We start from the raw sequence: 63,318 nt of genomic DNA, 5'->3' as shown, positions 1-63,318 counted from the left end.
CATAATCAAAGGAAAAGGAAAAAGTTAGTACTCAACCATTTATTTTGCAGGTGTACCTGTTAGGGTTTTGTTGGCCACATCTGCACACTGTGCCTTCACAGTGTCACTTCTTAGCTTGATGTAAATTAACACTCTCTCAAAGCTTTTGTCATCTGCAATTTTAATTTTTTTGGCCATGTTTCAATACAGGGCCCTGATCCATAGCCTTTGAGGAGTCATGATGGGACTGGGAACTTTGTCTCTTTGGCAATGATCATTCAAGAGGTAGAAAAAAATGTGGTGTTTCCAACTCATGGGTGCCTACTGCCAACTGCTAGGTGATAACAAGTGCTAGGCCTTTTTATTAAGGCCTAGCAAACACATGTGCAGGGATTTGCAAAAGAACAGCTGCAAAAGCCTAGCGAAGTAGCTTGTTTTTTTTTTTTCTACTTTGTTAAAAGTGAAAAAAAAAAAGTTTGTTTAAACAGTGACTGTGGATGCATTGCATATTTATGGAGGTGGTTGGGATTGCAAATCTCCCGTGGGTGCTGCATGTACAAGTATGTGAAAAAAAGTGCATGGCACTGATGCCACCTACACCTGCAGGAAAGAAAAAAGACAAAAGATACATTTGTTAAAATTTTTTTGCAAGCACTTTTAAATAGTAAAACAGTCCAAAAGCACTTGAAAAAATTGCTTATGTGACCTTGCTTTTAAAGTGAGTCTTTCTCATTTTTTAAATCTGCGTAAATAAATTAGACATGTCATTTACATCTACAGTATAACTGTTTTTAAAAGTTCCGCCTTTTTCCTCCACTTCCAGTATTCTCACTGACATGTATTGTGAATGAGGCTAAAAAATGTATGTAGTTTTCCAGAGCAAATCAGTGTGGATTAACATTTGAGGTTCCTGATCACAATAAGCAGGATAGGGGGAAAAACTTAAATATGACTTCCACAAAAATTCTCCAGCAAGAGTGAATTATTTCTCAATAGTAAAATACTGCCACCTACTGCCTGATACAGGGAAATCAATTTAGAGTAAGACATCAAAGTGAATTTCATTAAATAAATAAAAAAAAGTTTTAATATATAATTAGTAAATTTATTTTAGAGCAATGTTTTGGGCAATTCCAAAAAAATATGGTATACATCTGCCGTGTTGTTCCAACAGTTAATGCATGCAGGATATGTGCTTAATCCTATCAAAAAAGGTTGGTGTGGTGAAATATACACTCCATGGAATAGTTTAGGAACCATCTCTCTATACCTAGAAGAAGAAAAAGTACATTATGCTTGGGTAAACAATCCTAACAAATAAATTTATGTTTGGTCAGGTAAATAGGTCATTCACCTGTGTGGTTCTAAACAGGTCATAAAGTAACATACAGTACATGTTAGAAAAGATGGATTCGGATCAACAGAATTATTCCAGTCTACTGGAGAAAGTCTTTGATTATCTGTCCAATATAAGATCTCATTTGTAAATAAAAAAGTTTTTTTAAGGAAAAAGAAAACATTTAAAAAATGTTTTTTAAGAAAGGGTATAACCTCACAGCTGCCTCCAGGGTCATTGACTTCCTATTAGTCACATCGATCATGGATGTAATGTTCGACAGACCAAGTTTCGGGCAAGTCTCGTATAAAGATTTTCATTTGCACATGTGGAAAATCTGGGTTGCCCCACAAACGAAGAAACAACGAAGAGTTGCTATATAACTGAGTTTGTCTCATGGAGTGCAAAAGAGGGTGAGAGATCATCCCATCAGGTAACAATCCAGTATGCATATAAAGTCTTAGGACCAAGTGGATATCTGGAAAAAAAATCCCTGCAACCAATCTCATATATACCTGGACAAAGCAGCCACAATGTACCACTGCTTGTCTGGGAAATCCATGCACTCAACCATGTAATCATCACGCATGCATGCACTTTTTTTTTTTTTTTTACATTGCCCCTTTTGCGCATGCCTGACATCGGCCATGCACAGAAGGTTTAACCTTGGGATACTTGACATAGGCTCTGGGCTTCCTGTTAAGTATTTACCAGCACAGCCTCCCTTCTTTTTTTTATTTAAAAAAAAAAAAAAAGTATTTAGGAAAAAAAAAATCTACCATTAATATGAAATAATAAATGTGTTGGTAAGTTTAATAAATTTGGTCAGCTTTAAGGCCATGTTCAGACTGGCAGTGAGGTTGACGATTCCTCGTGCAAGTGAATTGTTGCTACAAGTAGCATTTACCAGCGGGATCGCCAAAGAGAATAAATGGGGTGTCAGTGGGCTGTCAAATCGGGTTGTTTAAGAACCCAGTAGCGGAGCAGCTGGCAAGGTTCTGCACAGAATAGTATATCATCCCGCAGCATACCCGAACCTAGCCTTATATAAAATTCAAATCAATGAGGGGCAATAATGAACGTTCATTGAAGCACAATAACCTGCATTGCATTAGGACAACCAATAATGAACCCTAATGTGTTCAATGAAGATTCTTATATTTCTACCACAAACCAACACCATGCATTGCCATTGCTGCTGCACACTACAACACATGTGCATTGCCTAATTGTATGTCAGCATCACGCCTGCACGTTACTCATGCTACCAATCATTACGGTAACAAACACATTGCCATAACACAATGATCTAGAAAGCCTTGCTAAGCTCCATCCACAGCGCAATATGGCCATGACATCCCCCACGGTGCTCTATGCGCACTTCATCATTTTTTCCCCCTGGATATTAGAAAAATATGCAATCTGGCCCATAGGTAAAAATATTTGGACAACCCTGTTTTAAATCCTATTTGCAGGGTTTGTCTATTTAATATTATTATTATATTTATGTTTCAAACCCAATAAAAGAGCTGGTTGTCAACGGCAACAGGGCACTTTCAACAATGGCCTCAACCAGCGGCACATACACAATCCCTTGTATATGACTGCAGCACAATTTACATGACATTTAGTCATTCGAAACCACCTATGGACATTTTTAAATGTAAATTTCAATTTTAATATTCATGTTTTTATAACTTGGTGTCTATACTATTTACGATACTTTTATTTTTGTTCTTTAATGTTCTTTATATACAACTTTTTATACTATATTACATAATGAAACGACACATTTTTTTGTTTTATTTTTTAATTTTTAAAATATTTTACTTTTCATTTTTTGCTACAAGGAATACAAAAAAAAAAAAGCCTTCTACTGCCCCACTTAACATGGCGTCCTCAGCCTGCCATGACGCCATCACGGAGCGCCGCCGGAGCTGTCCAGCAGGGGTCGCTAATGCGAGCAAAGTTTCATAATCTGCAGACTGGCAGAGAGGAACAGGGAAAGGTGAGTTGTGTGTTGGGGGTGCTGAGGTTACTTATGGAGGGATACAGGACTTTATTCATGGTCTGTAGACATGTGTGGGTGTCCTCAGTGTTCGTGTCTTGGTCATGTAGCTGCAGACTCAATGTGTGTTGTTACCTTCCTGTGCAGTGGCAGCTGTGGGTGCACTGTAAGTCCCAGCAGGCCCTGTAGCTGAGGTTGCTGCTGCATTTCAGGATAACCTCCAGGGACTTCAAAGCTGCTAGTGGGGTAAATCATGTCCACTTACCTGCCAGTGTAGCAGAGGGTGGCTACAAAGTGCCAATGTACACCACCATCTTCTTAAAGGTGCCATACAGAGCATGGGCACCACATTGCCACCATTTCACACAATCTTTATTTATCAGGCTGACAAAATGGGCATTTATTCCTCAGGAGCGTTGGAAAATGTTTGAGATGTCCCGCTGCGTCCTCCCCCATAACAAAGAGCAGGTCATCGATCACTGGGCCATTGAGCAACATTGGGGGTGGGAGAAGTTGTGCACATCTGTACCCAACTTAGCACTCCTTAAGCCAGGCAGTATACTTTAATGAATGAGGATTGTTCTTCAACATGGAAATGAATTAAATTCGTACTAGGTGGTTACATGACCATAGGGAATGTTGGTACCCAATACCAAAAATAATGAGCTTGTTTCCAGCAATAATTCTGCCCATTGGATGTCTTTATGGGGCATCTTCCAACCCATATCCTTTGAATCGGGGATGTCCTGGGGCCTGTGACTGAATGGTGAAAAGAGAAGCAGCACAAACTGAGGCACCTGCACTGCTTGTAATAATGAACAATAATAGTAATGTGTGGGGAAGGTGAGAGATTGTGTGTCTGATTTCCAGTAATATCTGTATGGGCTTCACTTCTGTTGTTGGATAGGATTGTGCTGGGAGTTGCTTGGCTTGTTTTTCTGCAAATGACACAGCACATGCAACATACCGATAGCAATTCACAGGCTGGGTGTCATGACCGAAAAAACTAACATGATCAAATCTGTTTGGCCTGTAGGGGTCCCTAGTGGGGGGGGGGGGTACTGGGCACAATGATGGAAGTAGAATAGGTCAGTAGATACAGAGCAAAGTTCTGAGGATTGTCTGCAGGTTGTATAATAATGGTTCTGGCCTTTATACACGCTCAGTCCCTGGCACCTGGCTGAAGTCACAGGATGGTGTTGGGCAAGGCTGGTGGTTAGCTCACAGATCAAAGGTAGCATAAAGGAATGTACAGTAGGCAGAAAAAAAGGACAAATTAACTCCATCACTGTAAGTTGAGGAGGTCTGGGGGCAAACTGCACCAAAACTGGCAACTGGCTTTAGATGGAGGCAAATAGATTGCAAATGGAGCTAGAAAATTTTCTCTTTTTGATCCATATATAAATCTTTATGTTCAGTAATTGCATTGTGTGTGATGGCTTGTTATTAGTAAAGCTGAACTCGGAGCAGATAGAAAAGTTACAGATTATCGCAGTTTTGTAATCACATTAATAAATGAAAGAAGTAAAGGAACCTAAATTTGGCCTGATATCTGACCCTATACAACAGGGTTGCCGTGTGAGAAGAATAAGCAGCACAAGGAGCTTTTTGGCTCATATTTCTTAATATGGGGTGCTATTAGAAGGAGAAAGCAGAGTGATGAAGAGATGAGCTCATTATTACAGAGCAATATACTGATCAATACGAAAATTCATCATCTGTCCAGCAGAATAAACCCGAATGTTTTAACATCTTGGGTGAAACAGAGTTTTTTTTTTGCATGCATGCACTCTGTACATTGCATACGCCTGTCCCCTGCACTATGTACATTGCATACGCCTGTCCCCTGGACACTGTACATTGCATGTGCCTGTCCCCTGCACTCTGTACATTGCATACGCCTGTCCCCTGCACTATGTACATTGCATACGCCTGTCCCCTGCAGTCTGTACATTGCATACGCCTGTCCCCTGCACTATGTACATTGCATACGCCTGTCCCCTGCAGTCTGTACATTGCATACGCCTGTCCCCTGCACTCTGTACTTTGCATACACCTGTCCCCTGCACTCTGTACATTGCATACGTCTGTCCCCTGCACTCTGTACATTGCATGTGCCTGTTCCCTGCACTCTGTACATTGCATACACCAGTCCCCTGGACACTGTACATTGCATACGCCTGTCCCCTGCACTCTTTACATTGCATACACCAGTCCCCTGGACACTGTATACATTGCATACACCAGTCCCCTGGACACTGTACATTGCATACGCCTGTCCCCTGCACTCTTTACATTGCATACACCAGTCCCCTGGACACTGTACATTGCATACGCCTGTCCCCTGCACTCTGTACATTGCATACGCCTGACCTCTGCACTCTATACATTGCATAGGCCTGTACTCTGTACATTGCACACGCCTGACCCCTGCACTCTATACGTTGCATACACCTGACCCCTGCACTCTGTACGTTGCATACACCTGTCCCCTGCACTTTGTACATTACATACCCCTGACCCTTGCACTCTGTATACTACATACACTTGTCTCTTGCACTCATAACTCCACATTCACCTAATCCATGCACTCTGTACACTACATACACCTGACCCCTGCACCCATTACATACATCTGACTTTTGCATCATGTACATCACATACACCTGTCTCCTGCATTCTCTACATCACATACACCTGACCCCTGAACTCATCACATGACATACACCTATCCCCTGCACCATGTACATTGCATACACCTGTCCCCTGCACTCTGTACATTACATACACCTGACCCGTGCACTCTGTACAACTACATACCCCTGACCCCTGCACTCTTTACTTCTCATACACCTGACATTTGCACCATGTACATCACATACACCTGACATTTGCACCATGTACATCACATACAACCTGACATTTGCACCATATACATCACATACACCTGTCTCCTGCATTCTTTACTTTACATACACCTGACCCCTAAACTTATCACATACACCTGAGCCCTGCATTTATTACATGAAACACACCTGAGCCCTGCACTCTTGACCAACAGCTGAATGGCTTCATTTTTTTGCAGCTCCAAGCCCCTCACACACACAGTTCAGTCACACCTTCCATATGCCATGGCACTGTATGCATCCTTTTTCTCATGATTAAACCAACTCTGGTAATTCCACTTTTGGTCCCAGTACTTTACCAGCTTTCTGATTAGGATCCCATAATCCAAACGTATGAGAACCCCATCACTACTCTTACATAAAATGTTTTTTTTCTTTGTATGCCCCTGTCTGGTAAAACCGTTATAGTCTGGTAAAACCCAGAATATAGTAAAAACACAACAAGGGTTCTTATCCTTTTACATTCTCCTCATATAAAAGCAGCTGTATATATATTTTGAGTGGAAGAGGAAGTTGGATGAGTGGTGAAATGGTCGATCGGCTTTGATGGTTGCACTGTGCTTGGTGCAGTTGATCTAATCATGTAATCAATCCTCTATGGCAGCAGTGAAATAACAAAAAAATAAAGAATAATAAACAATTAAAAAAAATAGTTTATTATGTACAGGGAGTGTGTGATGTTGTATGTGATGTTGTTTGCTGTGTGTATGACCTGTAACATGACACTGTCAGTGATTCAATGTGGCCTTTAATACTGCTGTGATCCCATTGGCTGTAGCAAGAGGTGAGGCACGATGCAGCTGATCTGATTGGTGGAATCTCCGGTTACTCCCCTTAAAGTGACCCTGGCTGCATGGATTCCATTCACATAGAAAATAACTCTGGCAAGAAAACTGAAATAGAATTTGTCCTCTGTGACTACCCAATAATACAAAGGTTCCCAGCACTCCATGCAGCCTCTGCAATAAGCTTCTAACATTACCAAGGCTTTTTGTTTCTTTGCATATGATGAGCAAATGCATGTGAGGCCTTTCTAAGAATAATACAGCGCTGCATAATATGTTTGCGCTATAATAACAAAAGTCAGATCCCTTACTCTAAACTGTCTCCAAACCAGGAACATATACGGTATATAGATCAAAATATATCATTCAGGCAATGTACACCTGTCTTTTTTGTTTGACACCTTGCTTTGGATGGACCAGTTTGCTTCCTGTGGATCATGAACAACTTTCACACCTGAGCCCTGCCCAATGTACATCACACACACCTGAGCCCTGTAACATGATTACACCAACTCTGGTAATGCCACTTTGGGTCCCAGTGCCCTACACCTGAGCCCTGCGCCATGTACGTCACATACACCTGAGCCCTGTAACATGTACACTACATACCTGAGCCCTGCTCCGTGTGTATATCACACACCTGGGCCCTACGTCATGTACATCACACACACCTGAGCCCTGTGCAATGTACATCACACACACCTGAGCCCTGTGCCATGTACATCACACACACCCGAGCCCTGTGCCATGTACATCACACACACCTGAACCCTGCGCCATGTACATCACACACACCTGAACCCTGCGCCATGTACATCACACACATCTGAACCCTGCGCCATGTACATCACACACACCTCTGAACCCTGCGCCATGTACATCACACACACCTGAACCCTGCGCCATGTACATCACACACATCTGAACCCTGCGCCATGTACATCACACACACCTGAGCCCAGCCCTAGGCCATGTACGTCACATACACCTCTAAGCCCTGTGCCATGTACATCACACACACCTGAGCCCTGCGCCATGTATGTCATATACACCTGAATTCTGCTCCATGTACATCACACACACCTGAGCCCAGCCCTACGCCATGTACGTCACATACACCTCTGAACCCTGCACCATGTACATCACACACACCTGAACCCTGCGCCATGTACATCACACACACCTGAGCCCAGCCCTAGGCCATGTACGTCACATACACCTCTAAGCCCTGCGCCATGTATATCACACACACCTGAGCCCTGTGCCATGTATGTCACACACACCTGAGCCCTGTGCCATGTATGTCACACACACCTGAGCCCTGTGCCATGTATGTCACACACACCTGAACCCTACGCCATGTACATCACACACACCTGAACCCTACGCCATGTACATCACACATACCTGAGCCCAGCCCTACGCCATGTATGTTACATACACCTCTGAGCCCTGCGCCAGGTGCATCACACACACCTGAGCCCTGCCCCATGTATATCACATACACCTGAGCCCTGCCCCATGTATATCACATACACCTGATCCCTACAGCACAGGACGTGTGTGTGTTTAAGGATCCGTTAGAAAATAATGTGCACATACACCACAAATTGGTGTGAATGAATGGATGCACAATATGTGCACACATAAGTGTATAGCTGGCTTTGGGTGCAGGATAATGCAGCATTGTGTTTGCATATATTGCAGGGGCTTTCTTAGAACAACACCCCACTCCCAAACAGGATGGGTTTGTACAGTGCATGTGCAGCGCAGTTACATTTATTCTATAGAAGAAGCATTCTGACCAGAATTTTTTTTTCAAGCTGCGTGGGAAGAAGCTGTAGGTGGGTGGTGGCCCCAGTATTGTGACCCAACTTTTTCATAACCACCTACAAATATCATGGTGGTTCATGGAGGGTCTGGGTAAGACAGTGGAGAAGTAATACTCCAAGTGACCAGTTGAGGTCCCTTCATGTGTCCACTTTTCCCATAGGGATGAATAGGGCTTTGGCACTCAACATGTCTTTGAGCAGGGCCATATAGTAAAGATCAGTGGATGGGGGCTAAAAGCAAATATAACACCAGGGGCCAGTACTCAGAGGAAGACTAATTGTGGGACACCAGTACAAATGAGTGTTATCCATGCAATACTCCCCCCCCCCCCTCAGTTTTTGAGAGCTACACTATCTTACATTTGTTTTTAGGAATACATTTTATTGTTGCTGTTATAGCTTAATGTAGATATTTGTATCATTGTATGAGTGTTTATTGGTTCAGATTCATGTTTAATTTGTGATTCCCTATGTACACAGGGGCAGCCATGTTTCTAATTTCATATGCAGTCTCTTCTTCCTTCTCTGTGCAGAGCTACTAAGCAGGAAAAAGAGATATGCATATGGAAAAAGCAATATGGCTGCCCCCATTTATGAGTGTATTGTGGGTTGCTGAACCTCTAATCTCACTGGAAGTCTACCAGACAGACAATGTAAGATGCAACCACTTGGTGGCGACCTGGAGCTGTTTTGGTAGCGGCAGCCCCTGTGACCCAAATACCAGGTTACACCTCTGGGTCTGCTGTGTGATTTATTGTCTTCTCTCTCTTTTCTTTTTTTCAGGTACCAAAATGTCACTGACCGGAAGTTCACTGCGCCTGTTGAGAACCGTAAGACGCGGCATCCAGGTGTGCGCGGTACGGACGCAGGGCACTGCCACCCAGCAGAAAGGTGAGGATTGTGTGATGAGGGTCCCTCCACGCCTCCCGTATCTGAAGACCTCAATGTGATATCAGGAACAGGGAGCTATTCTAAGTAACCGGTTGCTATATTTAAACATGGTGTACGTGCCCACATATGTGATCAGGAATGACACGTTTCTGGTACAGGTAGTCCCCGGGTTACATACGAGATAGGGACTGTAGGTTTGTTCTTAAGTTGAATTTGTATGTAAGTTGGAACAGGTATATTATTTTAATAAATGCAATTAGGACAGATGTTTGTATCAACTTATTATTAGGCAGTGTGGTGTCAGTTACTGTATAAAATCCTAACTGTGAGTTAATCACAAGCAGAGCAAAAAAAAAAAACTTTATGGACCCTAGACATTCATTACTTCTGGAGCAAGCTGTGCTTTGATATGCAAAAAGAAACAAATACAGAGTTTGTTGTGGTCATTAAAGAGTTACAAGATGTTACAGATCAGCTCAGCTCCTAATATCATCCACAACCTCAGCTGTGTTTGGCAAAAAATTTCTCCTGCAAGCCATGCAAACCACCCCCTCCCCCTATCAAGCCTCTGTCCTGCATACAGAAGCAGGGAAGCCCCTCAGTTTTACATTTTTAGAACTACCATGTGACCTGCGAGTAATTTTCCTGTGTGACAGATTCTTTTTAATGATGCTTTAAGTTTCCATCATCATTTCTTCTGTCCTTTATTTGGTGTTTGAGACTGGCGCCATTCTCACTGTTACCACAAGGTGGTGCACAAGGGCTTCATTTATTTTTTACATCCCAGACTGTAATATAAAAGCAGAAATATAATATAAAAGAACCCGCATATTAATAAAAGGTATATCCTTACCCCTGAAATACAGAATATCATTTTTAAAAAATCCAGACCTGATTTGGATGGCCAATTTAAATATTAACCTCTTCACCTGCAGGCATGACTGCCGTGAGAATAGTCTTGGCCCCATTCTAGGTAAAATTCTCAGGCCCTCCTCCCCCAAGTCCAGCTCTTTTAAATGGGGCTCGGTAAAAAATTACTCCTTGTTCCCCCTGGCGGTGGCTCAACCTACAGGTAACCTGAACCTGCTGGTCATGTGACTGGAGTTGTAACAAAGGATTCCCTTGGAACCTGAGATATTTTTAGGGCAGTGACATGTCCTGGTGACGTTTTAAAAGTAACTGCTAGGAAGTTGGAGGTTGGTGGCCTCGCTGAGCTCTATAGAGATTAGGAGGAGCTGCTTCATAATGCCAAGATAAGAACTTACCTATGTAGGGTAAGGATATTCAGGTCATTGGGGTCCTTGGAGAATGCTTTAAAATGAAAAAAATAATAAAGTGCCTTTCTCTATAAGCACCATGAATTAATTATAAAGTAATAAGTCACCATATTTTACCCATTTTCAATTCGCCTCATCTCAGCTGGCACATTGGGCCCTGAGGAAGGAAGCCCTGCAGAACACCCGATACGTGTTGGCTCGTCCTTTCAGATTTCAATGAGGAAAGGGAGTTTTAGAACTCTCAATGAGCGATTTGTCCTCTCTAGTGTCTAGAAAAGGAGGACAGTGATTCTCACAAATCTATAACAAATTTATTTATTCCCACAGGCGCCAGCACGCAGAATGAGAAGAAAAGCGCAAAATGTGAGTTTCCTTATTTTTATATGTATATCTTTTTTAATACATACAATTCCTAATATTAAAAGTGTTTTTTCATTAATATGTGCACATCTAAAGTAAGTTAAGGCAGATTTAAAGAGACCCTGTCTAAATAGGCAAGGTGCCATTTGAAACAACCTACCCCCCCTATAAAAAACCATCATATATCCCCCTCCCAAGCATTCACTTGCTGCCCTTTTCTGCAAAATACACATTGTATTATAGAGCCTATAGTAAGCGGTACCATCACTCCATCCATCATGTGACCGTTCTCAGCCCCAGTGATTGGCTGCTTGACAATGCATTGTTGGCGCAGGTCACATGTTCCTCTTCTGCCATATCAAGAAGCACAGATATCGTACCATCAGGTAGGAACCTTTATAGAACACTGGATGGTAAAAGTAACAACACTATTTTGTAAGGGTATTTTGTCCTGAGCTCACTTCTACCTACCCCGCTACCCTCCTCCATACGGTCGGAGGCAAGCAGGGAAGAGCACCACCAGGAACCAATCAGGGCTGTCATTCAGCACATACTTGCTGTTAGGAGACGACAGCAGAGTGATGATTGTGTTGTTTCATTGTCCCATTAGAAGTTTAGGAGTGCATTCTAATGTTTTCTGTTCTTGACTTGTGCTTATAAGAAACACGCTGTCAGAAGGAGAGAACAGAGAGATGACCTTATCAGTCTGGTATTAACAGGTCATAGACTAAATGGAGCTGACCTCATCCGTCACTTGCTGCTCCTTCATTTCTATCATATCCATGTGTAAAGCTCGTATTGTTCTTCCTTTCAGCCCGAGTGCAGTTTAACTGGCGGGACGCCCTCTCTCTTGACTCCCAGCTGACAGAAGATGAGATTATGATCAGGGACAGCTTCCGAGCTTACTGCCAGGAGAAGCTGATGCCCAGAATCCTCATGGCTAATCGGCAGGAAGGTTTGTTTCATCGTAGGCTCCTCAATGTGCCGGCTCCTGCAACCTACCTGAACGATCCATTATCATTGGCTAGCTTTATGACTCTTTGGTGCTTTATAAAGTATATTAGAGCCGGATTGGTTGCTGTGTGTCTATGCCCCGCCCCTTTTCATCAACTATACCTTTTTAATGGCCAGCAGTCTCACCCATCACCTTATTAGCCTATAGAAAGGCACAGGTAATAGAAGGGGCGGAGCTTTTCCATGCTGCCAACTGTGAATTCTGGCTTTAAGTTTCCCAGTCATGAACATAGGACAGGTCTAGGACAGCACAAATGAATCCTTGAAAACATTCACTTTGATCTATAAACTTTTCCTGTTTTTCTTTCTGTAACCAGTATTTGACCGAGAGATTATCTCCGAGATGGGAGAGCTGGGCGTCCTGGGATCTACAATTAAAGGTAATCACATTTCTAACATTTAAACATGTAAAGGGGAACTCAAATGTTTCAGGATCATTTTTTACTTTATAAGTATTTTTATTTTGGTTTTTTTTTCTATACATTCACAGTCTTTGTTTGTACATATACACAATGTATGAGTAAAGATTCCCAGAGCACCATAACAAAGTTTAATGCTATAGGCTCTATATATTAGGCAGGGAATCTGACTTTTCCTCATTGGAAACAAATACCGCCGTTGAAACACGAGCCTGGAAGATTCCGAAAAGGGAAACTTTGAGGGAATGTCTGATACTCTGATTTATAAATAGAGCATTATAAAGTAATTAAAGAGACAGCACATCAGTAGCACTTCACCTTACAGCTCATGTTGAAAATTTGGATCAACCAGTCTGATAAGTCAAAGGGTTGCTGTGACAGGTCTTTTATTTCTCAATTTAAACTGCAACTTGAGCTACAGAGACTGTAAACAACAGGAAATTTATGACAGATTACTGAACGGCTCAAAAGCGCCACCTGCTGGTCAACAAAAATAATTTTTACCAAAAATAAAATTATAAATTATGGTATTTAAGCCTTGACCATTTAAATGAAAAAATGGGGATACGTAGGTGAACAGAAGAGGTATCTTTTCATGGTAAATGTATTTGCTTCTTCTTTTAGGCTATGTTTACACTGACTATGAGGTTGCATTGTGTTTACAGCTTCCTCATGCCAGTGAACCTCTGCCTGGTAAATGCAGCTCTTCCCTGCGGCAGCCCCATAGAGCAGCGGCCCCCTACCTGTGGTCTTCGGACCATTGGTGGTCCGCAGCTCTGGCCTGTGCCTGGACACAACCCACCCACTCTTCCATTGCAGGCTCAGATGCGGGTTCTGGCCTCAAAATGTTACTCTAGGGGAAGTTTCTTCCCCTTTGAGTGACACATGGCTCCCCGCGCATGTGCAGTCTGGAGTCCGTAAATTTAGTGGTCCTTGACGTCCAAAAGGTTGGGGACACTGCCATAGAGAATGAATATGGGCACCAATGAGCAGTACCAGTACTGCTTACTGCCCCCTGTTGTCAAATGTGCAGAGGTTCTTTAAGAACCAGCGCTGGGGTGTGAGTGGGCAAGCAGTTGTCAAGGTGCCAGCCCCTGGGAGCTGCACATCATAGTCAAATCCCAAAGCGTCTCAACCAGCCCTTAGGCTGCATTGTTTTTTTATACTTGGTAATAATTTGAGAATTCATAAATTAAAGGTGCTAAACAAGAGACAATAGGTTCACTACAGTTTCTGTATTTCACCTCTCTCCATTTTTAGGTTATGGTTGTGCCGGAACTTCCTATGTGGCCTATGGACTCCTGGCCAGAGAGGTGGAGAGGGTGGACAGCAGCTACCGCTCAGTGATGAGTGTTCAGTCCTCGTTAGTTATGCATCCAATCGCTGCCTATGGATCAGAGGAGCAGAAACAGAAATATCTTCCCAGATTGGGTAAAGCCGTCCTATGTGTTCTGATGTAGTCAATGTGTACAGATTGGAGTCAGTGTAGCCGTTTTGACATTTTGCCTTTTTTTTTTTTTTTTTAAATGCAGCAAGGGGAGAGTTGCTGGGCTGTTTTGGCCTAACAGAACCGAATCATGGCAGCGATCCAGCTGGAATGGAGACCAGAGCACGATACAACCCGACCAGCAAAACCTACACGCTTAACGGATCCAAAACCTGGTACTGCCATATAGACTAACCTACATTGCATGCCAGTTAACTCCATCTGCAGCACCAATCTCCCTTTTTTCTATGCAGGATAGATAATAATACATGTATGAGTAACGCTACGTACACATGTTGGATGATTCTCGTCCGATTATCATTTTAGAGCTGATATTCTTTACTTGCAGCTTTGTAAAAGAATAAAACATGGTGCACATATTCCAGAGTAATAAATGTTCTACACTTTCACTTCCAGCTGACATTGTATTGCTCTAAAGCTTGATTCCACCAGTTTCTGTCTTCCTAATATTACATTAATGTTATAGCTTGACTTTACAGTGTCATACAGAAGGGCCTTCCTTATTACCCTCCTATTCCATTTAATTTGTTCTATCAGACAGGCCCCTGTCTACTTAATTGTGCTAAGGTGTAAAACTGATTGATTACCCAGGTCAACAAATAATTAGTTTTGATAGTCATCACGTTGTGCTTTTGTCGTGAATGAACCACACACGTAACAGAAACTGTCTCGATCATTAAGGCGATTTCTAGGCATGATGACAAATGAAATCAATCGCAGTTAGTATGCTCTCTAACCTTAAAAAAAGAAAACTGTTGTTAAATATTGTAAAATGTCAAGGCTATCACAAAAACTAGACGTTTTAGAGACAAACTGAACACAGATTTGAAATCTGCATAAAAAATACTACAAGGCCCACATAAAATTATATCTGATGAAAATGACACGTTGACCTGTGTTATCAGATTAGCATAGCTAAGCTGTATTTTGCTTTATTGTCATATTTCTTCATTACAGGATCACCAACTCCCCCATTGCAGACCTGTGCGTGGTGTGGGCGGTGTGTGAAGATGGCAGAGTGCGCGGCTTCATAATAGAGAGAGGCACAAAGGGTCTGTCCACCCCCAAAATTGAGGGCAAGTTTTCTTTGAGAGCTTCCGCTACTGGTATGATTCTGATGGATGATGTGGAAATTCCGGAGGAGAACCTTCTGCCCAATGTGTCTGGGATGGGGGTAAGAGTCTATTCGCAATCACTCAATACTTTTATATTTATTTGCTTTATGTCCCCTTAAAAGGCAAGGCAACAGTTCACTTTAGAACTGGCCCTCCATGTTGCATATTTCACTTCCATGCCACTCTTTTTGGCTACTGGAAGGCCAGTGTATGCTCCAAGTCAGTCCTAGTGGGCTAAGCTCCCAGTCTTACCTCCCCATATCAGGAAAAGTTTGTTGCACCACTTATTAAAGCAACTTAAATGCAAAGTTAGTACGGGCAGCTATTGGCGCTTCTAAAGTGATCTAGTCAAATATTACAAATAACCCTTTCCTATGATACTGGGAGTATGTTACATGTACAATGTATAACTCTTCTTGTTGCAGGGACCATTCGGTTGTCTGAATAACGCCCGATATGGAATAGCCTGGGGTGCCTTGGGTGCTGCTGAGTTCTGTTTCCATACAGCCAGACAATACACACTGGACAGGTCTGTATTATGGGTGCACGGTGCCCTCTGGGCATGTCACAGGTCTCTGAGGTATAAGGGGCTGGCTGTGCAGTCATGTAACCACTGGATGAATAAATCTTGATGGAGCTCAGCATAAAACAATGACATTTCATTTTATTGATTTTTTAGCTGTGTAGTATTAGTGAATAGTGTAATACATAATACTAATTAGTGTAATACATAATATTGGTATATAATGCTGAACAAGTCTGAGAAAATTCAATACCCATATATGGTAAATGTAAATAAAATGATTTCCAAATTGGAACTTTCACAATTCTTTCCAATGACAAATGACTAAACAATGCATGAACGAGCGCTGTAAATACAGAACCGTACTGCTGTATGGAGAGGGGAGAACGAGCAAAGGGCACCCACTGTGCTCTCTCCCCTTCACTTGTATTACGATCGCTTGTCATTCTTCGTTTGTGGATCCGCCAGGACAGAATGAGCACTGTACACTGTAGATTTTCATCCGATATTAGTCCTGAGGCGATTATCTGATGGGATTCATCTGACGTGTACCTAGCCTAAAAATGTACTGGTTGGATATCAGGGTTGGATATCGCCCACAAAGTGTTTCTTTAACATTACTGAGATTGGGGATCTTTTGATATGCAATCCAGATTCTTTGTTCCTCATACAGAATTCAGTTTGATGTACCACTCGCCAGGAATCAGCTTATTCAGAAGAAGATGGCAGATATGCTGACAGAGATCACCATCGGTCTGCAGGCGTGTCTACAGCTGGGGAGACTGAAAGACGAGGACAAGTATGTATTATTCTCTATACTATGGGCCCTGTAATGCAATGACACTGCAGGGCCCCAGGTCCGAGTAGTAATTTGTCACAAGTCTATTACCAGCAAAGAAGCAACTGGACCATTAAATAGCATGATGCATAAATATGATGCATTAAATAAATTAATAAATAAACAAACAATAAATCTAGAATTATCTCTGATAGGTCCAATAATAAAATAATCCATCCATGTAATAAATATTGCAGAAAACAATTATTTAGTGATTGTTTCCAGTGACAGGAGAATGAACAAGTTCTGCTCAGGTCAGTTCTGTGGAAAGGGGAGGCATGTGCCCTCCCTAATAGAAAACTATGGCGGTCATTTATTTATTTGGATTTTGAAATAAATAAACCTGAAATGATCATGTCAGATGTAGGAAAATGCCCCCCTAGATACTTACTCCCAAAATGACATCTGGAAAATAATTTGCTGATATTGCCAACAGGAGATTCCCTTGTTTTGTCCCTGAGTATATGTGAGGCTGTTATAGGCTATTAGGAGTAATGGTAAAGGCTAAAAAAGTGGTTCAAGGGACTTTTCAGGCATATAAATTCTCATACCTCCTGTAGATAACTACATTTTATTTAGTCACATAAAAAATACATTCACTACTTAAAAACAATTGTAATCAACGAACAATAATAGATACGATTCATAGAACGTTTCATAGATATATGATCCGTGAAGAGCCTATACCTCTGTTTGGAGTGAATTCAGATTGAACTATCATCCTTGGTGACCAATAATTCATTGGAAGGAGAGCAAGTACTGTAATAGCAAGATTGGTCTCATATGCTAAATACTTGGGGATGTTGGCCCTGCTTTTTCCCTTTATGTCACTTGTCCAATCTTCAGTGGTGTGTTGAAAAGAAGTGTTGGAAGAAACTGTAATTGGTGTTCCTGATTTGTATAGATTGGTTTCGTGAATGGCTGTTTTCCTGAAGAAGCGGATTATATTTCTGTGAAACACGTTGAACCAATCTATTACTGTTCATTGAATACAATTGTTTTATGTAGTGATTGTATTTTTTATCTGACTATTTAAATAAAATAAAGTTGTAATTTAAAAAAAAATATATATATACAGGTGTTATGAGAATATATATGTCTGAAAAGTTCCTTTTTTAGTCTTTAAAGTTAATATTGGGATGTGGTATGATGTTTTAAAGCCTATTGGTGAAGTAACAATTACTTTTAGGAGTAATGCTAAAACTTTGTTTCTAACCTCTACTTGTACAGAGCTGCTCCAGAAATGATCTCCCTCCTAAAGAGGAATTCCTGTGGAAAGGCCTTGGATATCGCCCGTCAGGCTCGGGATATGCTCGGCGGTAACGGGATCTCTGATGAGTATCACATAATCAGACACGTAATGAACTTGGAGGCGGTGAACACCTATGAAGGTAGAGTGCAAGCTGGGGAAATGATCTTCGTGTTCAGCAATGCTGAGATTCACATATGTGAATGATAGAAACCAAGTGACTGCCACTGCTGAGATTTGAGTATAACAATACTAGTTATCTGGCTATAATTCTGATCCTTTTGCTGACTCAACTGGTTTGTAGATTAAGGACTTCTAACATTTCTGCAAGCTGTTCTGGCACAGCAGCTCAGAAAATACTGATGTCAGAGCATGAGATTATCAGCCAGGAAACTGGCATTTTCAGGAGGAGGTCAGCAATGACAGCCCTGCCTTTCATGGTAGTTGTACATTAAAGAGGAACATAGGCTACGTACACACGTCAGATGATTCTCGTACAATATTCGCCTCGGGGCTGATATCGGATGAGAATCTGGCGTGTGTACAGCGTTCATTGTCCGTCCTGGCTGATCCACGGACGGCAAACGACGAACAATCGTAAGGAAAGTGAAGGGGAGAGAGCGCAACGGGGTGCCACTAAATCATTCTCCTCTCTCCATAGATCATTATGGCACTGTATGTACAACGCTCGTTCATTCATTTTTCAGTCTTTTGACCTTGAAAAAGATCATGAAAGATAATTTCCAACAACAGTTATTGCACATGTGTATGTAGCCTAAAGTCCTAAAATGTAATTAGGCAGTTCCATGTCCCTTCTGCAATAAAATAAACATACCTGCCTAATCACTTCGTCTTTGGAGCTGCAATCCAGGTTTCAGATCTTTGCCATTTTGCTTGGCCAGGATGATGTAATTCATTCAGTCCTGGCAGCCCCGGGATTCCCAGTACCTTGCACTGAGCTGCGTAGTGGGTGTCTGGGTGATCCAGCAAACCTGGAATGGATTTCTTAAACATCATTTGCCATTAGTTGCAAATGTTTTAAATCCTGGACCAGATTGCATGTTTACTAGATCACTTAGGTTCTCTCATGGTAGGCTATCTTCTCCAGTCGTGGAAAGCTTTAATAAATCAGGCCTTGTGTATTCTATCACATTTTGATTCTGAATATAGCGATAGAATGATGTATGTGCAGCGTATTGAATGTAATATATTTCACATCCCTAATATATTCTTGTTATCTCCTTTCAGGCACCCATGATGTCCACGCCTTGATCCTAGGAAGAGCTATAACTGGATTGCAGGCTTTTACTGTGAACAAATAATGAACCCTAACGTTCAGCCTGACATTCAGACGGTTCATGGATGTATTACTATGCTGCCAGACAGAACTCTTGTCCTTAGATTTTAAAGCTACAGATATTCAGAAGTACAGCAGGATGTCCAAGGACTAACTGCAGATCCAAAAATGCGGTTTAGTGACATGCAGTCACAATGGATTTCACTTGCTTTGTATTGATTGTATTTGTCACTCAACTAGACCCTAAAACTCTCTATAAATTACTTTTTACATCTTTGTGTTTGATATTCATCATTCTCAAAATAAAACAGAAGCTTTGTAAAATGGTGGTGCCACATTTTTTCACCTAATGGTACCCATGGTGATCATTTGATGAAGCTTAGTATATGTATTGTGTGTGCAGAAGTTAGGAAAGTGTTCCCATCATATTTTCCAAAAAACAATTGTGATTTTTGTCCTTTTATTCATTTAGTACAGCTTGCTGCTGTTATCCCTTTTGCAGGCCGTCGTGTTCCCAGGTTCTGAGTCATGTGACATGGGCCTATGCTGAGGAATGCTGAACAGATTATTAGAATGCTGGATATGCCTGTGTATTATAAATATTAAAAAGTATCCTGATCCTGTACCCGATCCTGGGCATTTTAAAATAGAAGCTGACTTTTTGTTTGTTTTTTGCTACTTTTTATATTATATATTTTATATTTCACATGGTGACTCACTGCACAGTATTTTTGCACAATTATGATGCATGAGCACTGCACTGCTTCTTTTTAATGTGCCTGTTGCAGTGTCAGTGCTCACATATCATCAGGGTAATTATCAGATAGGCGTTTGCCAACCATGGAATTAACTGCACCGATCTTGCCCTGGTCACTGTGCATCATGGGACATCTCTTGCTGGATGTTGCATATTAAAAAGCGCACCGCAATGCCACCACTGGCACACGTCATCTTGGAAAATGATTTCAATTATAACCGGAGTTTGAGGTGATTGGTGACTGGTTGCCAGCAATGTTTTTTTGTTGGATCTGGCATGAAAAAAGAAGCATTAAATTACCTTTCTTTTGGAAGTGGCTCCATATGAGTCTATAGATATCTCCCGATTTCACAACATTGCAGCGGGCCGTCAGCAGGTAAGTATGCAGGGGAAGATTGATGGAGGGTATTTTAGGTCATGGGGCAGAAAGAAGTGCACTGATCCCTTAGGTAGGCACTATTTTTATTCTGCTGATAGGAATACCAATAAGACCTGCTGTTTACTTTTTTTGGTATAGAATAAATGCCATCACAATAACATTATAAAGAGGCAGTTTTAGTGCTCATGTAATATTAAGCATGCAATTTATTTCTGAAAGTGAGTCTTCATTTAGAAGAGAAGTTCTGCTGTGCCCCATCATTCTATAAACACATTGCAATGGCAATGGAAATCATGCATAGGATTGTGGCTGCTGAGCTGGAACATTCGCATTGTGAGAATCTTCCAGGTTCATGTGTTTTAATAGCAGTAATTGATTTCCATCAGGGAATGTTTGAGGGAATGTCTCATTCCCTGTTTTATAAATAGAGCCCTATGTGGTGTATTTATAAATGATTCCCATGTTGATTCAGCTGTATTTTCATGCACAGCCCTTCCAATACCTTTATAGTGCAGATTTCATATTAAAGCTAAAACTCATTCTGCCATCTAGTGGCCAATTATCAGAAGTACACAGAGCAGAGACACAAAGTCACAATAGTCTATGCTGTATCCTCTAAATATATAAGGGATGAATCTTGCTCAAGATGACAGGGAAATTATTTTATTATGTATAAATACACCCCTATATTTTTGGCGTAAAAATACACACCAGTGACTCAGATTAAGTCATCACACTTCAAGTCCAAGTCGACTCCCAAGTCATTGACACCAAATCCCAAGTCAAGTCTCAGGTCACCAGGAATTCTTCAAAGTCGAGTCCCAAGTCAAGTCACTTCATTTATCAAGTCGTACTTAGTCTGGTATAATCCCTCTAAGTCCACTAAGTTTGGCTTTCTCCGCTGACAGCTGAAGGGGACGGGGAGGAAGACAGTGAGGCTTCTGTAACACCGCCTTCCTCCCCGCCTCCTTTAGCTGTCAGAGGAGAAAACCATGGACTTAGAATGCACGGAAGGCAGGCAGGAAGGTGGTGTTACAGAAGACTCACTTCAAGTCAAGTTGCAAGTCCCTGGACAAAATCCCTAAGTTGAGTAGCAAGTCATTTATTAAGTCAGACTCAAGTCTTAAGTTGCCCAACTCGAGTTCCAACCTCTGCAGTGAATACCTAAATAACTGCTGAACAAATGTTACCATTTTCATTATTGTGTAGCAAACATAGACTGTTGCCTAAAGTCGCCATGCAGTGTGCCAGGGCTCCAGCCTGGGGGGATTTGTTTTTTACAGATTTAAGAATACAGTCCCTTGACTAGCCTAACTCCAGACTCCAAAGGGAGATTTAACTTTATAGACCGACCTCATTTTGTGATCATAGGCTGGCGGAAAGATTGGTGACTGAGAAAGCAGAACTGCAACTGCCATTTTTACTGTAGTCACCCACTGGATACTAGTAGGCTTTGGGATGGTAAAGTGCTGATCTCTGCATATGCAGACAGTGCTTGGACTTGTCAATATGGCGGAATGTATACCTTTAGCAGTTACTTGAGAACCTAAGATACTTTTATTTTGCATTTTATTGTATAGTTGTCATATGCAGATTTGTGCCACAGCCACATACAAATGTGATTAGCAATGGTGCGGTTTGCTGATCCTGGGCACACAGCAGAAGTTTCCGGGCACCTGGGAGCTGCCAATCTTACCTTGTGTTTCACCACAGGTATGAAACAGCCCCTTGTGTCTGTATGCTGAAGGGAAATGATCTCACTGGCTGTTCTTAGTATGGCTTCATCTACAACCTTTTTTTTGTAGTTTAAGTTGTGAAGTTGTTTGGTGCACTGTCAGGTGTTTCCATTGCTGCATTGCTGCTAGGGAAGACTTCTCACCACCATTATGTCATATAAAAACCGATGGTTGTCACTGACACAAGTTAAGGGAGAATCTCAGCACAGGGGACACACACAGCAATAAAATGTGTTTTGGTGGAACAGCGGGGATACTGTCTGCATTTTTTATTATTATTATTAATAATAATATTAGTAATAATAATAATAAAAACAAATAGAATTTATATAGCGCCAACATATTACGCAGCGCTGTACAATAAATGGGGGTTACAAATTGCAACAGGTTGCACATTGACACAGGAGGAGAAGAGGACACTGCCCTGAAGAGCTTACAATCTAGGAAATGGGTAAAGTAACACACAATGTCTTTTTCCCCCTTTGATTATTTTTATTATACATATTGACCTAAGTTATTTTTCTAATAAATTCATGTGTTGTGATCATCCTTGTTATAATTTGTAGGAATAGCAGTGTTTTCTGAATTGTGTAACACTTATACATCTTTTTCAAATGTTTCTTCATTTCCTTTGTACCCTGTTGTTTTTCTTTGTAATTTGTATGTTCAAAAAATCAAACAAAAAAAGTTTAAAAAGCAAACTTATCTGTGATTATTCCCTGATCTCCCTGAAACAAAGATTCAATCATTTGTCCAGCAGTGTGAAATGGTGTTGCTGCACCTGAATGATCTGGAATAGGTGCAGCCGCTTCCTATAAGAAATACAATTTACAGCTGGACTGTATTTTTAAGCAGAATGTTTAGGGGAGAACGACTCCTTCATTGCATTGTGGTTGTGCCGGACAATGAAATATACGCAGGATGAGCTCATTGTCCGCTGATCCAAGTGGAGAGGTTCCATCTCTTTCCACAATATCATCTGCTGACATTGCCAGTTCACTTAAAAGCTCATTTTGTCATAATAGAAATGCTTTAAATTACCTTTGGAATAGCTCTGAAATGTTCATGTTGTGTGTACACCGATCAGCCAGAACACCGAAACCACTGACAGGTGATGTGAATAACAATTGGTCACAATGGATGCTGTCGAGAATTGAGATTTGTGCTAGAAACAGAAAAATAGGCAAATGTAAGAATCTAAAGAACTTATATAAGGGCCGAATTGTGATGACTGGGTCGCAGCATCTCCAAATGGTCCGGATCGGTTTTCTCAGTGCGCGGTGGTTTGTACCTACCAATAGGGATCCAAAGAATGAAAACAGGTGAATGACTCAAGTGATTGGTTAGGGGCACCCAAAACTTACTGATGCTTATGGAGAGCACAGATGGAGCATCACAATTTGCTGGCAAGGGCCAGCCATAGTGCCATGATAGCCCATGTCCAGTGTTCTCCTCTTTAGCTGGGTGCACCATTTTTTCGGTAACCACACGACTGTTTTTGAGTGGTTACTGAAGAGTTGGATCACAATACTGGGGCTGCCACCCTCCTACTATTTCTTCCCACCTGGCTTGAAAGATTTCTGGGTTGTCTATTGAAAGTGCCTACAATGAGCATGTGAGCATTGGAACTGGACCACAGAACAATGGAAGACCTGACCTGATGAATTACATTTTATTTTAGATTTTTTATGGACAGTTGGGTGCGAGTGTTGTTTACCTGAGAAAGAGATGGCAAAAGGACGGGAAGAAGGCCGGCTGGCGCAAGCTAGGTGACTTAAGGGATCTGCTGCTAACATCTTGGTGCCCAACACCAAACGACATCATCAGAATTTGTTCTGACAAATATTTACACATAAAGTAAAACCTTTAAAAACATGAGATTCCTAATAAAAAAAAAATTTTAAATTTGAATAACATTGGTTTTTTGAACTGCTATACATATCAAACACATAACATATAATTTAGGTACTAGGTTGAATGTATTTTAATAACATAAAACATTACAGAAATGTTCATGAAACTTGAGATTCTTTAAAATTCAAAACATATAACATTTTGATAAATGAACAAAGTAAATGAAGAAAATGACACCTGAGACAGCAAAGTGTTCATCCACACAAATATCTGCATTCTCGCAGCAGGATTGTGGGACTTGCAGAGTCTCCAATCACTAAGCCATAACAATCACTATCTCATATCTCTAATATTTGTTATTTTAGGCATTGAAAGTTAAAAATAACAAATCTCATCACCAAAAATTGTTATCAAGACAGATGTCACCTAAGCTATAGTTTGGTGAGCCTGTAATGTGACACAATGACTTTCAGATTGGCGGTATGGGGTATAAATCATTTTCCAGCTGTCCCCAGGGTAATGGAGCTGCAATCTGGTGCACTAGAAAAGCCTCTGCCAGTTTTAGGTTTGAATTGGAATTGGTATTCGGCCAGTTTGGGGTTTTAATTTATTTGCTAGCTGTGAGGCAATCGCATGGCTGTTATGTAAGGGACTTTGATAAATGAAAATTATTGTCCTGGGGAGGGTGAAATGAGCTGAGCCGATGCTGCTTGTAGGGTTTGTTAAATGGTTTCCGTCAGTGTACGGGGGTGCTGGGTGCCACCACCAAACACAGAGAAATAGTATTTTATGTATTGTATATTTCAGAGCAGACTGCACGTTCTGTGTACACCATCAAGAACTGCTTTATTCTCCCCACTTTCTGAATACAGAAAGGAGCACAGAGGATACAGAACAGTACCCATACCTATCTCCCATGCCTCCACACAATCTGCATAAACCATGGCCTTTGATGTGGCAAACCTCAGAAGCTCTTGCTGTCACATTTGATCTGTGATATTTTTTCAGACATTGTTCAGGCGATTGTTGGCAGAGTGTGTGTTATTATAATGTGGTGAGATGCTGATCCCATGCAGCCTGCTAATGCTAAGGATTAGTAACTTTCTTGGTACACATACAATATAAACATACAATACAAGAACATACAATGCAATAACATACAATACAATACAATACAATAACATAACATACAATATATTACAATGCAATAACATACAATACAATACAGTGCAATAACATACAATACAATATAAACATACAATACAAACATACAATATAAATATTTTAAAGGAGAACCTGTCAGGACGGATATGTGCAGGCTGCCATTTGTTCTGCTCTATTTTCAATACATTAATTCACAGACCCAGAATAACAAAGTAAAGGTTTAGATTTCACAGACTCCCTGTTTGTTTTGGGTCCCTGGCTCTGCAGGTATTGTAGTCAGAGGATCAGTATAACTGTGAAACAAGGATTTTTAGATATGAGCCATCGAACACATACACATGCAATTTATTAGTACAGGTTGGCTGACACTCAGGCCACTAACTTTCCAGGCCAGTATTGGATCGGATATGTAACATTCGGGGGTGGTATATGTGGAGGCAGTATGAACTTTTGTGAACTTTTTTGGCCTTTATTTTATTATTATAATATATATTATATTCTTAAAGCACCAACATGTGCAGCGCTGTACAATATTATTGTATTTTCACATTGGTGGTCAAATTTACTGCATTCGTAAAGATCCTACAAGGGTTCTAGCTACAAATTCATGGGCAGCTGAGATTGTATTATTTATGGTGGTTGTGAGATTTGTATGTCACAAATGCCAATTTAGATGCAAACTTTCTCCTGCTATATATTTTGTTTAGGTAAATCTTTTATGAGGCTGCTACTTCTGAAAATGCAAGTTACCTGGTTGTTATGTTGAGTCTCTGATATTAGATAATTTCTGACATCATTTGCCTATTGTATGTGAAATGGTGGTCAGCAATGGCAGCCCCTCATGTCCTTTCCTGTCTGGTTTCCTTTAACAACAACTGTAATCTGTAAATGTTAGTATTGCTGTCACATGCTCTACCAACGAGTGATACCCCCTTTTTCATATTTCACATATCCGGTTGTAAACCCAGATCTTTGTAGACAGGAATCAAAGTTTGGCAGACTTGTTTGAGTTCTTCCTGTAGAAGGCCGATCCTCTCCATGACCTCTGTGAACTCCTGCAGCTTGGCCTGCAGCTGATTATTATTTTGTTCATACTCCTGGTACATTCTTTCTTCCAGACACTGGGACAGATTCGTTACCTGGCAAAGAAAAAAAGAAGATTCATAAGATGGACGAAGCACTTAAAACCCAGCGTATGACAGGTGTAATCTGCTTTGTCGTACGCTTCAAAACTTCCCAAATGAATAATACGGATAATAAATTCAGCTTTAGAATTCTCTTGTCCACATAAATTTCTCTTATGCCAACAGCGTAAGGTGGCTTTGCCAAATGACGGAAATGAACGTCCACTGGCCTACGTGGGTGCCAGGAAATGTGATATTCAGATGCAAATGATGTTGCTGGATGGCTAAAACCTATTTTGTTTCTCTTTCTAACAGCTGGCGGTAAAACATCTCTTTGCCACAGGCTGTAAATCAAAGCAGAGGATGTTCTGTACAGCATCTTAACTAATTGCTCCAGCTACCTGTGTACTCACGGGGGATTAAAAGCAGTTGGAATAATGTGCTGAAAGCCGATTACATTAACATGCCAGAAAGAAAAACTAATCTCTAAATTAATTTAAGTGCTCAAAAAAGCACCTACGCCTGTGAACAAATGGTTTTATGATGTATTATCACCGAACGCAATAAAAAGGCAAGATTGTTTTCATCCTGATATTATAAAAGAGTGAAAGTGCTGGAAGCAGTTAGCGTGATGGCGATATAAACTCAGGGTTCCAATGCTTGACGCATTTGTCTGTTCTTCCATACCCTGGCAGGTTATCGCGCCAGATTAGTTTGTTTTAGATCCAATCAGCCAATAACTGTTCTGTGTATGGGTGCCACACATGGGCAGATCTTTACCCAAGCATGGCAGACATTGACGAATGTGTCCGTGTTTGCCTGGACTGCTGGATGACTTTCATCCCTGACCCAGCAGACGAGGGGGAGAATTCATAATGAGGAAAGCGTGCAATCACTGGATTCATTTTGATAGATTTCTCTGCATATGATAAGTATTGTTTAGTGATTAAAATATATGTAAACCCAATCACTAAAACAATCCCATAAATGTCGGAAGTCATTGCAAAAATAATTATCTCTTTAGGGAATGTCCTTTAGTGTGTCCATCTTCGGAAACGTTGTACTGATCTTATTGTGGCGGATGTAGATGGTAAATTGTTGAAAGGCTGCATAGGATCAACAGCGCATCTATGCAAAAAAGGATTATATAAAGATGAAAACAAATTTTATTAGGGAGCGGATATTTTCTATACACAGCTCCTACGAGCTGGATGTCCTTTAACTAAGGTTTTCATGTACTTTAACGCCTACAAATGGCCAATGTAGCAGCGAAAATCAAATCAGTTAAAGTTCTTGGAAACATTAGGTGAGTTTATGGGGCTGAACTGACTTCAGTTGTTGACTGACATACAATCAGATGATGAATGGCCAAGACATTTGTGGTCATACATTCAACCTTGTGGAAAAGGAACAGAATTTTAGCTTGTTCCATAGATTGCTTTAAGATAAAGCTGGATGATTTCTAGAAGCACAGAATATAATTGGGGAATAAAGATAACAGAGACTGTAAATTACTGATGCCTCATGGGATCAGGAAGGATTTTCTTCACCGTTGGAGAAAATTGTACCAGGGTTTGTTTTACCTTCCTCTGGATCAATTATGTCCATAGGGTTTTATATCTGGGATATGTTTATTTCCCTAGTGGTTGAACTTGACGGACTTTTGTCTTTTTTCAACTTAACCTACTATGTAACATTTGTTGTCACTGGTACCTTCTGGTATATTTGGCCCACCTTTTCTTTGTTTATTATTTTGTTCTGTTTAATTCAGTTTCCTGATGTACATCTGTATCCTCTAAAAGCACTTCTTGTATAGGGATACATTGTTCTACATACATGCATTTAAAAATGCACAATATTTTAGTATGCTTTGACACACACTAAAACGTAATATTTTGTCTTTAAAGCTTTTTTTAAAGCAACCTCCACCTTCTGTCTGCTGCGCCGATCAAAAATTAATGGCAGCGCAGAGCCTCCCGAGATACCTATGCTACGCATCCTGGGAGGCTCCCGACTGCTCCTTCTGCACATGCGCGAGGACGAGAGACATTTTGCTACACTGAGGGGAAAGAGATGCCGATCTCACGCATGCGCAGTCAGATTGACTTTCTTTTTTTCCCCTTTAGAGCAGGCTACGTCACCCAATCCCGCACCTGCACAGTGTGAGATCAGGTGACATAGCAAGAAGAAGGAATAAGAAGACTGAAGATGGCGTTGACCGGAAATTCCTCTAGGCCTGTACGAAGAATTCTAGGATGGCGTGGGACACCAGCGTGTTTGAGGGATCTACGGGATTAAAGGTAAGAGTGTTTTTTTTTCAGTTTAAAGACCTGTCAATGTTTTTACAAGATTTGTAGAATATACCAGGTCTATACTCTATAAGTGTTAATTATGTACCTACTGTATGTATCCTGTCCATTTCTGAGCGCACACTGCCACAGTTCACAAATCAGCCCGGTCTCTATGCTGCATGATGAACCGTGCAGTGCCAACAAAAGAAAATGAAGCCACCAGGAGCTGGGGAAAATGTTTTTGGCCTTTTAGACTTTGCACCTCTCCTCTGCCAAAAACATCCTCTACTTTAACTACAACAAAAAAGTTTTAGGTCCCCAGCTCTGTCAGAGAGGTCTGTGCTGTGTGGCCAAATCATAGAACCGGATGGGAAAAAATTCAAATCTATTGGCAGGTAAAATAAAAAGCTTCTATATCATCTGTGTAGTTGTTTGCCTGAAGTTCAGCTTTAATAATAAAATTATTTTTGTGAATTGAAATATAGTCAGGGTCATTAGAAAACTCTTGGTCTGTAGTTCAGTTCATCAAATTTTAGAATTAGGTTGAGAGTAAAGTATTAGGGATAGTTTAGGTGTTAAAGGGTTGGGGCTTTTATTCAGTTTGCACCCAAAATTGGGGCAAATTCCAGGCAAGCAGGAAAGAAAAATTCTTGGAGAAAATATTATAGGTTGATGCAGGCATCTTATCACGACTGCTTTTTGAGAGGACTGCTATTTCATGGATATATTAAACCCTGACAGGTTAGCTGTAGGAATTTATTAGCTTTTTTAAGGTAAAGGTAATCTGTCATGAAAATGGGTGAGACGTTTCTAATTGAAGCTGCAGTTCTCATGCTTAATAGTTCTGGTACAGTCAGGTTATTTTAAGCAAAAGTAAACTAAAAAAAAATATTGCATATGCGTGAGATCAGCAGCTTTTTCAGCATTGAAGAAAAAGCTCCTTCTGCACATCCCCAAGATCAGGCATGTGCAGAAGCAGCAGCCAGAAGTCTCCTGGGATGCCTGACACGGGTATCCCAAAACGCTCTGCTCACCCATTTTGTCTTTATCGCTGTGGCGAGCAACACTGAAAGGGGAGGGTCTTTAAAAAAAAGGGGTTTAAATCCCCCTAAAAAAGGATTTTTAACTTACATGAAAGGGTTGTCTACCCTTTCATGTAAAGTAAAACTCCTGGTGATAGGTCTTTATGAGCTACTATGCAGCCAAAGGATGTCAGCTTCTATCAGCAACCCTTCAGTACTATTGTACAACTAAACACCATTACCTTCAAGGTGAGATTTACGTTAAAGTCTTTTATCATTATCTGGTCCTTGCTACGTTTTTCATTTATTTTATCAATAAGAGATTGTGCTCGGATCTGCAGAGCCTCCACACTGGCGTCCAATGTAGCAAAGTAGCCGGGAGACTTCCCTTCAGTATTTAAGGCCGCAGCATTTGCAGCATCTCCAGACTGGCGGGGCTCTGTGGTGCTGGGTGACCTGAAATAGAAAACAGTCAATCTGCTTTTAGTTTTTTCAATGAGAGTTTATTTACCGTGTGAAGTCATTTTTTAATTGCACAAAGATGTATTATTATGAGTGAATAATGTAGACAATATTTCAATATTATGTCGTCATTTGTTTTTGTTAATAGCAGCAATCACTTGTATGACCTGGAAGATTTAAAAAGGAAAAAGTGAGTACCACATCTATACCTCATTCAAGGGAATGAACTACGCTAGGAATATTCACTTGGAAATTGGCAAAACTACCCTGCTTTGAGGTGATTTCCGGACCCTAAGCTGACCAAAAGGTGGGGTAAGGGAACAAAAAGAATGTATTTGTTTTTTTGATTTGGATACAAGTGATCATTGTTCTAATGTTCCTGTCTTATTAAACATTCCTGAAGAAGCAGAGTCAGGTCTGTGAAACGCGTCAGACCAGAAACATTTGGAGGAACTATATCAAAAGTATATGCAATAAATATATCATCATTTTGTATCTTGAGACTGTTTGTGATTAGGCTCTGTGTTATGTAGCTAACAGAATCAAAATGTGTCAGCACAAGGATTTTAAACAAAGACAATGTTTAAATACTTGTTTGTTGGATTACATGTAAATGTATGTATGACGGTTCCTTCATCTCGGAGGAGAATTTGTTTGGTTGTGTTTGTTAAAGCTAAACCTTTTGCAAAGAATGCAAAAAAAAAAAAAAACTGGGGTATTTACCTCTCACCACCTGTCCCTGTGACACCAATACAAAAATGAGGGGAAGGGGGCTGATTTTTAAGCTCTTTAGGACTGGAGAAGAAGAAAGACTATCACGGGAGAAGCTGGGTGATCCAGTAAACCTGGAATGGCTCATTTGCTATTAGTTGGCAAGTGTTTTCAATCCTAGGTTGTTGGATCACCCAGGTTCTCCTGTGATAGTCTATCTTCTCCAGTCTTGAGGAGCTTTAATAAATCAGGCCCATAATGCCATGGTGCAGTGCTAACTAGTAAACAATCCTGATCTGCGGTAATAATAATTCCAGTGCTGATAATCTTACCAGGAGGATGTTGGGACAGGAGCTGGGCCAGATTTATCAATAACTGGGCTCCCTGATTGCTCTGAACCTTCTTTGTGCTCCGGGTCTGCGTCCGCCATTAATGTAAACCCTGAAAAAAGGAAATATCATAAAAATGAACAGAGGATATTGTGCATTGCGCATACCTACAAACTTCCTGAGATAAGAAAGATGGAGATATATTAGTGAGTATGTAGTCATAGGTCACACCAACTAACTCCTCCCTATCACACCCAGAATATCTGGCCATAGGACACACCCTCTACATACATCCTATCACATGAAGATTATCTGGTCAGAGGACACACCCCCTACCTTCACCTTATTACAGGCTGCATATGTATTCATAAGAAACACCCCTGCCTTTATTTTATCACACACAGAGCTGCAGAACTCTAATCTATGACACACCCCTTACCATCACCCTATCACAGGCCAAACAGCAATTCATGGGACACACCCCCTACCTCCTCCACCCAATCACAGGCTGAATATTTTTTCACAGGACATACCCCCTACCTCCTCCACCCTATCACAGGCTGGATATCTTTTTACAGGACACATCCCCTACCTTCTCCACGCTATCACTCATAGAATATCTAGTCTTTTACACGCCCCCTACCTCCTTTATCTTATCACAGGCTGAATATCTATTTACAGGACACACCCCCGACCTTCTCCACCCTATCACAGGGCAAATATCTATTTACAGGACACACACCCCACCTCCTCCACCCTATCACTTGCAGAATATCTAGTCTATGACACACCCCCTACCTCCTCCACCCTATCACTTGCAAAATATCTAGTCTATGACACTCCCCCGCCTTTATAACACAAAGTTCCAGTGGGGTAGCATAGTTCTGCCCATGAGGAGATGGCTCAGTCATGGGTACATTGTATAGCTTTATATAAGTAAAGGTTCAGACATCTGATCACAGAAAGGGACAACCTAGACAGGAAGAGGCACAGAGGAATTTTGTTTCATAAAAGGAACCCCCCCCTTATGAAAAAAAAATTTGGCCTGTGTACAACAGATTATTTATGGACACTGACATACGTCCCACACCACCACCACCAACATTTCTCTGATATACAATATTAAACAAATGACAATTAAAACACTATTGTAATTTCAGTTTGGAAGTTTTTACCACCATAGGGAGCAGTGCAATAAGCCCCCATGCTGCATGACTCCCTACACACCACACTGCTGCATTGCATCTACCTACAGACACCAACCAGGTTCTGCAACTTAGGTTGTGGTTGCTAAGCAACAGGAACATAGCGGCCAGCTACGGCTGACCACCAAAATAAGCCGGCCTATGTGTCATGACATCACTGCCTGGCAGCCAATCATCAGCTCCGGTCTCATGCTCCTCCCCCTAGGTGCCATGGGTCACTTTCTGCCAACCTACAGGCAATGGCACCATGGCCTCATCTTCCTTAAGAAGTGGAAGGTAGGGCAAAGGCCAATGTACATTTAGGGCAGTGTTGGCTGGACCATTATTCCCACTATGCAGTGTGGTATTATGTCCTGACACAGACAGACAGAACAAAAGACATTATTTTCACAAATTACCAGGTATAATAACAACGTATCATAGTCAATTCAGCATCCCCATCCCAACCAAGCCAATCCTCAAATTGCCAACTCAATCTGCCATTTTGGATCACTTTCTACCTCCACACTGAGCTGTGGATGTGTACAGGTGTGATAGCTGCGCGTTCCCGTTATCCCGCCTCACACTGCGCGTTCCCGTTATCCCTCCTCACACTGGGCGCCCCTGCTACTTCTCCTCACACTGCGCGCTCCCGTTATCTCTCCTCACATTGCGCGCTCCCGTTATCTCTCCTCACATTGCGCGCCCCCGCTACTTCGGCTCACACTGCGCATTCCTGTTATCTGTCCTCACACTGCGCCCTCCCGCTATATGACCTTACTCTGCGCGCCCCCGCTACTTCTCACACTGCGCGAGGGCTTAATAGCTGGGCGGGGTCATGAGCTGCGTTGCCATTGGTCAGTGCATGGGCGGGAATGTGGGAGGCTTCGCGCGGAGCTGGCGGCTTTGGAGGTGGAGGAAGTTGACTTCCGGTTTTATTATTTGGTGAAGTGGCAATCAAGGAGCCGTGTATGGGGGGTGTAGCAGCAATTTGTAGGGGTAGAGGAGAGCAGGGGCTGGTAGAACACTACAGGAGGCTGTAGGGACAGGGTGGGGGTTATGGAATATTGGGGGAATTGGGGCAGTACAGTGGCCTTATAGCACTGTGGTTATCTGGGGGCACTTTAGGAAGGGGGGGGGGGGTTATAGTACTGTGAGAGGTTGGGGGCATTAATGGAGGGGGGTGGGGAATCCTGCAGTATTATGGGGGATATAGCACTGAGTCTGGGGGCATTATAAGGGGGTCTTATTGAGCTGTGTGAGTCTGGGGATACTATGGGGGAGCTTTTAGCATTGTGGAACGATGGGAGCTTTATTGGGGGATTTTGAAAGCAGTGGAAGGCTGAGGGCACTAAGGGGTCTTACAGCACTGGGGGAAGCTGGGAACACTGTGAAAGCCTGGGGGGACTATGCGGGGTCACTGAGGGCATTTACAGGGATTTCTACAGGAATGCAGCTGCTCTTTGTAATATATGGCAGGACACAAACACCCTAAAGCATACTCCTTGGGCGTAACCACCCATCCCAACATCACCTAGGGGCAGTTTATTTGTTTATTTTATCCAATGTAAACTAAATGCTAGGAGAAGCTTGCAGAGACTGAACACATGATACAGGAGATGGTCAGAGACTGCAGACACACTACAAGAGATAGAGACTTGCTATAGATGTTGGAGACTAGGAAAATGCTTCAGGATACTGAATGGGACTGATAGAGATCCCATATTACAGCCCCTTTACAAATCATGGCTGCCATAATCATGTGATGCCAAATTTGATATTTCTTCCAGATCTGAAAGAGGGAAGTGGTTGACCTTGTAGAAAAGAACATAAAACTGTGATAGAAACAAAGGTTTCCCTATAGAAGCAGGTCAGAGTACGATTCTAGTTAAAGTGTACCTAAACTCAGAATTTTCATTTTACATAAAAGGGTAGACAACTCTTTTATGTTAAGCAAAAATTCTGTGTGTGCAACACCCTTTTTTGTGCAGGACGGCCCCCTAATTCTTAATTACTTAGGCCGTTGGGAATGAATGGGAGTGCAAAGCCTCCCAGGATACCTATGCCAGGCATCCCGGGAGGCTCTTGGGCACTCCTGCACATGGCTGAGCATCCCAGGCATGCGCAGAAGAAGCCTTTTTGCGCAAAGGCTTCTTCTGCGCATGCCCAAGATGCTCAGGCATGTACAGGAGTGCCCAAGAGCCCGGCTCCCATGTCGGGAGCACCCAAGTGCATCGGTCCCGCATTGTCCTGGAGCTAGCACCGCCATCTTTTTTTCTTCTTCATCCTACGTCACCCGATCTCGCGCCTGGGTTGGGTGACGTAGGATGAAGAAGAAGAAAAGATGGCGGTGCTAGCTCCGGGACGACGCGGGTCCCGATGCAGGAAACCCCAGGAGCCCTGCGGGATTAAAGGTAAAGTTTTTTTTTGTACAGTTTTGAATTTAGCTTTTCTTTAAGGAGAGTGCACTCTATTGTCTGCAGGGGCCCGGAGGCCACAGGTTGGCACCAGAACATTAAAGGGTATGTTTAGCCTTTAATGTTCTTTTACCCTTTTTCCCTATGTTTCACCTATCCCTGATCTCCAGGCTCCCTGGATTAAATGAACAACCTTTCCAATCCCAGTATCCGTAATTTAATATTAACAAACATTACCTTTGTATTTCAGTCTGCAGCAGCTGTCATTATATAATATGATATGGCAACCAGTAGGTGACCTTAACCTTCAGTGTGTCCCCAGAAATGTCATTTCCTGTTTGTGTGATTGGATCCCTGATTTTCTCAGAAGGTGTCCCTGGTACCTGCAAATTTTCTTTTGGTGAGACATTTCCTCCGGGTTGTCTGCTAAAAGCCTATTTAATGTACAGCGCTGCGTAATATGTTGGTGCTATATGAATACTGTGTGATAATAATAAAGGAATGCAAATTGTGCAGCTTTCCTCATTGGAACACTGAGATTGGCTCAGTTGGGTATAATCCGTGCCTACCCGCTCATTGAGGAAAGGACAAGGTGAAACAAAAAGCTCTCATCAGAATAGATAGGGATCTGTAACAAAGTTTGTTTAAATCCTTTAGTGTTGACCCTAGAATTTTTTTTTAAGCCGTGTGGGATGAAGTTGTAGGAGGGTGGCAGCCCCTGTATTGTGACCCAACTCTTCAGCAACCATCCTAAAACTACCGGGTGGTTACTGAAATGTGCCAGGTGGTGCACCCAGCTAAAAGGGGCCGGGGAGAACCTTACACACAGATCACCCCCCAGGGGGGTATTTTTCCTCAACAAATTTGTTACACTTTACCGCTTAACTCTATCTTGGGATCTTCCTGTTTGTTTCCCATTGGAAACTTTTTTTTTCCAGGGCTGTTTTTGGAACCTGGTCTCATGATGGTGCAGAAAGTGGCAGCATGTAATGAAGTTCTGTTACTATACTATATATCTGCATCTGGGTGAGGCCTGATAGAAATGTTTCTCAACCAGGGTTCCTCCAGAAGTTGCTGGGGGTTCCTTGAGCAATGAGAAGTTTGTACCTCTCAGGTTAGTTTAGATGACACCAATAATCTTTTTGGCTATCGGTAAGGGTGACATTCTTCCCAATGGCTAGCAATGTAAGAGACATTATTCTTGCTGACCACCACACTAATGTACTGTGAGCTGTGGATATAGTAATTATAGAAGGGGTTCCCTGAATACCTGAAAGTTATTTCAAGGGTTCCCCCATGTTGAGGAAGACTGCTCCAGGTTCACAGAAAATAAGTTTAATTGTTCTAGTGTTCATTTAACCAAGAAGACAAGCGGTAATAAGCTGGTGAGTCTGCAGGGGACAGCGTCAGATAGGAGGTTAGAAATGCAGCCAGGGCTCATACATTGGGAATTGAGATTGTTTTATCACTGTATATTTAATTATAATTTTAACATTAAACAGCTAGTTAGATGTCTAATATTATTATTGTTATTAATAAAAAGGATTTATAAAGAACCAACATATTACACAGCGCTGTACATTCAATAGGGGTTGGAAATGACAGACAGATACAGACAGTCCTAAAGGTGAAACCCCGCCATGTTGCCTGGATGGTAATGAGCTTGACTGTCCTTGCAAGACCGGAAATCTTCACAGTGCTCAGGTCAGTGCAATTGGCATTTGTCCCAATCAGCTGGTTTGTGTGTACGTAGATGGAGGTTTGTAGTGCCGGGCATAGTAAGGGCTGTGACTGAAAAGCCACTTTGGGTACAATCTTCTTTTCAACAAACTAAAGAAAAAGGGGTTTTATGAGGAAGATGCAGGATAAAATATATGATATACATGCACACACACATATATATGTATAAATAAATTTAATTATTGTTTTGCTTTTTCTAGGAAAGTGATAGGAAGGCATCTGATTACTCCTATTGTCATCCTGGCTTGGCCAATTAAGATGAACAAAGATCAAAATTGGGAAGAGGAGAAGAAGGAAGATGGCAGTGCCTGCAACAGAACAAGGACAAGTGAGTGTATTTTTTTTTTTAAATTGCTATCAGGCAACTATCACTTCTGAAATACAGGATCCCCATTTTCTAGAATTGAAGCAGGATTGGTAACATATGTTGCTTAAAAATTACAAAAATATTATGTTGCAGTCCAAGCTGTCACCTGCAGGAATTCCTTTCTGCCACTAGAGGTCGTCAGACTTTTGGTGACACATTTAATCTACTTGCTATGAGCCCAGCCTGTCATGGATACCAAAGAGAGTATAATATAGCAGTTCCCTAAGATCTGAAAGGTATTTTAGCGTTCCCCCATAATAAACAAAGTTGGGTTAGGGTTTTTGTCAAAGGGTTTTTTGTTCCCATCATATCTGCTTTTCTCGTCATACTAGTATGGTAATGTAAAAGCAACATAAATTCGAATACTAGTCTCAAGAAATTGTTGCACTTGGCATTTGCCCATCAACACAAGCCCAAAACCCATTCATGCACTGAATTATTCTGGTGAATTGGGTTTGTACCCGGCTATTCTTATGCTAATTCTAAAAACAGGCCCTCCACTTCTGTCTTTTGTCAGTTATCTTGTTTGGTTCACATCTGGGCTCTGTTTCAGATAATTTCTGCACGTGATGTGTGTTTGTGTAGACACCATCCAGAGCAGTGGTCCCCAACCCCTGGGCCACGGACCAGTGGGTTGGGGGCTGCAGGTGACGGGAGGCGGTGATGGTGCCGGTGTCCCTCCTTGCACTGTTTAGAATCTTGTGGCAGCGGGGCGCAGGCGGCTCTCCTTGCACTGCTTACATAGGAGCTGCTGGAAGTGGCGGAGTGGTGTATTTAGGACGTGCACTTCTTTGCCGTTCCCGGTGGCTCTGCCCCTTGACAGCATGTCAGCTTTCTTACGTTGCTCTGCTGTCCTTGGTTGGTGTGCTGATGGGTGGTGGAACTGCTGGAGTGGCAGAGTGGTGTAGGCTGTAGATGTACTGGGCCACCGGAAAATTTTGTGCTGTGTTGCCCGGCCTTATTGTAGTAAAGGTTAGGGACCACCGATCTAAAGAATCTGTCCTGGCTGTTGACACAAGTGGATTCACCAAACCCCCATGACAGCATCCTCCAAGATATTTCTGCTGAGATCATTCTCTTCTGCAGCCATGTGTTTGCAATCATTTAGAATGGTAAGTGACAGGACATAGCAGTTGTTTCTGAGCTCCCCTAAAAATGCTAGTTGCTTGGCCTCAATAATTGTGTAAGTACTGACCAGGAACAGCTATCAGGAAATCCGGGAGCTCACTGCATTGAGAACCGTTCACCATTTTTAAGGCCTTATGAGAGGAAGGATGCTTAGATGTCATGTGATCGGCGGCTACATCGTTGGTACAAAGATCTGTGTAGAAAAAAAAATAAAGTGATTTTCAGGGATGTGGGAAAAACTGAAATTGGCAATAGGCAGCCCAGTAGATACATTTTTCAGGAGGTCAGCAAGGGCTACCTACGCATTTATTTTTGTACAGGAAGCACACTAATCCATTAATCAGCGGGAGATTCAAGAGCGATGGGATAAATCTACAGAACCGGGAAACCTCTTTCATAAAATGCACATGTTGCGTTTAGCCGATGACATAAGAACATGCTTTAGACCCAAATGTAAAATTAAAGACTAAAGGACAATCATCTGGAGAAAAATAAAACGTGTGTTGCAGCACAGGGCTTTAAGCTGCAGGAACAGCTGGCAATTCTCCAGCAGAGCCCCTTTAATCCGCTGTTATATCACAGATAGCGAGCTCTGACTTGTGCCTCCGCTAGGACAACACATTAATGAGGACACTCTTGTTATCAGTTGGTATAAGCGAGCAGGCTAGAGCTGGAAAGAGACCATTCAAACCCCGACCCAGTCTGGATTTATCAAGAATATTCTCTTGGCTAGAAAACAAACAGTAAGTATTCTTTTACTTTGTATTTGCTTACTGATACAGTATAAAGGGGACATTTGCTTGCACAGAGATGTAAGTAAAATATTGCACATGGAGCCATCTGTGTCATTTGGTATATATTGTGTGGCAATAGACAGCAGTCTAAGTGTTCCTTATTCAGGCCAATGAAGGAAAAATATTCTGTCCATTGGCTTCTAATGCACCAAATTAATTACGTCTGTACTGCCCCTGCCTACTTCTCTCCTTTTATATTTTCCCCCTCCCATCTTTTATATTAGATTTTGCTGTGAACGATATCATATGTCGCAATTATTTTTTAGGGGTTACAGGGGCACATAATAGGCTTTTTAAACATGTCCCTAATTTTTACTAACTCTTTTAAAATTTCGACATTCTGTGACCATCTCTGGCAGTTTGTCTGTGGTCTCTGACCATCTCTTGTGACATATCTGCAGTCTCTGACCATCTCTTGTGACATATCTGCAGTCTCTGACCATCTCTTGTTGCATACCCGCAGTCTTTGTCCATCTCTCTACTCATGCCCATAGTCTTGGACCATTTCATGTACTATGGCTTCAGTCCGTGACCATCTATTGTGCAAATTTTGCAGCCTCTGATCATCTCCCATACCATGTTTGCTATCTCTGGCCCTATCTTGTTCCATGTTTGCAGTCTGATCATCTCTTCTTTCGTGCTTTTAGTCTTTGACCATCTCCTGTTGCATGTTTTCTTATAAACATCTTCTTATCTGATATAATGTGTGGCCCTCTGGTAATATCAGGAGCTGCATTTAAGTCCCCTAACTAGCAAACCAATACAATTGTATGTATAGGGTTAAACCTATGAGCAGTATGTGAAAAAAATAATTGACATAATAATGTGCATGTTTTAATAGAAGTTGCCTTAAACACTTAGCTGAGTCTTTTGGACAGCCCAGGAGCCACAATGGTTTGGTGTTGATGATCCCTATTATTAAATGTATCCTAATGTTTTGTGTTTGATTTTATTTATTTATTCACACACTGCTAAAACATTTAACCCTCCTATTACCTCCTATTACTTTTTACAATGTACAATAACCTCAGAACTAGAAGTATGAGTGCTGCTGTTGCAAAGTTTTGGATTTCTTTCCTTCTTAGAATAGGTCTACAGGTATCTTGGTTTCACTGGGATAAATATGACTTCATCTTCATTAATAATCCATTCATTTTTAAGGCATCACAAGAAGTTGATTGGTGCCAATTGGATAAAACATTCTGACAATATCCCTATTTCTGTTTTTGCCCACCTGGGAGTTTTGGGTGTCATCTTTGTGATTGGATGATTCCTCAGTTGCATTTCCCATAATTCAAAACAATAAAAACTATAACAAGAGTGGAAATCACTTATAGTGGTTGAGGAGGGCATGCAGACCCAGAAACATAGCACAGCAGAATCCTTGAGAAATGTACAGAACTGCCAAGGTTTACATCAATTTTAGGTTGGCTCAACCTTAAAAATGTACCTGAAGAGTTTCAGCTGCAAATTACTATTATTATTAAATAGGATTTATTTAGCGCCAACATATTACGCAGTGCTGTACATTAAACAGGGTTTGCAAATGACAGACACACACAGTGACACAGGAGAAGGAGAGTACCCTGCCCCGAAGAGCTTACGATCTAAAAGGTGGGGATGTTGATGACTTCATGAAAACTCCAGCAGTCAGTCACCTCTGTTGCATGACACATTTCAATATGGATGTCCCCCAACAGGTCTCAATAGGCTTCTGCCAGGTGGGTCTCCACAATACCTGACACAAATTTGTACTCTGCAAATACCAGCTTGAAGCAAGATGATAGCTGACTGGCCCAACCGTTCCCCCATCTCTTGCCTTACTGTTGGCTGCTGAGGCCAACCATCACGTTAAAAACCTGGTAGGTAGGTAGGAGAATCTGCTATGAGGTGCATGAGCCATTGGCTTTCCAGATAAGTTTCTGGATGTCCCTGGGGGATTCCTTAAATCTTTTCCTTGAACCAATCAGTGTGTTTCCAATCATGTGATCACATTGGGAGCCAATCGTAGTAATCACTTGAAGTTTATTCTCAAACAAACCTCAACTCGAAAATGTCACTCAACTTTAGCTGTGCAGAGAGAAAAATCTACTGTGCTATAAAATATAGCTGTTTTGTATAAACTTCAAAAAATTGGTGGAAATGCCGAACAGATCTGTCTGGATCAGGGGTAGGCAAACTCCGTCCTTTAGGCCAGATACAGCCTAGCCAGTAGTCCATTCCAGCCTAATGCCCCCCTGGTCGATCCGGCCTAATCCCAGGCAACGGAGGTCGGCAACCCGCTCTTGAGCCTCCTTGTTATGTCTCCCTTCCCTATTTACCACGGCCGGTGTTAACATTTCCGCCGCCGGGTAAGGGGGCATTCCCTTTTAGGGGCGTTCCCTCTTCTCCGTATGCATTGCGGAGGAAAGGGATTTCCCTTCAGGGGTGTTTCTGGTGGGGGGCAGAGCCATCAGCTTGGGACTCGAGAGATCGAGTCCGGCCTACTGTGCCTTCTTGACCTCCTAAAATGGCCTAGTAGCCAAAAAAGTTTGCCGACCTCTGGTCTAGATAAAAGTATTACCATGTTAAATGTTATCTGGAAATGTATAATGGAACATTTGAATTGTTCCTGACGTGGTAAGCTATGGGAAATCAGAAGTGGTGTCACTCTTTGCACAACGTTAGAAGTGTGTAGACTGTGGAAGTGTCTGAATAGATTTACTACATTAAAGCATATAAAAATGATCAGATGCACAGATTTTACCTGTACTTTCAAAAGGAAATATTAGATTTGGACAGAAATGCCGAAAAAAATTACTAAAATGAACTCTCTATGCATTAGGTGATGGAAGTTATGTCCGGTTTGCGAACTCTCAACCTCACTGGCGGCCACCTCCAGTCACAGTCTTCGTACCAGTACTCCGTCTCCAATGAAAATCCATCTTACACCGACTACAAGCCAATGGAATTCGAACTCATCCCTCTACCAAGAGCTGTCATCTATCTTCTCATGGCGGCAGTGGTCGTGGTGGGGGCTGCTTATGCCATCGTGGGCCATCTTATTAAGGATTTAGCCCATGACATTGCAGGTACAGAGTGAACCCGCTATGTGCCTAATATACAATGAGAGAGTATTTATTATGGTTTAGATAAATGTAAAAACCTTTTTGTAAAATAAATACTTTTACGAGCCTAAACAAAGGTCAAGTCCTTAGGAGTTAAGGGGTGGTGGACGGGTCAGTGGGGAAAATTCCTCAGATCTCTTGATCAGTTAGGGTACAAAATAACCAAGTGTCTGTGGTAATTGTAAAGAGCAATAATCCCCATTGCTGTTGTCAGTGGAACGAATAATGCTCCATCAGTGTCTTTGGAATAAATTGTGCCCCATCTTTAGTGTCAGTGGAAGAAATGATGCTGTACCATTGGTGCCAGTGGAAGGAATTCTGCCCCATCATTTGTGTTAGAGGGGGAAGTTGTCATATTATTGGTGTTAGTGATAAAAATATAAATGGTTGAAGTGAAGGGAATTCTGCCCCATTATTGGTGTCTATGGTTGGACATGACAATGGTAGAAAAAGAGTCCAAGCAAAGGGCTGCGGTTTAGAGGCCTCTGCTTGAAGGTTTTATAAATTTTTACTACGTTGTCGCTGCAATACAGTTGGCAGTATACCTAAACACCACAGAATACATCTTTAATTGGTCTGTAAATTTTAGATGGTGCTTATATATGTAAAGCTCTATAAAATGTATACAAGTGTTATTTTAAAGTAGACAGTGCCTTTAAAAGGTTGCATGGATGCCACAATTGACTTGATGTTTTTTTCTGTTTAAAGATTGCATTTTAGGGCCTTATATGGAAAGTAAAAGTCACTCAACTCATGACCGAAGATCCACACGGCCTCTCCTGCCATTACCAGCAGATAAAATGGATGTGTACTGCTTGCCCAGCCAGCCTGAAGTGTGCGTGTCTATTACAAAAAGCAGCGATAACCTCTACCTTCCAGCATCATATGGCGGAAACCTCGGTCTGCGGAAAGCCTCCTTACAAAGCGTCTGATGTCCTGGAACATAGTTCTGTCTGCTTTGTGAAGTATATTCCCACCAATGAGTAATGGAGTATGCAAACAATACCCAGAAACCCTGGACTCAGGCTAAGTAACTGATCTCGGTGCTTGGCGGTACAGGCACCTGGAATTAAGCAATCAACAGCAACCTGAACAGTCCCGAGCGTAAGACAAACGAGACAATCTTCAGAAGTTGACCACGACTCCATCAGCTGATGCAGCCCTAGTAATGTAGACCCAACCACAGTTCTAATCTTAGTGCTGAAGCCGTGGTAGCTGCATGTATCAGAGTGTGCTCAGCACCAAATTTTAGTCCCAGTTTAGCTAAAACTTTGTAAAATAATATTTCCATCAAGGTGTCTTAAACAGTCTTTCTTTTCACACCATTTTTGCTCTTAGTCAATGGTGCCATCTTGTGCTGTCCCTACTTCTTTTGCTGTGGATGCACAAGTACAACAAGCAGCAGCTTACAGGTACAATCGATTTAGAGATGAGAAGGTTTGTCATTGGGGCAAGCGCATCTGTGGGGGGTACAAATCCGCCATACACCTATGTACAGTGTATATATAATACATGAAAATAAAACAAAATTTACATAATATATTTATGATAACATCCATCATTTTTTTTAATGAACAATGCCCTCTCCCCCTTCTAAGCTAAGCTATACGGATGATCTTTGATTTTTCAGGGATGGCTGTCGCAAGTAGAGTAGCAATGCAGTTGATGCTGGCTTGTGCAATACAGAAAGTAGGTAAAATAATTCAAAGAAGGAAAATGTTTTAACGCTAAACCCATGAAAAGAAATTTCAGATTTCAATTTACCAACAATTAGATATGCTGGCTACTTAACTTTTTTTTTCAGCCAGTGATGCTGCCAGTAAAAAAAAAAAAAATCTTTTTTACATTTGTAAAAAAAAAAATGAAAATTATATTTTATTTTATTTTAGTCTTTTACCACCCAAAGACATCATAGAAAACCATTTGTTTGTAGCAATTTTAGTAGCTTGATTGAGATATTAAATATTTCCCATGTAGCATAGACAATATGCATGCTTGCTGCTTTTTTTTTTTCTTACAGTTTAGCTGCAATATGCAAGTTTAGTCAAAAATTGTACCTTGCAATAAGTGACAGATATACAATGTATATTTATATTTTGTTAAAATAAAACAAACTTCTTACTTGTTCAGAATCTTTTTTTCCCTCTAACTAACCCACCCTTGTTTCAAAATTGTAAGGTGAAAATGTACAGATAAAGAATTATTATTATAAACAGGATTTATATAGCACCAACATATTATGCAGTGCTGTACATTAAATAATACATTCAATATATTACATCTGCAAGACAGAAGGAGAGAAGGCTGGAGAACGACCAAGACTTATTTATAAAGCTGTAATGTTCAGAAAATACACTTTATAAATATGACGTTCAAGGTCTCTCAAAAGTAAGTAGCCACCTTCTAAAGGTGGTGATCTCTTCTTAGCTAATCACCTTTATTATAAATAGGGTAAACAGGCAACTCACTAAAACAAAGCCAATAATGGTGAAAAAATAAAGCCTGTTTGCCCCTTTATAAATGTCTTGCAGTGTGTATCCATTGGTTTTTGCTTTCTTCCCAGTCTTAATCATAGGTTATCAGGCGTTTGACCAATAGGGCTCCTAAAATGTATATAAAATGAAGTGTTTTCTCCAATAGAAATAAAAGAAAACCGCAATAATAATTTTACTGATAAACTATATCTTTATTCCAGCTGGTTGTATCTACAGTCTGTAAGAAGAGTAGTAACATATTCCGATGGTTTGGAAGAATTCCCTTTGTAATGTAAAGCAGACAGAAGACATTTCACACCTGAAATTGGAAAAATGCCAAAGACCCAGAAGAGTATGTAAATAAATAAATAGTGGGTACATTGTTTTTATAAAAAACTTTTTTAATATCTGGTTCCTAGAAAAAGGAGTGGTAAATATTTGTAAATATCGGTAATGTGGTGGCTGTACTGAAACATGGGCGCTCAATGTTCACAAAAGGACTGATGACATTGGCCTGTCTTTGAGTTTATTGCTGCAACCCTCCATGTTCTCCCCAACTCAGGCCAGCGGATAGATGTGGCCCATGGATAGGATTTAGGGCCTATGTTATTTGGGAACTTTTAATAAATTATATCAGTGTTTGAAGTGCTGAATAGATAATAAGGTATCTCTTCATACTGAATAAAGTGATTGTTTGTAAATCAATGAAGAAAATTCCCCCTACTGCATTGTAGCTAAAGCACCGGAGCTGCACATTGACACTGCATAGAGCCCTATTGAAGAGCTGGCACGATGAATACAGAGACAAGCCAATGTCATCACCACATGATAGGCCTTTCCTCCTGACTGGATTGGTAATAAATATTTGATATTATCTGATATTCACTGAAACATTTCCTAGTGGAGAATCAATTACTGCTATTGAAACACATGAACCTGAAAGATTCTCTACCAGGAAATGTTTATATGAATGTCAGACTTTATAAACAGCCCCCCAGAAATTAAATTATGTTAGTATTAGAACCGAGCCACTACAACTCTCCTGTGTGGTTCCAGCCTGATGGGCAGCATGTACTTAGGACTCTTTAGGAGATGGCATTTGTTATTCAATTATCTCTAAACGAGAACCATTGAAGGTAACGCCATTGTTTACTTGTTCCTAAAGGTGCAGAGTTCAGGCCTTGCTTAGGGGCAGGTCACTAACCCAGAAGATATAGCTTGGAAAGTCAGAATTGAGGACCTGCATGTTGAAGGTGAGTGGTTGTGAATTAGCAATACAAAAGCATTTCTTCAGATGGGAGGAATTTTTCTATTAGTTTGTTTAGTACCACACTAACCAGGTACTATCTGTCCAACAAGTAGAACATAGATGGGCTCCTCCTCCTGTAGCAATGCTACAAGTGTAGCAATTAAACCATGATAGGATTCCTAAAACTGTAGGTGGAATGCATCTGTTAATGGACTTATGAATGCATTCAGAAAGCACCTTACTGCATTAACACCAGCCCATAAGAACGCCCAGCAACCCAAGAAAGACACACGGGAGGTCAGAGAAACAGGTATATGTGGTACATCATTTCTTTAGAACTGTATAGAGCCCAATACATCCTAATAATACTCTTCCATTTGATATAGTTAGTAAAATGTAACTAAGGAGTCCAAGAAAACACTGCTATGTGATTAGGAGTCCAGGCGGCATATCGGACTGTCATATACCATCTGAAGATTGACTTTGTGCCCCACCAGCTCTCGGATGTTATTAATTCCATACTTGATCATCGTTGGCCTGTGACAAAGAAGAAAGCTCAGTCAGTATAACATTATTTTTATAGGTTGTTCCAGCAATAAGCGATAAAACCGTTTTATTGTAAAACATCAACTCTGGATTCTAGTACCTGCAGAGGCTCAGCTTCAACCACTGAATCAGGTATTTTAGTAACATATTTGCTGCTTTATGTTATATCTTAATTTAAAATGTACTGTAAGTCAATCTAAAAACTTTAGGCAAGCAGGTAATCAATACAAATCCTGTACGGCTTCACCAGACAGGAAGTGAGAAAAAAAATCAGCAAAAGGGACACAAACAGGAATAAAACCCTTGACTAGTCCTAACTTACCTTCTTTTGTTTTGGTGCCATGACGGGTAGCAGCCAACCACACGGTGAGAGCATGGGAAGTGTGGTTTATCTGCTTTCGGCTTTTATTAATCTGCTGCCTGCAGAATAGTGGCACCCACCACCATCATGAATGGTTACCTAACCATCATACACAGATACCTAACAACATATTTATATAGTTGCACTTTAAATTACCTTTTAGGTACCATTTGGTATTACTGTAATACAGTAATGTAAATGCAGTGCTGCAATTTACAATCACAATGTCATACAAAATGGCATTCAACCTTTACAACATACCTAATCAAAGCATATGTTTATTTTTAACTGTATTCTTGATGGCACTTGTGACCCCTGAAAGCCATCACACAAGTGTTTATAGCAGTCAGACAAACAGCAAGCCCTGTGTATTTGTTTACATGTGCAGAAGTGGAGCATATGTCTCTAATGAGGGCATGGTCACCCGCCTAAAGAGATTAAATTGTCAAGATTAACATAGGAGAAGCTAAAGAGCAGTCAGGCTGTTCACTATGTCAACATGGAGATTGAAGGTAATCCGAGCAGTATTTGCCCCCTCACCTGACTCTAGCTGTTTGTAATGACGTTCAGCATCCTGATCTATTCTCTGCTATACTCTACAAATTCATATCAGCTGGTAGTTTCATCCAAAATGATGTTGAAGATCATCCCAATTAGCAAGCAGCTGGAGAAAAGTTCTGGATAAGCCTAGACTGAATGTCTGAAAGGCAGCTTTTTCCCCACCTTAATATAGGTATATCCCTATTCCCAAAGCTTATGGAGGAACAACTAGAAACATCAGTAACAAAAGGTTAATAAGGTCTTAAATGTGTTTGCAGTTTATTTAAACCAGGGGGGATGTTGCAGTACACATTAACATGCATTGCACTTAGTTCAATTGGCTGCCTTATGTTCCAAGTAGAGTGAAAAAAATAGGCAAATTTACTTTTTATGGGATAAAGTAAGGTCAATTTTACTCAAATTATAAAGCAGCGTATAAAGTAATAATGTACACAATGATGGCCCTTGACCAGAATAGTTACAGTCTATTAGAGTGATTGCACATATTAGGGTTGCCTCTGACTGACGCGTTTCGCTGATTGGCTTCCTCAGGAGACTTAGAGACTCTTGATTGACAGATCACTGATAATGATTGCAGTTTTCAACACGGAGAAAGCGATGGGGGCAAAGTATGCTTTGTCAGGGAAACACAAGGTTGTGTTAGAGGTTGGTTGTTAAATCCAGAAAGCCAAGCAGTTCTATCTGGTGTTCTATTGAGTGGCATGGTAGTGTATATATACTCAATAGTGGTAGAGTCATTGCTTGTTTGGATCTCTGGACTATTGAGTAAATGTTGATATATGTTAATTTAGTGAATAAATAAAATTATTATATATATATATATATATATATATATATATATATATATATATATATATATATATATATATATATATAAAAGAATGGAATATATAGAGTGAATGAAAGTATTGATTTTACCCTGTAAAACTCCTGAGAAAGTTTTCTGTATAGCAAAAAAAAAAAACTACAAATAGCGGTAACACTGAGCCACACTTGGGTTGGAATTGAGAGCCTACCTGGCCCCCACGAGCCTGCTGCGTCCTCCGGCGATGTTGGCCTGGCATCTGGAGTCCACTTGGCGATGCCCGGACAGCATCAGCGTTCCCTTGGTGATGCCCGCAATCTGTGTCCCCTGGCCTTAAATCCCCGGCATGTGAACGTTGGGGATGCAAGGCCATGGAATGCAGATGCTGGGCAGGCAAGGGACGTGTGTGCTGGAGGGCGAGAAATTTAAAAAAAGTAGTATTTTTAAATGTCAAATGTACCGATTTGACATTTAAAAATACTAAAAGTCATACTGCCAGGGAGGTTAATAAATGTGAACTATAAATCAGGAACTGTTTGAAAGGTTTTAAGAGAAGCGGTTTTCAATAAATGATATAAAAAAGATCCTGCGCTTGTGTGAGGAAATTCATTCATCCCCAGCAGCCAGGGGGATGCTGGGTGTATTCACAGCTCAGAAAACTGCAGACGGGCAGGTAAGTAAAGTTTTATTGTAAAAGGGATATGGTCTGTCGCTTCCTTAATAAAAAAAACCTGCTTGATGTGCGCATAAGCTGAGTGTACTCTTCTGGAGCATTTATTTTAAAAGCAGCAAATGAATAGCTCCCTTTAGAATAATATGCCAAGGTGTATTTCATAACCCAAATCTTGGCACTGGTTTCTGTCACACACTGCAGATTTCTTTATTTTCTAGGTCTCTTGTGTGTCAGCCATGAAAGAAACTGGTGGCAAACTGGTCATACAGCTGCCTCTCCATTGTGGTTAAGGCAGCTGTACTATGTAATGGGTTGAGATGTAGATTGCCTTATAAATAAAAGAAAGTCAGCACCTTCATGTAGTAGATTCCCCATGCTGCAGGTGCAGAGGGGCCACAAGCTGTACAGTGTGAGCAGGCCAATAAAAAGCAGCTTGTTTCTTCAGCAAAGAATTAGAGGTAAAACCATGATTTGTTAGTAGTTTATCAAGCTGCCCCATGCTGAATAACTTCAGCTGTAACTTTTATTCTTATGTGCAACTTTTCCTAATAATAATACTTTCATAATAGGCGAAACACACAAACTTGCAGAACTTAGTGCATTGATAAGGACATCATTTTCATCATCTCACCTCTCCAGGGAGAGACCCCAAGCAATGACTGACACTCCCTCAGGGAGCCCCATAGGCAGCAGCATCTCTGGCCGAAAAACTCCGGAGTTCCCCACTTCCACCCATTTTTTCAAACCTGTGAAAAGGAAAAACCAGGTTAGTTTCTTAGCCGAGTCAGAAGATTTGCTTTAAATACCCAAGTAAAGTTCCAGTAAAGCAGCACCCAATGCACCTAATGCACCCAAAAGCAGCCTGACAATGTGTTTCAGGAAGACATTAATTTGAAAACGGTCAGGCCTCCCTTGAGTGCCTTAGCACATGCCTGCTTATTTTCTGAAGAAATGATCGTTCAGAAAAAGAACTTAGGCCTCTGCAACCAGAACCAGGTCAGATTTTTTACTAACCTACGTAGCATTGTATACCACAGTGCAGACCAATTCCTGATCACTCACTTTGAAGGTAATATCCTCGTGCAGCTAGGCAGTGGCCATGTCGCCGCTATAAGATGTATTCATAGATTCAGTGCAGGCATGAGGGCAACTTTCCCACACCAGCATGCATGCAATCAGGATTTTACAGCGCCCAGACTGGGTAGATGGGGCACATGGCGACTTTATACAATGTACATAGCACAGCTGTGTACTTCCTAGGGCCTTTTAGCTGGGTGCAAAGCCCAGGCCCAGCACTTTTCAGCAACCACCCGGCTGTTTTTGGGTGGTTACTGATGAGCTCACAATTCATGGGCTGCCATCCACCTACAATTTCTTCCCACCCAGGTTAAATCTGGGTTGAGCACTTCACAGGATACTCTACATATGAGTGACAACCTATTCAGATCCTTAAAGTTATAATCCAGCCAGGGGCCAGGAGTGCCCAACAGGTGGATCGCGATCTACCAGTAGATCACAAAGGCAACACGAGTAGAAAGCAGAGCCCTGCCTTTCAAAATGAACTTGCACAGAAGTTATTAAGTCCAAGTTTTTATTGTTGGTAGATCATCTTGACTTTATCATTTTAAAAGTAGGGCGCAAGGCAAAAATGTGTGGGCACCCCTGATCTAGGCAAAACATATGTCATACAAGCCGATCAAATTGAAGTAAATTGGTATATGGCTAGCATTACTTTAAAGAATATTAAAAACTCTTCAAAAAGTAAATAAAAGGTCATTATTAAAAAAAACAAAACCCTGTATTTTCACCCCCCCAAACCTTTCATTGTTGTTCCCCTTTAAGACCTTCAAAATACCCCTAGAACCTTAAAAACAAAGCAATTTAATTTCCTTGCTGCAGTTTGTGATTTGTTCCTGTGACGCAGATGGAGGTTAATATACTGACTTCACATCCATGCTGCCATGTTTATTTATGAGGGATCCCCGGCTTCTGTCATTTACAGTAAGCAGCTTTGTATTATGCAACCGCTTCTAATCCCTCAATTAGCAAGGAGGGGAGCCAGAGAGAGGATTCGCCCGGAGGATCAGGAAAATACACATTTGTGTTATTGCAGGAATATGAGGATTATGAGGGGATAATGTGGGTTATATAATCAACACCTAAAATGCAGTAATGTATTAAGTAGTTAATACTCCAAGCTAAATATGCTGGTTTTTGGTGAATACCACCCATGTAGAATCAATCAGCAGCTTCTAATATTATTTTTCTACCATTACAAATATGAAAGGGAAATCAGTTTAGAAACATCTCTAGGCTTCATCACATTAAAAACACAGCCTAGCAGCTCTGAACATCCAAATGAATATATCCAGATAAAGCAGGCATACATGAGGGGGCTTTTTTTTGGAATAAATATACTTTCCTTGTAATCAAATATAGCAACCATGTATTTATATAGCGCCAACATGTTCCATAGCGCTTTATAGAGTTCATGTTACTGCCAATAAGAGGGGCTCACAATCTAATATCCCAACCAGGGCCTTGCTCTAATGTCTCAGACATAGTCCAAATGCTATTTTTGGGGGAAGCTACCAATATGACCTACAGAATAGGAGAAGAAACTGGGATGCCTGCAAAATCCATGCAACCAGGATCCTGGCCAACTTACTTCTGCAAGAATGCTAGCCATTCAGCCACCCTGCGGCTCATGTGCAAGTAGGAAATCATTATATACGCCACTTCCCAGTGCTGCACAAGGCCTTTTATCTTATAGCACACTTATCACACCTTTATATATGAACCTGTAAAGATTTCTATTACATCTTATGATTTATACAACCTATTTGCCATAATTGTTCATGCTGGATGAACCCGATATACATTTAAAGCATTCTTTCATACTGAAAATCATAATTATTAAAGTTGTACTTAATTTATGTTTAAGATACACAGTTCCCTTATATTTAAGTAGTTACTGGGCCTTCTATGTGGTTCTACACTTCCCTGATATACAACCTGAGTCAGTGCACACAGGTTGGGATGTCGGAGTAATATACTTTACCTTCATGATAGCTGAAGACCTCCATGCTGGGCTCTGTGTAAGGATTATACGCAGGCTTGAAACGCAGTTTAGTGATTCCTAAAAATAAAGACGTAGAGCAGATATTACATCTATAAAAGTAAAAGCATTATTGTGATAGCCAATAAAGGAGGACTCTGTATTTTGCCAGCTCTGCAAATATGAATGACTCCTCATAGTAATGACACCTGGTTCAGGATCGAGCAATCCCGGATGGCTTTCCACACTTGCACTGTAGCGTCTAGACATTTGACAGCAGGCAGTAAGGAGGGGTACTAGTAGTATCGCTCAATGCCACCCCTTGTAATGCCCTATGGAGCTGGCACAAGGAAGAGGCTACCATGTAGTGTCTCCTGGCGTGAGGAAAACGGTAATTGCACAGCAACCTTACCGCAAGTTTAAATGTATTGTAGCAAGACACGTTCCTTTCATACACCCCATACATATATTCCTACAATGACATTCAGCTTACCTAGTTTATTGAAGAATTCCTTCAGAACACCCATCAGATCGCCCAGGGTCATCCCATAATCTGCCACCACGCCTTCAATCTGATGAAACTCTGCCAGATGTGTGGCATCCAGGGTTTCATTCCTAAACACACGGTCAATGGAGAAATATTTCACCGGAGTAAACTCCTTCTGCGGGGAGAAAAACAGAAGCTTTGTGGGCACAGCTTTATATTGAAATAATTAGTTTCAGCAGAAAGGGAAAGGCAAAATACGAAAGGATCTTGTCAGAAAAATAAACTTTGAAACAGGAAAATCTGATGGAAGGTTAATGAGCACAATCATCACCGAACAGCGTCAGAACTCAAAAATTACCTGCTGAGCCAGTTTGTACAGCATTCGAGCGCTGACTGCTGTCGTATGTGTCCGCAGGATATTCTTCTTGGCCTCATTGATACTCCAGTCATATTTATAGCTGCAACATATAGTGACACATTGTCAATTCAGGATGAGACAGACAAGAGAAGCTATGTGATTTGAAGTCCCTATCTGCTACAACAAAGTGACACAGTCAGTGGGGTTTGTGAAACATGGAATTTCATAGTTGCCACGGGGTGCAACAGATAGAAGGAACTCTGTGATATGAAGTTTCTAACTTCTACAACAGGGGGGCAAAGGTACAAGTGGCTATAAGACATGGAGTCTGTCCCTCCTACTACAGGGTGATGCAGACAGGAGAAGCTACCTGACACGAACTCGTTCAATTATAACACCAATGACAGGACTCTCACCCTTGTGAACCATATCCTCCTTCAGAATGAACTTTCTTCACACGTTCTAGATAATCCATAGGGAATTCCGATGCCATGGCTGGATCTGTAACAAAGGGATAGAATTATTTTTGGACTAAAAAAAACATCCATAGCGATCCACATAATTCTATACAGCGTATGATACAAACCCTGCAAGAAGAAGGTGTCGTGCTGATCTCTGGCCGGATGTTGCTGAGGCTGGAACAAGGCATCGAAGTTCCAGAATGAGCTCTCTATGAAGTTGTTGGTTGGCATCTCTGAGAACCTGGACAAAAACATTCCAATTTAATCTCCAAATGGTCAGCATTAGGGTCATCATCTACTTTTAGAAAACATCATATTTCATTGCTCATTAGCTATTCATATAATTCCAGGACCCTATTGGGGTAACCTCAACATGCAGGCTCTGGCCAACAACCACAGGCTTGGCTATATCATACACAGACTATGGAGATTCCATGGCCCAACGGAATTCAAACCAGGCCAGGCAAAAAGTCGGATTAAAGTGTATTACAGCATGTTTAATATTTGTCTCAAAGTTGGTTTTAGTTATAAAAGTTATGGTTTAGTTATATTTTTGTGTTGTATTGTACAGCACCATCGACCTTTTTAAATATTTGTTGCCATATTTATGCCCTCACCTTTGCACCCCAGATTAAAAAAAAGTATTTACTTTATGATTCTAGGTGACAAAATAATCTAAAACAAAATGTTTTATTAAAAATAAAAATGAATGTTCTGTGTGTATATATATATATATATATATATATATATATATACACACACACACACACACACACACACAGTTTCCAGATTTCTTACATTCCCAGGATAAAAAAATGTTTTCTGACATGGAAATGGATGTGAGCAAAACCCTTGTTAGGTAATTTACAGATACCAAGGTTTCTGGGTTAAGATGTCCAGTCATCTGCTACTCACCCCATTTCTAGAAAGATCTGTCGGAATTGTGTACGGACTTTCATCAGAGGGTGCAGGTGACCGCATTCTGGCATCACGCCCAAAGCATTGAAATTGTAAGCCTTAAATTTCTTGTCCTTCCAGGAGCCGCTGGAAAATAGGCAAATGATCCAATCATCAGACAAATAAATGGGGGATCAAAGAAAAATAAAGAAAAGGTGCTAATGATTGTGAGATCAGGAGACTAAATAAAAAGATTAAGAAAAGAAAAAATATACAAAAAAGCGGAAGAGGCAAGTCAACTTAAAAATGTTATGCCATAATCCTCAAAAGGCCAGGTAAAGTCAAACAGGCACCTGCATACCTTCCAGAGGGGATTAGCTTTATTCTGAGAATCTTTTCCAAAACTGTTAGGGCCATGTTAGAGCAGCAGTGAGCCATGGCGTTCTGCACCGCCTCAACTACGATCGCAAACTCTTCTATTGAAGTGAATGAGAGAGGTTGGAAACCATTTTTTGCATGCGACATGGTTCCTAAAGCACGATATGTGTCTGAAGATACGTGCTGCAGGAAAATCTGGGTACCCAGATCCATTCCCAGGTGCACGGCAGTAGTTTTCTGTGTGTGCCCGGGAGCTGCAAACTATACCATGCGAGTGTGAAAGAACCATTAAAGTGGAACTCCATTTTTTTTTTTATATTTGCTCCCCATGTTCTTTCCTGTGACATGATCACTGGGTTTATAGAATTTGTTGGGGCTGTTAGGAGATTTCTTGAGAGCTTTTCCTATACACAGTATCGGGGCAAAAAGTAAAAAAGGGGGCAGTGCAGACAATGTTCTGTACTCCAGCAGGCAGAACTGACAAGACCCCTTGGGATTTCAGTGCTGCAATGGGGGCAACATTTTGGCCTTTGCAGCTCTGGGTCCCAGGTTTGAATCTCGGCCAGGACATGGAGTTTGCAGGTTCTCCCCGTGTCTGTGTGGGTTTCCTCCCACATTCCAAAAACTTGCAGTTAGGTTATTTGGCTTCCCCCAAACTAACCCTAGACCAGGGTCGCCAAACTTTCATGGCCAATAGGCCATTTCAGGGGTGGGCGGGAGCACACTAGGCCGGACTCTTAATCCCGCCCTAATGGCTCCGCCCACCACCAGTATGCATTGCGGAGGAGAGGGATTTTCCTTAAGGGAGCTTTCCCTATTTACTGCAGCGGTGGAAGTATCAACTCCGGCCGCGGTAAATAGGGGAGCAACAGCAAGGAGACGGCTCCGGAGCTCCATCAGCTCTGGATCCAGTAGTTCCTAACGCCCCCTGGACAATCTGTCAGCAACCCACGGCTCTGGAGGAGCGGGTTGCGGGCCGGCATTAGGCCAGATCGGCCAGGGGGCGTTAGGCTGGAACTAACTGCTGGCTAGGCCGTATCTGGCCTAAAGGCCGGAGTTTGCCGACCCCTGCCTTAGACTGTGATAATGACAGCGACAGCTAGTCACATGACTATGGACTTTATAAGATGCCGAGTAATATGTCGGCACTATATAAATACTGTCTAATAATAAAAGGCATAATGCTGTCAGCACCCACAATGAGTTCGGAGCACCTTTGTGAAGTTTCCATTAAGGTGTCACTAACAAAACCTTTCTGCTAATTGCAATGATATTCTGTTAACGTTAACCAACTAATACAAAAGTGTCTCTGACTTTATAATCTCCCTCCTCCTTGTTAATGTACTAAGAGATAATTAATAAATAACTAATAACTAATAAAATATTATCGTGTAAAGCTATAAACCACCACAACACACACGTGTTACCTGGCAATCATTTCTGGTGTGAGGTCGGTTTCCTGTTTGGTAATATTGGTGCTGAACCCACTTCCCTTCGTTACCCAGTAGGTTTTAATGGTCCTGAAAGAATAAAAAATAAAAAATAAAAATAAAAATCAAATTACTGCTGAATACAAGTCTCCAACTGAAACCCTGAAGCAAGATGATATTCACATTCAGCTAGTGATTGAAATAAGTAAGCCTGTGTATACTTTGACCAGCCAAATCAGATGTGCGGGAAAATAAAGAGACATAACTTTTCTAGCATGTAAATAGAGGACATGTTATACCTGGCTCTAAGCAAAAAAAAAATGTGCCAGGGAGCCGACTGTACAAACCAAAACAATTAAAACAATTTCATGGCTTGATTAGGGAACCTAGAATATCCCACAAGAGTTTCTGGGACTTGTAGGTAATAGCAACCTGCAATAAAAAGCTTGACATAGATTTGTATTGGATGTAAAGTGGAAAACCTTAACAACGCAATGATTAAAAACTCCGCCATAGTCTTACTTCTGTCCTACAGGGGTTCCCTGAAGACCTGAAAGTTATTTAAAAGAGTACCCCATGATAAAAAGAAGACGATGATCAGATTTAGTGAAGCATAGGAAAGTAAATAGTGAGCATGATACTATTAACCTCAAATATTCCCATTGAATAATGCTGACATGACATTTGTCTTCAATCTATACAGCAGAACATTTCTACAGCTTGGATTTGGGGTATACAGTACAATTTTCCAATCATTTTCAGCAATGCGCTGCCCTCTAGTGTTAGATTCAGAGACTGCAGAAGCCAATGCTGTACAAAAGACTAACATACAAAATTAAAGCGTACCTAAACTCAGAATTTTTACTTTACATAAAAGGGTGAACAAGCCTCTTATGTAAGGTAAAAATTCTGTTTTTTTGCAACACCTTTTTTTTTTTAAAAAAAAAACACAACTGGAGGAAATCACTTTCCTTTAGCAGTTAAAAATGCAACACATATATGATCTAATATTACCAAGTAATGACTATAAATGTCAACATCTGAAAGTTTGTCACCTTAAAAGTATAACTAAACTTTTTTTTAATTTTTTTTTTTTTTTACAGATCCTTATCTTCACTTCACGTGTGGGAAATCCTCATAGATTGTTGTCACAGGAACAAGTTTTCAGATTAACCTTCACTTCAACCCCAGGAATATCAGGGAACAGGACAATAGGGGGGAATCTCCCTTACTTGGATATTAATAAAAATCCTCCCAGGCTTCATCACTCTATCCAAATCTAAAAACAATCCTTTAGTTACACCTAAATCTAACTTCAGTGTCACCCTTTGCAGCCCTCTGTGTAGCTCCTCACATGTTCAGTAGAATGGTACTTTTGAAAGCCCCTACTGAGCTACCAATTCCTGAATTACCAATCACATCCAAACTTCCAATCTTTATTCTGATTGGTGGCTGTAAGAGACTACTGACTATTTACATCATTCATTTAGTATTTTACAGGAAGCAAGAAGGAATTTGTTCCAGCGACTCAAGCAGATACTTTCCAGGATCATCAGCAATTGTGAAAAGTTTTAGCTATTGTACCAGAAACAATCGTCGGACAGGATGGAGTACTGAGCAGGTGATTTGTCCTCTCTAGGGGAACTCAAATCTCTAATTTGGACTATAGTGTACCTTTAGGGGTATGTGCATGTGCCATGAAGTGTAAAAAAATTTTTTGTATGAACAAGAAATAAAGAGAACCAGTTGTTCTCTTGACTGTTCTGCCTTTTCGGCCTACCCCGGGACTGCCCTCTGCAGAGCTCAGTGTATATGTGTAACTTCAAGAACTGTTATCCACCCATCAGATAAAAACAAAGTTCTGGGCTACAGAACACATTAGGCCTGATTTATTAAAGCTCACCAAGGCTGGAGAGGATAACTTTCATCAGTGGTCCAGCAAACCTGGAATGGATCTGGTTCAGGATTGAAAACATTTGCTAACAAACAGCAAATGACTTTAAGAAATCTATTCCAGGTTTGCTGGATCACCCAGCTTTACTGATGAAAGTGTCCCCTCTCCAGCCTTGGTGAGCTTTAATAAATCAGGCCCATTGTGTTCTGTAGCGCAGAACTTTGTTTATATATAATTGGAAAGGAGAAGAGTTCTTGAAGTTGCACATTGTACTGGGCTCTGTGTATTATCCAATCAGCATGCTGCACCCACTCACACTTCATTGAGGAGTTTCCTCTTTTTCAGCTCATTCTTGTCCTTCTCATTCACATTGTCGGCTTTTCCCTTCTCGATCAGTTGCAGCTTTTCCTTAACAGCGTCTTCAATTGAATCAACCTGCAGGGGGAGGAAGGAGAAGTATGAGGAAGCGGAGACAAAATGATGGGGTCAGAGAACTATAAATAATGGTAGAATCAGATCTGGTCCAGGAGCATGTGATCCCACGTGACTCACAACAGGTGGCAACTTGCCAACAGTGTGGTCACGCTCAGTGCTGTTTTTTAATGATCCAACGTCTGAAGATTTGATAGGGGGCAGCAGTGAGCAATACTGAACCACTAACTGGTGCTCCTATTCATTCTCCATGGGGCTGCTGCAGGTAGAAACTACTATGTATCCCCCATGGCACCATTGACTCTACGACAACCTTACTGCCAGTCTGAACATAGCAAAATATGTCCGGATATTTTAGTGACATCAAAACTCAGCCTTTGTAAGACAGGGGAATTGCTCAAGGAACCCCTAGCGACTGGTTGCAAAACACTGGGCTAAACTTTTCTTGTTTTAATGGGAGTGCAGAAAGCCCATGTATCTATATGTTGGAGAAAGCGAGAAGTTCACCATATTTGTTCCAGCATCATACACAAACAGGTTCCAGGATCAGCAACATTAGAGAGCCCGGCTGACTAATGTAATGTCTGCATGTGGGACTAAAGCTGATTTTCATTGCAGTGACCCCACTGTAGACCATCAAACTTTTTAAAGCAAAGCTTCAATTATCACATATACGATGGGTCACATAATGATTGCTGATTGGACAAGAGAAGCAGCATACTGATAACTGATCGTTCTGCTCCCTGCTCTCCTCCCAATCAACAAGTTCATGGTCATCAGCTCATGGTGACTGGCTCTTAGTGCTTCGTCCGCTTGCCCCCATGGGTTGTATATGGGGCTTTATTGTCAGGGCTGTGCTATGTGGCGAAGGTGTGAAAACTCTGGATAGAAAGAGAGACAAATCCTTTAGCAGGTAGAACAATCCCCATATATGTATTGGACTGTACTGGAGTTCAGCATAGGTTCCAGCCTTTCATTCTCTATTGAGCTGCTATTACCCTATATTGAGGGTAATTTAATAAAAAATAAAACTAATAACATGGCACGGAAAGGAAGAGGAAAGGCATATAAAAAAACATAACACCTAAGTGTCCACTCACCACTCTATAGATCCGCGGACCGCCCTCTGCCGACTTGTCCAATCGGATCCAGCGATTAGACATGGCTTTGCTAAATCCAATCTTTGCAAATGGCAGTTTCTGAAACAAAACAACAAACATGAATTTATTTTTCTGTTAACACCAGGTGCCTGGTTATTGCTGGGACCCTTTTTGTATACGATGAGGACGCCATTGACCGCATCACATGATTGGATGATTACCGGGACAAAGGTTTTCTAGGTTTCAGATATAAAGGTGTGAAGTAATATGTAAGTACAAATTGAAAATTGTGTTTTTGACTGGAGTTCATACCTGTGATTAACTTCCTCATCAAAAGTTTTTCTGAAGAAGTAACTGAGAAACTCGTCAAGAATAATAAATAGGCCTGATAAATATTTTCATATCACAGCTTGGTAAGTCTATGAATGTTTTAGCAAATTGTTAGGAATAAATTGTGTTTTTAGGAGTGGTGGATGTTATTCTTTGTGGTGCCCTTATAGTTCTGTATGAACTTTACATTTGGAATAAGAAATGACAACATGCAGATAAAAGGTGACCGGTTATCACTATAGAATTAAAGAGGACCTTTCACTGAGTAAATCCACTCCGACAGTGAACGCGGTGTTCCTGATTGGCCAGTGTGCCCCCAGAATTTTTTTTATAGCTGGGTGGGAGGAAGCTGTAGGTGGTGGGGGCTCCTGCACCCCAATATTTCAGTAACCACCCAAAAACAGCATTGTGGTTACTGAAAGGTGCTGGGTGGTGCACCCAGCTAAAAAGGTCTGGGGAGATCACTGTTGGCTTTACATATCTTGACTATAAATTGATCGGCTTTCTGTAACATCAGCATAAATTATTTTCCTGCAGGCTCTCTGTACACTCACCATGAGCTCGCTCTGGGCTATGCCCTCCTTGGGTATGCTGTAATACACCCGCGCCTCCTGGCTGCCCTCCTGGGCAATCTCTTGCCCCTCTGCGCTCAGCTCCCATTTCCTGCTGGACTTCTGCTCTGCCTCGATTATCTGGGAAAATAGAAGAAAATACCATCAATCAGTCAGTGCTGATATCAGATTTGTAGTATTTACTGTCTCTTGCAGCCATTCCGTAGACAACAAGAGGCAATACATAGTGTTCAGCAATCCTATCCTTCTAAGCAAGAACAAAAATTCAACGATAAGGTATGGGAGTATGGGGATATTTCTGCAGGTTCACAAACGCCTGAACTCAGGGGAAGGAAGACTCCATATATTGGGTCAGATTTATTGTTCCAAGACTGGTGAAGAAAGAATATCATGGGAGATCCAGCAAACAGATTTCTTAAAAATACCTTACTATTAGTTGGTAAATATTTTCAATCCATTCCAGGTTTGCTGGATAACTCAGGTTGTATCTTCTCTGGCCTGGGAAAGCATTCATAAATCAGTCACAGCCAGAAAGAGAGACTCTGTGGCCAATCCTCAGTACACCATGTGAAGTAAAAGTGAGAAGCTGGGGAAGCAACCATGCAAAGCTTTCCTGGTCCAACTCAAGAAGGTGCAGCGATACCAAATCAGGGGAAAGGTTTGTTTTGCTGCTGTATTTTGAACCCTCCATTACATCACTGAATAAATGACACATGAGCACATGAACCTTATGTGGTGTGTGGTCAGTGTGCACATAATCCTGCACATTTTGTAAGAAACTCCTTAGAAAGTGCTGGCCTAGCCGGATCATATTTAGGACTCTCAGCATGTACAGTGGAAAAAAACAGCGTCACATCTGCTGCAGCAGCAGTAAAGAGGTCTAATAGGAATCCCGACACAGGAATTGATGTTAAAAATTTAAAGACCGGAGGGTGCAATGTTTGCAGGACCTGCAACAGGTCCTTATTAAGGTAAGAAAAGAACACTCTGTGTAAGCTCTGGGTGGCTGCAGTTGGATCTTACACAGAACTATACACTGCATGTGACAATGATTGGCCCAGTGCTGTCACGTAGGATTCGTGTATTTCCTAATACTGGATCTATCAGGCAGTAGTAGCTCCTGGTATTGAATACGTGAATCATTCACCCACCTGGAATCCTTGTTTCTAACCAATATGCTGCTCAGGGAAAAAGTTCACATTGATAAATAAACCGCCATCACAATCCTTATCCTGAAAGCACTGGGAAGCTATGACCCCCCTCTGGCCTGGGAATGTACACTGATCAGTGAATGGGTGAAAGGGGATCTACCAATGAGGGTTCCTAGATTAACTAGAGTTGAGAGTTGTCAAGCCTGGATAAGTCTACAATGGAGTGAGGGAATGAGCAAGCTTTTAGTGGCAATCCTATTTTGTAAAAGAGAATTTTTTTTCACACAGTGATTGAATCCTGTTTCCAACATTGGCCAACTGTACTACTGTATGATTCAAAGTTATACAAGCCATACAAATAAGTTCTTTAAACATTAAATCGAGATGTTATAAGGTGTTCAACCAACAAAATTTCAAGTGCCCGACGCGTTTTGCCCCTTGGCTTGCTCAGAGGACGTTGAGATTAAAGGTATATATTTTAATTAGTGTTGTACAGATTAATAGGAGACAGCTGAATCCGAGCATCCCTAGAAATTCAAATAAATATATTCTCATGAGACCTGGCTATAGTATTTAAAATGACCGATGCTGAAAAAGTTTGTTTAAGCAGCTACACAAGATTGATCAATAGGATGTTACCGTGTTTCCCCGATGATAAGGCATCCCCATCAAATAAGACATCCTGCGATACCTGATACTGTGTGCCTCTGTGTGACTCCTTGATGCTGGCTGCAGTGCAGAGTGAAACTGAAAGAAACCTCAAAGGACAAGCAAGCTGCTGATCCCTGCCCTAACGGAGTCTGTTACCCGGCGAGTCAGTGATCAGAAGGGCACAATCAATGGCACATACGGTAGTGATCAGAAGGGGACAATCAATGGCACATACGGTAGTGATCAGAAGGGGACAATCAATGGCACATACGGTAGTGATCAGAAGGGGACAATCAATGGCACATACGGTAGTGATCAGAAGGGGACAATCAATGGCACATGAGTGATCAGAAGGGGACAATCAATGGCACATGAGTGATTTTCAACAATAAATGTGTACTGTAGTCTTCTTCATGGAAAAATAAGACATCCCCCTGAAAATAAGACCTAGGGCATATTTTGGCATTTCAAAAAATATAAGACAGTGCCTTATTATAGGGGAAACAGGGTATTTGATTATAGGGTTAAGATAGTACTGCAAGATGTATTGGAGCGACAAATATTGTTTATTGAGATCCAAATAGTCATTAGTGATATGATAGTGTTGGATTGTAGAACATAAATGCACACATGATGTGCTGGTATCCCCGTTTCTTTTACACTTAACCAGGGAGCTTTGATTGAAGTTATTGTGAGAATAGAGAATGGTGATTTTCGTCTCCCAATTTATTGGTGGTTCAGTGTGATGAGCAAGCAGGGCGTCCGCAGCACAGCCTCAAGAAAGCCGATCAGTGAAGTCACATGTCTTTACTTGCCACGGAAGGATTGGCATGACAGCCGAAATGTTTCCTTTTGCAGACATCACTCAGGAAAGGTTCTCTTTAGCTTCTCATTCAGTATATTGGTGCCAAACTTGGCGTACGTTGTGCTAAGGCAGCCAATTCTGAATGAGCGGTCAATGAAAACCTCTGTGTGTAACCAAACCACACAAACTACACAACAGTGTATTGCAGTGCCATTCATTACAGTGCCATTCATAGGGGGAGAATGTTGTATTTTTAATCCATTTTGATGTGGGAAGCAGGCCAAGAATTTGAACAAATCGCAATAACGTGGTACATATTAAAGAGGAACTAAATTGAGAACTAAAAAAATAAATACACTTATCTTCAATGCCGCAGGGCAGTCCGATCCATCCTGAGGTGTCTTGCATTGGGTCCCACGTCATCCCAGCATCCGTCCCTGAGCCACCGTTCCAGGTGGCGCCATCTTTGCCTCTTCTTCCTACGTGAGATCGGCTGACGGGAAAAAAATTGCTGATCTCACTGCGCATGTGTGGGATCGACAAATCTTTCTTTTTGCGTGGAAAGACTCCTGTACATGCCCGAGATGTGCAGAAGGAGCAGCCAAGAGCCTCCCGGGATGCGTGACGTAGTATCCCCAGAGGCTTCGCGCCCCCATTCATTCCCGATCTCCTAGGCGATTGACAATAAGGGGGCGGTGCTGCATTTAAAAAACAAACAACAGAATTTTTACTTTACATACAAG

General features: G+C 41.3%; 3 protein-coding genes across 4 annotated transcripts in view; 1 reads left to right on the top strand and 2 right to left on the bottom strand.

Annotated features, from left to right (window-relative positions):
- The first annotated feature begins 3,212 nt into the window (after positions 1-3,212).
- GCDH (glutaryl-CoA dehydrogenase) lies at positions 3,213-19,660 on the top strand. The gene is made up of 12 exons (XM_072399557.1): positions 3,213-3,323; positions 9,630-9,737; positions 11,342-11,377; positions 12,189-12,329; positions 12,706-12,768; positions 14,068-14,238; positions 14,340-14,469; positions 15,272-15,488; positions 15,855-15,958; positions 16,626-16,751; positions 18,021-18,181; positions 19,288-19,660. Exons 2-12 carry the CDS (start codon positions 9,638-9,640, stop codon positions 19,359-19,361), a joined length of 1,323 nt encoding a protein of 440 aa, XP_072255658.1. The 5' UTR covers positions 3,213-3,323; positions 9,630-9,637; the 3' UTR covers positions 19,362-19,660.
- Positions 19,661-24,177: 4,517 nt separating this feature from the next.
- On the bottom strand, positions 24,178-33,080 carry SYCE2 (synaptonemal complex central element protein 2). Of its 2 annotated transcripts, none has more exons than XM_072399556.1 (4): positions 32,769-33,080; positions 31,169-31,277; positions 29,906-30,119; positions 24,178-26,365 (listed from the first exon to the last, which is right to left on the bottom strand). In XM_072399556.1, the coding sequence occupies exons 2-4, from the start codon at positions 31,264-31,266 to the stop codon at positions 26,171-26,173; spliced, it is 507 nt and encodes a 168-aa protein (XP_072255657.1). In that variant the 5' UTR covers positions 31,267-31,277; positions 32,769-33,080; the 3' UTR covers positions 24,178-26,170. The 2 variants fall into 2 exon arrangements, with proteins under 2 accessions (XP_072255657.1, XP_072255656.1); XM_072399555.1 differs by having other exon boundaries at positions 32,871-33,079.
- An 11,487-nt stretch (positions 33,081-44,567) lies between these two features.
- The window catches only part of FARSA (phenylalanyl-tRNA synthetase subunit alpha), a 19,420-nt gene continuing 669 nt past the window's right edge, over positions 44,568-63,318 (bottom strand). The window contains exons 2-13 of the mRNA XM_072399554.1: positions 59,951-60,088; positions 59,067-59,165; positions 57,851-57,969; positions 55,638-55,730; positions 53,851-53,979; positions 53,061-53,176; positions 52,891-52,975; positions 52,475-52,574; positions 52,123-52,291; positions 51,633-51,710; positions 49,203-49,317; positions 44,568-46,162 (exon numbers count right to left, since the gene is read on the bottom strand). Of these exons, the coding sequence (XP_072255655.1) occupies positions 46,057-46,162; positions 49,203-49,317; positions 51,633-51,710; positions 52,123-52,291; positions 52,475-52,574; positions 52,891-52,975; positions 53,061-53,176; positions 53,851-53,979; positions 55,638-55,730; positions 57,851-57,969; positions 59,067-59,165; positions 59,951-60,088 (1,347 nt within the window). The 3' untranslated portion in view covers positions 44,568-46,056. The remainder of the gene's footprint in view (positions 46,163-49,202; positions 49,318-51,632; positions 51,711-52,122; positions 52,292-52,474; positions 52,575-52,890; positions 52,976-53,060; positions 53,177-53,850; positions 53,980-55,637; positions 55,731-57,850; positions 57,970-59,066; positions 59,166-59,950; positions 60,089-63,318) is intronic.

Source organism: Pyxicephalus adspersus, chromosome 2 (assembly GCF_032062135.1).
Source record: "Pyxicephalus adspersus chromosome 2, UCB_Pads_2.0, whole genome shotgun sequence".
Classification (NCBI taxonomy): Eukaryota; Metazoa; Chordata; class Amphibia; order Anura; family Pyxicephalidae; genus Pyxicephalus; species Pyxicephalus adspersus.
The sequence above is the reverse complement of the archived record's forward strand: the minus strand, read 5'-3'. Positions and strand labels throughout refer to the sequence as shown.

Excerpts from the sequence above, each read along its gene's own strand:
- GCDH (XM_072399557.1), top strand. The coding sequence starts at position 9,638 with ATGTCACTGACCGGAAGTTCACTGCGCCTGTTGAGAACCGTAAGACGC. Across the intron at positions 11,378-12,188 it reads TGAGAAGAAAAGCGCAAAAT|CCCGAGTGCAGTTTAACTGG; the intron begins GTGAGTTTCCTT and ends TCTTCCTTTCAG. Across the intron at positions 15,489-15,854 it reads CCAATGTGTCTGGGATGGGG|GGACCATTCGGTTGTCTGAA; the intron begins GTAAGAGTCTAT and ends TTCTTGTTGCAG.
- SYCE2 (XM_072399556.1), bottom strand. The coding sequence starts at position 31,266 with ATGGCGGACGCAGACCCGGAGCACAAAGAAGGTTCAGAGCAATCAGGG. Across the intron at positions 30,120-31,168 it reads CCTGTCCCAACATCCTCCTG|GTCACCCAGCACCACAGAGC; the intron begins GTAAGATTATCA and ends TTTCTATTTCAG. Across the intron at positions 26,366-29,905 it reads ACGTAAATCTCACCTTGAAG|GTAACGAATCTGTCCCAGTG; the intron begins GTAATGGTGTTT and ends TTTCTTTGCCAG.